This window comes from Panicum virgatum, chromosome 3K, assembly GCF_016808335.1.
Source record: "Panicum virgatum strain AP13 chromosome 3K, P.virgatum_v5, whole genome shotgun sequence".
NCBI classification, from domain to species: Eukaryota; Viridiplantae; Streptophyta; class Magnoliopsida; order Poales; family Poaceae; genus Panicum; species Panicum virgatum.
This window is the reverse complement of record NC_053138.1, coordinates 12,301,997-12,373,664: the sequence shown is the minus strand read 5'-3', so window position 1 is coordinate 12,373,664 and position 71,668 is coordinate 12,301,997. Positions and strand designations below refer to the sequence as shown.

At 46.2% G+C, this 71,668-nt stretch overlaps 3 protein-coding genes and 1 pseudogene across 5 annotated transcripts; 3 read left to right on the top strand and 1 right to left on the bottom strand.

The window, feature by feature from the left end:
* Window positions 1–17,073: 17,073 nt before the first annotated feature.
* Window positions 17,074–19,053, top strand: LOC120697656 (1-aminocyclopropane-1-carboxylate synthase 7-like). Its single transcript, XM_039980946.1, has 4 exons — window positions 17,074–17,387; window positions 17,477–17,596; window positions 17,716–17,876; window positions 18,013–19,053. The coding sequence occupies exons 1-4, from the start codon at window positions 17,208–17,210 to the stop codon at window positions 18,890–18,892; spliced, it is 1,341 nt and encodes a 446-aa protein (XP_039836880.1). The 5' UTR covers window positions 17,074–17,207; the 3' UTR covers window positions 18,893–19,053.
* A 35,039-nt stretch (window positions 19,054–54,092) lies between these two features.
* On the top strand, window positions 54,093–58,024 carry LOC120697655 (protein NDL2-like). 3 transcript variants are annotated; one of them, XM_039980943.1, is made up of 11 exons: window positions 54,093–54,344; window positions 54,914–55,003; window positions 55,129–55,226; window positions 55,321–55,419; window positions 55,561–55,621; window positions 55,711–55,797; window positions 56,358–56,435; window positions 56,528–56,584; window positions 57,096–57,151; window positions 57,241–57,376; window positions 57,469–58,024. In XM_039980943.1, exons 1-11 carry the CDS (start codon window positions 54,279–54,281, stop codon window positions 57,691–57,693), a joined length of 1,053 nt encoding a protein of 350 aa, XP_039836877.1. In that variant the 5' UTR covers window positions 54,093–54,278; the 3' UTR covers window positions 57,694–58,024. The 3 variants fall into 3 exon arrangements, with proteins under 3 accessions (XP_039836877.1, XP_039836878.1, XP_039836876.1); XM_039980944.1 differs by having other exon boundaries at window positions 54,094–54,344; window positions 55,331–55,419; XM_039980942.1 differs by having other exon boundaries at window positions 54,094–54,344; window positions 54,914–55,016; window positions 55,331–55,419.
* Window positions 57,974–63,971, bottom strand: LOC120697653 (ABC transporter C family member 8-like). The gene is made up of 12 exons (XM_039980941.1): window positions 63,818–63,971; window positions 61,672–63,626; window positions 61,252–61,572; window positions 61,090–61,176; window positions 60,414–61,016; window positions 60,160–60,324; window positions 59,790–60,084; window positions 59,463–59,677; window positions 59,082–59,387; window positions 58,889–58,952; window positions 58,520–58,759; window positions 57,974–58,400 (listed from the first exon to the last, which is right to left on the bottom strand). The coding sequence occupies exons 1-12, from the start codon at window positions 63,843–63,845 to the stop codon at window positions 58,303–58,305; spliced, it is 4,377 nt and encodes a 1,458-aa protein (XP_039836875.1). The 5' UTR covers window positions 63,846–63,971; the 3' UTR covers window positions 57,974–58,302.
* Window positions 63,972–71,308: 7,337 nt separating this feature from the next.
* On the top strand, window positions 71,309–71,480 carry LOC120701679 (annotated as a pseudogene).
* Window positions 71,481–71,668: the final 188 nt, after the last annotated feature.

The window sequence follows — 71,668 nt, the reverse complement described above, 5'->3', positions numbered from 1 at the left end:
TTCTTCGAGATATTTGATGGAAGCTTGATCTTGTTCCAGTTCTGCAGAGTTGAGAGTGTTGACGTTGAACGTGTCTTCAGCTTTCTGGAGGCAGTGCTCGATCTTTTCATTGATATCATCGATGTTTGAAAATGTGTTTTTCGGCTACTTCCTTTTATGAGTGATTTTCTTGAAGCTAGTCTTTGACTTTTTCTTCCGAGGACTTGGTTCAGCGGGGCGGATGCAATTGGCAGGTAATGTCTTTCCATCCGTGGCGGTTTCTTGCTTGGAATCTTCCAGCTGTTTTTCCAAGTCCACTTCCAATTCGGAGAGTGTTTTGGCTTTGATTGCGTCGAATTCAGGTTGAATCCGGGCTTCGTTGCTAAGGTTCGAAAATCCAATTTCTTCGAGTTGATCGATGAATTCGCCGAATTCACGGCGTTTTGCAGCTTCTGAAACTTCTGGGGGATCTTGATTGATTGAATAGCTTTTGAAGCCGCCTGATCCGTCGGCGATGAAGATCCAAGAGCCGACGCGAAGGGAGGTGCCTTTTTCGAGCACCGAAGTGTCGTCAAGAGAAGCCATCGAGTTCTTCTGACGATTGTTGGCGAGATGCCCCACGGTGGGCGCCAGCTGTCGGTGTTTTACCGTCGGGTTCTACAAGAGGTATCCCAAGAAGAGTGGTTATGAGTAGGGACTCGCCGAGATTAGAACGCAATGGTGCAAGGAACACAAGGATTTAGACAGGTTCGGGCCGCCGGAGCGTAATACCCTACGTCCTGTGTGGTGGTTTGTATTCCCTCTGATATTGTTCGATATTTTGGAGGGGTCCCTGTTCGCCCTTATATAGTCTGGGGGAACATGGTTACATAGAAAGTCCTAGCCGAGTACGTTTAGAGTTCTACTCCGAGTGGGTCGGATAGTTTCTTTGTACTTAGGCTAGTTCTACTGCTGTACGAGTAGTTAAAGTAGAGATAGGGCGTACCCATGCAGTACTCCCTACTTTAGAATATTCTATGCCCGTGAGCAGTCCCGTGGCCCTGGGTCTGACACTGTATATATATATATTTGTTTAATTATTAAGCACCGAATTCTATTTGGGCTTCGATTCCTGCCTGAAGGACAGGGTGTGTTTTTCTCCAATGGTGAGAGTGCGATTTGGGTCTGACAACTCATTGCAGGGTGTGGTTTCCACCCACCACTAGAGAAGGCCTTAAAGACCCTGTTGGTGATAGCCTGTCTCCAAAGAAGGTGCTCATGAAGGGATTGGAGAGGCTGGACAACGATAGGAAGCTGTACCTGATCCAGAGAAGATTAGTGCTTGTATCGTTTTTTTTTTAATCTGATCCTTACGTTTGCGGCCTAGCATAGTTATTTGGCTGTAGGATGGTTTATCTCTGTTGATCATCTGCTACTTTGCAAGGCGCTGAACTAGCCAAAACCCTGTTGCTTTGTTTCGATGAAATGGAGCAGGGCAATCTTGCCTGCTATTCTAAAAATACTATATAGGAAATCAAACAATATGCGCACAAATATTCATATACACCCATGAATATTCACCTCTATAGATGGTGGCCATTAATTGAGAGGTTGATTTTTTTTCGGAAAATTAATGTGAACGCAGTGCAATAGCGATTTCCTATGAGATTTTAAAGTTTCAAAAAGAGTATTAACAACGACCGGACTTGGAGAAGGCACTAGAGAGTCGAGACTACATATACCGGGGGTGGATGAGGGGGGGGGGGGGCTTAGGGGGTATCCCCCCCTCTATTTTTAGGATGAAAGAATGAAGAGGAAAGGGGAGGAGGAAGAAGAGAAGGGGAGGGAAGAAGAAAGAGGAAATGAACCCTATCTATATGTATGGGCTAGATTCGCCACTACCGTGGAGGTGAGGAAGAGGAGAGGCGACCGAGACACTATTGGCAATCAGAAGGTTTGGATGAGACATGTTTGGGGTACAGTCGCTAGATGACCGGAAAAGCCTAGGAGTAAGTGGATTAGGAGAAAAGATCCAGTCATCCAGAGGTTAGAGATGCACATGATCCATTGATCAACATCGGTGGGCTGTTCTTTTGTCAACTGAAGAATAGCATTAGTTTTTTCCCCCTTATGTTGAGATCACGTTATGAAGAGCGCGATTGGGAATGACACCGCAAGAGTCATGGGCAGCTATGGCCTATGGATGCTTGAATCGAAGGAAAGTTAGAGCTAGAGAGGCAAAGACGCGCTTCAATTTGTGGGTTCTGGATTGTTAGATTTGTATCTAAGGGCCTACACAATTCAAATGTTAGATGATGATGCACAGACAGGCCAGTCAATGAACTCTTTACCAATCCTGAATCCACCACTATGCCTACCCATACATGTACAGATCGATCACATACATTCTTTTCCTTTTTTTCAGGAAAAAAATAATGAAGAGTTGATTTCACTGTACATGGCGCGCGCAGCCCCTTACTTCCCGCCAAGTTCAAATAAATCAAAGCCACCATTTGCATTGGCAGCCGCAGCCGCCGCACAAGCAGCAGCGAGGCCACCACGCCGGCGCTGCCGACGGCAAACAGCACCCTAACTCGCACCACCCAGCCGCCGGGGCCTGCTTCGTCTCCGACGCCGGCGCCTTCTCCTGCTCCATGGCAACCTCCAGCCTGCGAATCAACGATCGAGAGACTTTCACACGTCAGGACGTACGATGGCGACGGCGGCGGCGAGCTAAAGGATGGGCTCACGTACGTGACGACGGAGTGCTTGCCCTCGGTGGAGACGCTCTCGGTGGTGGCGAACCTGACGGACTTCCTGGTCTTGCCGGCGGCGGCGCCCATGCACCTGGCGCAGTCGTGCCTCACGCACAGCCCGCCGGAGCGCACCGACGACTCGGACAGGGACGGCAGCTTCAGGGGCGCGTCGCGCCCGGTGGGGAAGCTGGGGAACCCCGTGGCGTCGTAGTAGAGGTCCGCGTACATGGCGCCGAGGTCGCCAGAGTTGTGGCTGAGCTGAATACTGAAGAGCGACTCGTTGGAGGTGACGCTCCAGTCGGCGGGGCTCGCCGTCGACCGCGTCCGGAACATGGACGACGGGAGCCGCTTGGGGTCGTAGGCGGCGGCGGCGCCCTCGGGCCTCTGCTGCTGCTGCGCCATCATGGTCTGCACCGCGGGCGCCCGCGTCGTGGCGGGCTCGAAGTCGAGGAAGTCGGCGCCGAGGAGGTCGGACGCCTCGATGTGGAAGAAGCTCTCGTAGGAGGAGGTGGAGGAGATGGACGAGAGCTTGCCGAACTCGGGGATGCTCTCGGACGACAGCTTGGTGGACGCCGGCAGGTAGTTGGTGGACGAGGACGAGGCGGAGAGCGTCGGCGACGCGGCGGGCGACGAGAAGGAGGTGGTGGAGGCGGAGAGCCTGCGGTCGTGGCGCGCGGCGGGCTCCTCGCGGGGGCAGGCACAGGCGCAGGCGGACATCTGCCTCCTCAGCATGGCCGCCGCCGCCTCGGGCGTGGCGCGGGCGCCGGACCCCGAGCACTGGTCCGGCGGGGGCGCCATTGTCACGAGCGGCCCGTGGTCGCGGTGGCCGATCCCCGTCCCCGCTCGCCGCCGCGCCCGCTCCGGGTCAGATCCGCGGATGGCGGCGAGGGCGCCAGTGCGCCACGGATCTGCGCGCGGCTCGATCGATCGGGATGATTCGTATCAGCAACACATATTGGAAGAAATCAATCTTGATCGGGGAATGTTACAAAAATTAAGATGCAAGATTGTTGAAGGAAGCAATGCAACACGTTGGATCGGATCGCATCCTTCTTAGTAATAATTACTGTACCTGAGAAGAAAAGATGGAGCGGGCTTGGACATGGAGGAGCGGGGGTGACGGCCGGAGCTCGGCGGCCGGGAAAGAAACGGAGCTCCGACAAGGGGAACGGCCGGCCAGGCGCTCGGTTTTATACGCGTGGAGGAGAGGGCGGAGCTGGCCGTCACTCGCCGGCCGTTTCGGCTGGAAGCGAAGCTACTTTTGGCCGGACCGGACCCCACGCGCGCAAGGCGTCAGAATTAACCGACCAACCCAAGCCACGCCATGGCCGATCCACCTCGCTCCGTGCCGCCCAAAATAAGGCTCGTGGCCGGTGGCCGCGCGCACAGCCGGAAGGAAGGCAGAGGCGGCGGCGCGTTTGCAGTTGCACGCGCGCGTGGCGGCGAGTGGTGTGTCGTTTGGCGTGGGAAACGTGAGGATCGCCGCGCTTGGCCACAGCACGCGGACGGACGAGTTTTTTTTTATTTTTATATTTTTTTCGTCGATTTATCAAAAGTATATGTGGGTATAATTTTTTTTCAAAAATGTCACCCTGCCGCCGGATCAAACGGCGGTAGCTCCTTACCGCCAATTGATCCGGCGGTAAGTACTACCGCCGCGCTGTAGCCCGGCTATAGCCGGCTGCTACAGCCGGCTGTAGCTGGCAGCGCCCTACCGCCGTTTGAAACGGCGGTAGGTGTCCCATATTTTTTTTATTTTTAAATATTTATATAATTATTTTAAAGACTATCTGAACTGTAATTATTATCTTTACATTTATAGATATTTCAGAAAATAATAGAGATAGCGGAGGTTAGGGAAATATTTTTAAAAATTTATACAAATTAGATTTAACTCTAATAATCTGTGAAAATATATTTTCATGAGATACTCATGAGTTTCAATTACTATTTCGATGTCTTGTCATCTTGCATCAGATTCTTCTGCACCCCCACTATAATTAAAAATATGGGAGTACTTACCGCCGTTTCAAACGGCGATAGACATGCGTGAACCATGCCTATAGACCAAATAGCTCCATCTATAAATAAAACATCGCCCCATCTCATATGAAGTCAGTAGCCATCTCATACGGAGTCTTTAGCCATCCACGCACGGCCACCATGTCTTCCTCTGGTTCTACCTACATTCCGTGAAACAAAATTAGAGAACCTGTGCCTGAAGGAGTGCAGGTTCCAATGTGCTTGCGGTTCGTTGTGCAAGCTGATGGAGTCCAAAGTTTTGGGCGATGACTTCGGCAGGAGGTTCTTCATGTGTGAGAACTACGAGTTCGATCCGCCAAAGCGCTACGGCAAGGACAAAGCGAAGGTATCACCTCGCACTATCTAGTTTGCGCCTTCGGAGTTCAGTATGTTAATTCTAACTCGGCTTCGAAATAGAGTCCACCACCTCTTTGTGATTTCATAGAGTGGCTGGACACGGAGCAATCGACCGAAGCTAAGGAACACGTTGAGCGCCAAGCAAGGTGGGCTGCGGAAAGGTGGCAGCGAATGCTGCAAGAGGAAAAAATGGAGGAGAAGCGCAAGAAAGATAAAGAAGAGATCGAAAAGAGGTTCGCAGAAGTTGAACGTCGGCAGGCGGAGGAGCGTGAAGCTGATAGGGAGAGGAAGCGAGAGAGGGCCCGCCGTGCGAAGGAGGCGGGACCCGAGGCTATTAGGAAGGGGAAGTATCCTCGGTGCACTCAGTAGATAACTATCATGTAATGTTCGAATTTCATATTCCCTAAGGCATATTAGGTCTAGATGGAACACGACGTTACCGTGTTCCATGTACATGCCAGTGCAATTATTATTGTAATTTCAATCTCAAATTAATCGGCATTGTGTAATTTGTACTAGCTGCAACTAAATTATTCAGAAGCATTGCCCTACAAATAAACTTTTCAGACCGACGCGATAACAACTCCGTTGGCATATATCGGCCAGTACAGACAATAAAAACAATAAAAACAATCACCGTTCAAACATTGAACACAAATTAAATAGTGGTCCACACAATTCAACGCACAGAACACAAGACATGGCATGTCCGGACCTGTTGCAAACTACGGTAACGAGGTCCAATACTAAACCTAACATGCCTTAGGTAATTCGAACAAACGTTACATTATTTATTCAGACGTAGCAGTACAATATCAATCATTCACGGGCAGTACCCTTATCACGTCCCGCGATGTCTGGTTTTGCACGCTCGCCTTTGCGTAAATCTTCATTCACCTTCTTTAACCACTCCATATATCGCTGATCACGATGGGTGATCCACGTGTCAATCCACTCATGGAAATGATACCAATGAGTATGCGTGTCTTCACCAGCGTACTTTTGCAAACAAGAAACGATTCAAAATTAATAAAAATAATAAAAGCATATTTACAAATTAATCTATACCTGTGATGTTGCACCTCTTTTTTGGACTTCCTCGATATTCTTGCAACACCAATATCTCTGGCCAAAAGTCTCGTAATCACGAGATATGTTCGGAACACAACGCATTTGGCAATAGCAATCTGGTGGCTCTACACCTTTCGGCCATACCTTGCAATCTGTAATACATCTATTGGGATCGTTAGGAGAGGGTCCTAAATTAGCCTCCATTTCCCGACGGAAAGCTGCCCGGGAGAATGAGGAGCTCATAGCTGTTTGGTTGGGCTAATTAAAAAAAGTGGGAACTGAATTGCAAGTCTGTGCTCTCAGGAACCACAAAGTGCTCTTTTATAGACGCAGGGCTGCTTACATGTCCAAGCACTTTAAACACGGATTATTGCATCGACCTACTCATCGCATCGCCCACTTTAAACTCGTCGTACTGTCACTGCATCGACCTACTCGTGATTATTGCACTGCCCTGACACATCCCATCGCCCGGAACACTACACGGCACCGGCGTAATCGTCACAATGTTAACCATAGGAATTACATCATAATACAACGTTAATAAAACACACAGCAGAAATGCAGTGGCATGGCAGAACCCGTTGCAACTACGGTAAACAGATTTTGATCTAAGCTAACATGCCTTAGGTAATTTAAAAAAACACAACAAATACAACGATGCAACATGTCACTTGGACTAGGTAGTCCTAATAGCCGTACCCCCACGTAGCAAACTGCGTTGAGCCTTCTCCGCAGTATCCACCCATTACAGGTTGCGCAGGCGGTGGTGCCGGAGGGCCAGGGCCCTTGTTCTTGTGACAAGGGCAGTTGCAGTAAGGATTAGTGCATGGTTCATCTTGTGAAGCGGCAGCATTGCTATTATCATCATCTTCGCCGTCTTTGTTACCCTCGCTTACTTCCTCGTAATGGTTCACCTTGCACTCCAGATCAAATATCTTAATCTGGAGGTACTCGATGAACTCCTGAACAGAATCAATTGGTGCAGGATCGACCCACCTGGTAAACCCACAGTTTTCTGGAGCATCTGAAGACTGCAAAACAAATTTCATGTAAGATGTCTCAATGAATAAAGAAATAAAACAACCGAGCATTACCCATGCGTGAGGGCATTTGAAGAAACGCCGACCGCCATCCATCCCGTCGGTGCACATCTGCACTAAGCAGTCCTCACCATGTCTGCATTTTGGCCACGTTTCTCTACGGTTATCGTATTGTCGAAGAGGAGTTTCATTGGTAAATTCACTCTTCTGTTGTGGCGGAAACTCAAACACTGGTTCTGGAAAGGAATCGGGTCCAAGAGGCCCCTCCCATATTATGGGGTCTCCCTTTCTTCCCCCTTTTCCTTTGCCAAAACCGTAGTAATTCTTCCTGCTAGACCCACCTCCAGACATCGGGTATACAATGAGCTTTGGTGTTTGAGTGCTGCTGGGAGCTCACAACCTTGTGAGTATTTATAGGCGCAAAAAGGTCTGATACCCGGAGTGTGGAGTGTAAATGCACATGAAAAGCCTACTGTATTCGCACGCTCCACAGCGCTCACTCGTACCACTTTAAACACGGACACGACCTCTCGTTGCTCTTGATTTGTACCCTCGCACGCTCAACACCGCTCACTGCTCCCACTTTAAACAACGACACGACGCCTCACTGCTCATGACTTCAGCACTTTCACGTTCCACAGCGCTCACTCGTGATTATTGCACTGCCCCGACATTTCCAATCGCCCGAAACACTGCACGGCACCGGCCTAATCGTTATAATTTCACTCCACGGACATATACCATCGCCCGAATCATTGCACCGGCCTACTCATCATAATGGTACGCAATGGACACATCGAATCATAGTCTGCACATGCATACATAAGATAGTATGTCGGAACAAATTAATTAACAAGCTACAACCTGTAAACTAGATGCGTCCGCGCTTGCCCCCTCTCCTCCTGCCACGTCGCTCTGCAGCCTGGCCCGCCCTAGTGTGGTGCTGTGAGTACGTCAGTGGCTCCGGCGGGATGGTCTGGCGAGTGGACCGACGACCCTGCTCAGGAACAGGCGTCTGTTCCACCTGACTGTAGTCCTGCGTCGCGAGTGGGGCACCCCCCAGCTGTGAAGTGCCGACGACCTCCTGCGTCGGTGCAGAAGAGAAGAACGTGTTCACCCACTCCATCTGCGAGAGGTCGTCTACCTCCTGAATCTCCTCATCGTCGTCTGTCCCTCCCACCTGCCGGTACTCTGATTCACAAACTTCAATCCATCAATATTCAATTAAAAATGCACTTGTTACCGCCTATTAACAACTGGTCTTAGACGTACCTAAATCGTGTATTGGACGACGAAGAGAGGAAGATCCAGCGCCGTAGGGATCCATCGACGGAAACAGCGACGAGCTGGGCACTACACGAATAAGAAGTACAAATTAATAAATAAAGTTTTACATGATACGGTATTGTAAGTGACACGAGGTTGGAGTACGATTTACCTGCCGAGTACAAATGTGCCGGTCGCGGCACGTACGTGGGCCGAACTGCAGAACCCGAAGGTGTCGTCATCGTTTCACGTGGCGGTGGCGGTGGCGGTGGACCTGACTGTGCCGCGGGTGCAGACCGTCTTGACGATGGACCGGTCACAGGAACCGGCCCCGAACTGCGAGGTGGGAGGAAGGTGTCGTCGTCACGACAGGTCACGGCTCGTCGGAATCGCTTGCACATATCGACGATCTTCTGCAGTGTGCTCTGGTGCTGGGCGGGCGTCATGTCATGGTACTGGCCCATACTCGACGAAGCCTCGGACTCAATCGCTCGTATGACATCGTACTGTACCAAGAAAGTAGTAACATCATATGCAACCAGTTTTTTTACTGCAAATTCAATCAGAGAAACGTACCGCTATGGCGAAGTTCTGATCTCGAATTACAGGGGTACGTCTCCGACACCCTTGCGGCCTCGATCGGAGCCTCTGGTGGAACGTCGTCGAGGGCCGCGGCCCAAGAGTCGACGTAAGGACGGACCTTGTCGGCCCACCGCGAGCCTGGTGGCTGACCCTGCCGTGTCCACCTATAATAGAAAGTTTGAGCGATTCAATGCTAAATGGTAGGTTAAAAAATGAATAATTATTAACAAAACTATTTATTCGGTACCTGTGGACATGGGTCTCCACTGAGTGCACAATCGGGACCGGGGTCTGCTGGTAGAGACCGAACTGCCTCATAATAACATTAACGTAAAAAAATACTAAATAAAATTTCAGAACATAAATTAAGTAATACAACAAATTTTTAATAAAATACTAAATAAAACATAACATAATAAACTTATAAATGATGCACAACAAATTACATATTATATAACTTCAAATTCCAATTACAGCAATAAAGTTGAACATATATTTGGGGCACATATTACAACAAATATTCGTACGCCAAGACGAAATCAGTTTACGACATATTAGTTCTTAATATTACATAATTTAACATCGAACATGATTGAATAGCGAATGACACAAATGACAATCGTACTCGATCAAATAAGGCCATCGTTGTTAGGACGGCAGCCACGACGACCCGTTGCCTGCGGTGCCGGATTTGGAGCAGCTTCAGATGGGCCCGCTCCATCTGTGCGGCCACCATAACTCAATGCCGTACAATACTTGTACGTATGACCCGTCTCATGGCACTTCGAGCAGAGGCGGACATCTCGACCAGCCTCCGAGCGATCCATGTTATTTCTAATGCGTTTCTTCTTGCGTCGGCCCACCCCTTGAAACATGTCTGGATCTGGATCTGGAATGTAAGTTGCATTGTGTCCAGGATCAGTTATGAAGTCTCCAAGGATGCGAAACCCATATATCTCGTGCCTCCAAGTCATCCAAATAGTTTCCTTCATGAAGTAATTTGAGACATACATACGAGCCTGTAGTCCACCAGCTTCAAAACAGGCAGCAAAGACATGTGTGCACGGCAGGTGCAGCAGCTTTGGCTTATGACATGAGCAAATACAAGCATCAGGATGGAGAACACACTCATGCACATGCTTCTCACGCCGGCCCCCCATTCGGCCTTTGTCCCTACACATCACCTCGTACCGACGTTCCATAGAGCCAACTGGAGTCACCCGATGTAAACGGGCCTTTTTGAAAGCTTCCTCCATATGCTCCGTAACCTTGTATCCGTAAACTTTGCGATTATCGAGCATATCTTTCTGTGCCACAGCGTAACGGTCCCTGAAGTACTCGCAAGTGCGATACAAGAAGAACTCCACGATCCCAACAAGTGGCAATGATCTTACACCACGAAGCACCCAATTGTATACCTCGGCTAGGTTCGTAGTCATTAAACCATACCTAACACCTCCTTCATCAAACAGTAAAGCCCATTTCTCTTTTGGTGCGTGCTCAATCCACTCAGAGAATGTCTTAATTGCCTTTCTCCTTTTGCGCCTGACATTCGGACCGTCCAAGCCCACATCTTCAAGCGAGACCTGGTCGTCGTCCTCTGTATTGACAGATCTCGTCGCTAGCTCCGCCGTTTGCTTTTTTGTTAGCTCATCCAATTTTTTCCATAGGAAGTTGAATTTCCTTTCCTGATTCTGGCTGCATAACCGCTTGAATAGCTTCATAAGGATTTTGTTCTTGAACTGGGTATGAAAGTTTGCCCCCATATGCCTCATGCACCACCTACTCTTTAGGTCCGGCCAAAGTGCAGTCCTACTACGCTCAGTAGAACCATTCTGTATGTCATCAATTGCTTGTAATATACCCTTGTGCCGATCATGAATCAAACACACGTTCTCTACATCTTTAACAATCATCTGCTTCACCCTCTGCAAAAACCAATACCAAGTATCCCCTGATTCTTTCTCCACAAAGGCAATTGCCAAAGGCAACAATTGTCTGTTACCATCAGCTGCAACAGCTGTGAGGATTGTACATTTATACCTTCCTGTCAAAAATGTCCCATCTATACAAATGACTGGCCGGCAGTGCGGAAACGCCTCAATGCAAGCGCCCAAGGCCAAGAACGACCGTTGGAGTATCTGCTTTCCAGGCTTCTGGGCACATGGATACGTTTTCAAGTCGTAGTAGCTACCAGGATTTCTAAGACATATAGTGTGCAGCAATGCCGGTATATTGTGATACGAAGCTTCATACGTCCCCCACCTCATCTGCAGCGCTTTCTGTTTCGCTCTGTAAGCTTTGTTGTAGCTAATTTTATATTTAAACTCCTCCTCAATAGCACAAATGATTGACTTAGGTTCATAACTAGGATTGTCCACGATCAAAGGGTACATGTAGTTAGCTATGAAACCTGCACTGAGGTTGCGGTGCTGTGGTTCTAATTGCTCAAGCAGGCATGTGTGCTCCACAATTTTTTTAACCTCCCAGAAATCCTGCCACTTGCCCATAGAAGCATACACCCTGAAAGGACATTCGCTTCTCACACAACGCACGTCATATGTTCTCGGACTGCTCTTGAGAACTTTGAACTGTCTTTGCAAAGAGAGAGTCGACCAACGTTTTATAGCTTCCTTCATGTTGTCACTGTTAGCATACATCGAACCGATGCATACCTCATTTTGCCTGTACTCCCAAGACACCGCTTCACCTTCATTTACACTTAATTTTGAAAATTCATAACCGGACCAATTGTGTGGGACATGATAATCTTTGTCGTCATCATCATCATCATCCGAGGAGTCATCATTCATTGCATTGTGCTGTTCTTCACTCTCCCTCTGAAACTCTTCAACTATCTCTGGAATGTTTTCCCCTTCATCAGCCTGACCAGTTGCTTGACGAGGTTCGTGTGCAGCATGTGTATCATCTTCTAAAATCTCAAGTTCACCATCTTCTTCATGAGATTCATGAATCGTCTCAGTTTCTTCGGAAACTATATCTCCCTGGCCTTCATGATCCCCGCCCGCTTGAGTTCTAAAACTAATCTTCTCGAATGCTTGAACAAACAATACAAGCGGTAAGCCTCGGCTACTACTTATATTGACATAGTTCCTCCAGTTTTGCGTCCCTTCAAGCGGCAATAGCTCCCAAAATACTGGTTCCCTTCGACTAACCACTGCCATGACAGAGATCTCATGTTCATCTCGACTAAGGCCGAAAGCTTTAAATAGCCAATTGGATATTGAAATCCAAGTCCTCTCTCTAGCTCGGGGTATTTTTTTGTGATCGAGCTAAACTCTGACAAATCTACCCCTTCAGGACCATATCTAACTTCTCCAGACCCATAGAACACTTGAAAATACAAATCATCTGACATGCCTGTCAATATTTACGACAATAATTACTCATCCTTAGAATTTAATCAACGCTAAAAAATAATTCTGCTATTCTTGCATATATCTTAATTATTTCTTTACAATTTTTAGTACTGACAACAATTTCTATTTTTCTGTAATATAATATTAATTAATATTATTTTTTATGCGACAAATATGTCTGTTTGAATTCATTAATATTTTCAATTGTATTCGTATGTAAACTAATATTTTTAATTACATGTTCTACGATTTTATATCGTAATAATTCCTACATATAAACTAATATTTCTACATATAAAAAAATAATTTCTACACATCAAACTATACTCAAATAATTACACGCTAAAAACTATTTTTACACATAAAACTATATTCAAAAACACTAATATTACTAATTCTAATCTAAAAACTATTATTAATAAAATTAAAATTGTACCTGGAGCGGGCGGCGGCGTCGCGGGCGGAGCGCTGCGGGCGCCGGCGCGCGTGCGGGAGCCGCGCGGGGGGCGGGTGGGCGGCGGCGCGGCTGGAGCGCTGCGGCGGCGCGGGCGGGAGGCGTGGCGGGCGGAGCGGGCGGGCGGCGTGGCAGGCGGAGCGGGCGGGCGGAGGGCGCGGGCGGCGGCGCTGGGGGAGTGGGGCGCGCGTGGTTTATAAGGGACGGACCTTACCGCCGGTTCAACCGGCGGTAGGTGCTTACCGCCGGATGATCCGGCGGTAAGGCTCGGCCCACCACGGCCCAGCGCGGATCCACCCTACCGCCGGTTCATCCGGCGGTAACAACCTTCCGCCGGATGAACCGGCGGCTGGGTGACATTTTTTTAAAAAAAAACAAGACATATATTTTTGATAAATCGAAAAATAAAAATAAAAATAAAAATAAAAAAATTCCGGACGGACGGGGTCTTCCACACTTCGGCCCATCCACTTTCGTCTGGCATTAAGCCCAACTGTCAAATTTGGCCCATCGGCGTCCCCCCCCCCCCCCCTCCTAGCCCATTCATCATGGATTCATGGTTGGTTAGGTTAGCCCAACCATATACTGAGTGCCATGGAAATAATGTACTACATGCCTTCTGATTTTAAGAGAATGAAATTATTTCCATCTTCTTCTTAAATTTTTCTTGCAAAATTGTCCATGAAAGACCTTTCATATATATTATATTATATAAACAAGTAAAGCATTTCCTTGATAAAAAAGGTGCTCTGAACTACTAATGAAAATCAAACTCTCAGGTCTTCAATTGTCTATTCAGACCACGAATTCTGGTCGCATGCGCACATTCATGCAAGTAGATCGCTTCTAGAAGTGCAGCAGCCATCAGTTGCTAGCTACCGATAAGGCAGAGCAATACCTCATGTACTTCCAGCTTCGTTGTAGCTTGGATAAAAAGGCATGCATTGCATCAGAAATGGCAAACGCTGCCAGCTCGGGACAACGCGGATTCTAGTTGGCAACGTGCTAAGCAAGAGTCAGCAGGTAGGGTGGCAGAACCTCTTCATCAAGAGCATACTAAACTGGAACACAATCTAATTATGAAAAAGGAAACTGTCAAGATAATTTAATTGATTAATAGCGTTCCTTCCTTGCTTCCAACAAGGTCGACGTGACATACATTCCTTGCTTAGAGACGCTTTGCTTTGGGATCGACTCTCCTGATGTGTGATGTGCACCATTACCCATTTCTTCTAGAAGCTGAAGCTGAAAATTTTCCTTTCTTGGAGTACCTGGAGATTTATCAGCTATATGTATATATATGTATTATATGTTTGTATAGCTGATCCTTAGCTAACTCAAGCTGTTACCAGTTGACTACACGCTGTTTGACATCTAGCAAAATGCTAGAATATGGTTTTGAAAATTTTTGGTTTTCAAACGTCTACTAGGTTTTACAACACATACTGCCAGACGTCAGACTAGAGAGAAAAACAGAGTATTGACCAGGTTTAATTTCTCTGCCAACAAACCAAGCTCACATTCACTTCAATTGTCATGCATATATGGGCGAAAAACAGCCTACAGCTGGTTCAGACGAAAAGAGAACGACCTGAATCTGAATAATCTATGTCCGATTGGGATACCTGAACTAACTTACAATGTAACACATTCTGAAATTACTTCATTAATGGTGGTTATGTACTATATATATGTATCTTTTCCACCCTCATTCTCTCAACATTTCCACCTGTGGATCTCTCTACCGATCTCCTGGTGATATTTAACACACGTGCATTCTCCAACTTGTTTGTAACTTTGCTGAGACCAAACCAATCTCTCCCGTAATATATAATTTATTATAATACAAAAGTTTGAATCCAAAAGCTTCTGTTTTTTAGTGGAATCCAAAAGCTTCTGTTAGGATTTGATTCTTAAACCCAATGCAAGGGATCCTTGCTTGAGGCACTAGCAAAGCCCACACACACCTACCCATTTCATGCGCGATTTGATTCTATAGCTAAGGTATAGCTAGGGCCTAGGGGTTGTATAAAATGCTGTTTGAGGGAGCGGATGCATGATACCGGAGCATTCCACGTTGCACACACGCCCATGTCACTCATGCAAATTACTAATCTCGGTTTGTAACCAGGGGCGGACCTGCGCCTAGGGCCACCCGGGCCGTGGCCCTAGTCGTGGCCCAACAACTTTGAGCATCCCCACTTAGTTTTAGCCCAAAACATTTGGCCCAGTCCTTGTCTCTCCTATGACGACCGCCACCGCTGCTTGGTGCCTGCTGGCTGCTGCCTGGTGCGTTGCGCGCGCAACCTGCCACGAATCAGAGCCCCTGGCCAGCTGCCCCGCTGGCCGGTCTCTCGTGAACTCATCTCTTGGAAGCTCACCTTGGTAATTTGTTGCTCAGCTCATCCGTCACGTAAGCACCAGGCTGCACGCCGCCGGCAATCTATCTTTTTTACGTGTTTACATATCTTCTCCTAGCTACCATCATTTCTCATTACTATTTAATACATTAATATAATTAGAATATTGGATTGAGCTGAATCATTTGCGATTTATTTTTTAATGAAACTGTAGGTCTAGAAACTTACAATTTGTTCTGCAAAATGAAGAGGACTAGAAATAATAACAACCTGAACTAGTGTGTGCTAGCCTACCATAGAGTTAGTAGGTTATTAGTAAACTAACAGTTTTGGTGATTATATCTAATTCATGTAATTTAATTATTTAATTAGGTATCATGTATTGCACACTAAAGTACCATACACAATTAGGCAACCTATTGAGTTGGATATGTATAACTATATGTACCATATCTGTGTACATGTATTGTGGTGTCATGACCACATGGAACTTGGCCCTAGTCTTGGAGGAAAGCTGGGTCCGCCACTATTTGTAACCAAAGACATATCTGCACACATTAATTAGAAAACTTATTTTTCTAGTAGTGAATATTCTCATAACTATCTTCATAACCATGACAAAAAAAAAACCACATCTTTCTACACGACTGCACAGATACTATTGCCAGTGAAGTTGCATCTCTCTTTTTAATTTCTGTGCTATACATTAATTAGTTTAGCCATAATCAGTTGTGGATCGTTGAACATGTATCCAGCGTATGTCCACATCCATGATACTCATCATGTTCACACTGAGGTGTTTATATATATTTCGCTTTGGATACTAGGAAAAATTAGGTCAGAAAACAAGAAACAATGCATGGCAACCCCTATATGATGAGGTATTGTATCGTTTGCTTGCACGAACTGCAGTGGCTAACGCATTCAGCATCGTCTTCGCGGGAATGGTGGTTGATTTGGCCTCCATGATGAGTGAGTCTGCTATGTGGCCACCGGAAGCAAAAGTGTGTTGAGAATGTGCTACAAGAGTGCGCCACGGTTATGATGTCGTAATTGATTAACATGTTGTTAAGTAATGTAGTAATGACTAATTAATATAAGGCGCGCGCATGATTTAATACTAATTAATAAGAACTACTAATAAACTGCTGAAGAAATATCGGTTTTATTTACTTATTAAAACTATATTATTTCCCTTCTCTGTTTCAGCATATATATTGAACCTCACGTGAACAAAAATCTCATCTCAAGCCCTCAACTGGGTTGACTTCATGAATAACACCTACTCGCTTGGACAGCAACCCACGAAAACCTGCCTTATTGGTTCAGGCTGCATGCGCGTGCACGGTGAATCCCCACAAGCTTAACAATAAGGTCAATAATCAGAAACCAGAAACATAATTTATTTTTCAAAGAAATAAAAAACTGAAAAGGAACCAATTAACCATGGCATATGTTCGGTTTGAAGTATGGTTAAGTGGGTAAATAAACAGCTATGCATATGTAAGAACCCTTATCTCTCTCTCTCTCTCTCTCTCTCTCTCTCTCTCTCTCTCTCTCTCTCTCTCTCTCTCTCTCTCTATGATCTCTGAACACAAAAAGTACAGTACTGCCAGATAGCCAATCATTGACACCCCAAAAGTCTAGCACCCCAAACTGCTCCCTCTATTATTTTTAAACATTTGAAAAATCAAGGTCCTCAGCTCATGAACTTCCACCCCCTCTGACATTTTCACACCCAGCACATATAATATATACACACACACATCTGTGTATATATACCAATCAACCCAAGCCAGTGGCACACACACATCTGTGCCTGCCTGTGCACTGTCCATTTGGCATCCCAAGCCTGCAGCAACTTTCTCGGAGAGAGGGAGAGGGAACACCAGCTTGCTCAGAAGTCTGAGCACTTCATCTCCAGCAGCCTCTCGCTGTCTCTGATCACAGGCCCAACCATGGGCGGCAGGCTGCTTGCTTCCTCCCAGCCGGAGCCCTCGCTGTCGGATATCGCGACCTCGGCGGCGCACGGGGAGGATTCGCCCTACTTCGCGGGGTGGAGAGCCTACGACGAGGATCCCTACGACCCCGTCACCAACCCCTCCGGTGTCATCCAGATGGGCCTTGCGGAGAACCAGGTAGGCTTGCTGACCAGGTCACTGCGAAATGCGTCGTCGTCGCCGATCATGTTCTATCTGACTGATTAGCCATGGTGGTGGTGGTGCAGGTGTCCTTTGATCTCCTGGAAGCGTACCTCAGGGAGCACCCCGAGGCGTCTGACTGCGGCGTCGGGTTCCGAGAGAACGCCCTGTTCCAGGACTACCATGGCCTCAAATCGTTCAGGATGGTAAGATTATTGGACGAACAAACCAACCCTGGTAGCGGTGTGCTTGATTTCTTGCTGGCCGGTCGATGAACTAATTAACTCACCGTGTGATGTTTGGTACCAACTTATCATCGGTGTAGGCAATGGCGAGCTTCATGGAGACGATAAGGGGAGGCAAGGCAAGGTTTGACCCGGACCGCATCGTGCTCACTGCCGGCGCCACGGCCGCCAACGAGCTCCTCACGTTCATCCTCGCCAACCCCGGCGACGCCCTCCTCGTCCCTACTCCATACTACCCTGGGTAATAGACAATGTTCCATTGCCGCCATGGCTGAAGAAGATCTCCTCAATAATAAAGTGGCAGTATATATCATCGCGCGGGCGGCATGATATGCTTAATCATGGCGTGTGTGTTCTTGCCAATTGGTTGTTCGCAGGTTTGACAGGGACCTGAGGTGGAGGACCGGCGTGAACATCGTGCCCGTGCACTGCGGCAGCGACACCGGGTTCCAGGTCACCGCCGGCGCTCTCCAGGCCGCGTTCGACGAGGCCGTGGCCTCAGGCGCGCGCGTCCGCGGCGTCGTCCTGACCAACCCGTCCAACCCGCTGGGCACGACGATCGGGAGGGCTGTCCTGGAGGACATCGTCGACTTCGTGGCGCGCAACGACCTCCACCTCATCTCCGACGAGATCTACTCCGGCTCCGTCTTCGCGGCGCCGGAGCTGGTCAGCGTGGCGGAGGTCGTCGAGGGCCGCGTCCGCCGCGGAGACGGCCGCGGCGTGGCGGCGCGCGTGCACGTCGTGTACAGCCTCTCCAAGGACCTCGGGCTCCCGGGGTTCCGCGTCGGCGTGGTGTACTCGCGCAACGACGCCGTGGTGGCGGCGGCGCGGCGCATGTCGAGCTTCACGCTGGTCTCGTCGCAGACGCAGCGCACGCTCGCCGCGATGCTCTCGGACGCCGCCTTCGCCGCGGCGTACGTCGGCGCCAACCGGGCCCGCCTCCGGGAGCGGTGGGACCACATGGCGGCCGGGCTCGCGCGCGCCGGGCTCACGTGCCTGCGCGGCAACGCGGGGCTGTTCGTGTGGGTGGACATGCGGCCGCTGCTGGAGGAGGCGACGGTGGCGGGGGAGCTCAGGCTGTGGCGGCAGGTGGTGGCCGAGGCGAGGCTCAACATCTCGCCGGGGTCGTCGTGCCATTGCTCGGAGCCAGGGTGGTTCAGGGTGTGCTTCGCCAACATGAGCTTGGAGACTCTGGATGTGGCACTCCAACGACTCAGCTGCTTCACGGAGAGATGGAACAAGTCCATACAAAATTAAGCCTGCTGGGAAATGTTTCTTTTTCCTTGCCATCCTATATTGGGTGACAAGATAGAGAGATGTGCATGAGTGTGGCCGGACTCGGGGAGGAGACGAGAATTGTTGCTGAACAGTAACTCTTTTGATGGTGGTAACATCAGTTTTGTAACAATTTATGTCCTCGATCGCTTTTCGTACTTTTCTGTAATTTGTTTCTTGTATGAAGTGCATACAAGGAGTATATATATGTACACTTCTATTCGGAAAATGTGTAAAATAAAGTCGAAAATTGTTATCTAGTCGTTAACAAAAGGTTTAAGTCCATTACTGTTCTCTGTTTACGATAACTGAGAGTGCTTCAAAAACTGCAAAAACTAACTGGTAGCTGGCCAGAAAACGGAACCAACCAAGTATTATTTCCTTGTCTTTTACTATAATATACGTGTAGCTTTCTTCATTAATGTATGAAATCCTACAATGCATGCAAGTAATAATTTTGAAATAAATATGCCATTGGTTTTCTCTGAAACATATAATAATTTCGTAATATGGGAATTTTACAAATTTTATTATGATGTTTATATGAAAATTTGTAATCAATAAAAAGTGCATGTTGAAGACTGTGATATAAAATCATAAATTTACGAATTGCGTACAAGTTACTGCATGGCTTTAGACCTTGACATTGTGTGATTTTCCCTTAATTATTTACTTTTCTCTAGAACATCTTAGGTAATATATGAAGCAGAATATGGCTGAGCTGTCAACACGTTTTGGTAATATGAAGCAGAATATAGCTGAGCTGTTGTATAAAAGAGACCAAAGCTTGCTTTTCACACGGTTAAATCCAAACGTTTTCCCTATATTTTGAATGTGAGATAACCCCAATAGTCATTTCATAGTTTTTTTAAGACTAGTTACGACTTGAAGCTATAAGTACACTCTCAGCAGAGATGGACGGAGGATCCCCTATGGTCTATGATTTTAGAAGAATGCTCCAATGGTCTACGGTCTGGTGAGAAAAGACATATATAGTGCGTGCTGGCAGCAGTTTTAAAGTCCTTGGAGAGCACTACTAGAAAGTCTGAAACACACCTAGAGCTGATTGTCTGTTCTCTCTTTGCTTTGTCTGCATTTGAAGGAACCTATAGGCTACGGCAAGCTTGCGACAAGGAGCCCTTCTGTCTGCCCAACAACCACATGCGTTGTACCATCGTGTGCAGTGGCGAATCCAGAAATTCTTAAAGGGGAGCTGATTTCTTCTTTCCTCTCCTTCTTTCTCATCTTTTCTTCTCCAAAATGAAGGGGGGCTAAGAGGGGCTCCATGGTGTTTTTGGGTCTAGGGGGGCTGGAGCCCCCTAGACCATCTAGCCCCCCTAGACCCACTGCTGCCTTCGCCCCTGATTGTGTGTTCTACGATCGAGCGATCCGATCATCAGCTGCTTGACTTCAGGCTTTGCTGACCCTTGTGTGAAAGAACTTATCTAAGGACCTGAGGAATCAACAAGGAAGACCAAATCCGTTGATTGTTTGTGCCTCCATGATCTTGAGGGATGCATGGTTTTGGCTGGGCAAGGTCTGAACAAATCTAGACATGATACATGGAGTGTACGTACTAGAGTGCAGGTTGGTTAAGTGTGACATGGAGCTATTCATCAAATGTATCCACATATCTGGATATGCATGCCCTGCTGGTTATGTGTGAACAAAGGAAGATTGGCAACTCGATCATGCATTGCTTGTGCTCGCATCAGAATGGACTCCAGTGTGTGCGTGCGTGTAATAACTTACTCATGAATCCAGTCAGGCTCCAGCTGAGCAGCCAACGACTCATGAAATATCCATGTAGTTGCATACTATGGTATTATTAACAGAAACTCTAAGCTTACGTATTGCTGGAATATTTCTTTGTTTTTTCTTAGTTTTATTGCGGCATGCAGTAGGTTTAGTGACTGTTTGATAAAATTTCTTATGTCTTAGCAGTCATCTACCATAACTACAACTGAATATATAGTATGTGAGTTGTTCAATGATGATAGAATTGTAAAAAAAAAATCAGTCACCTGAAAAATAGACATTCCAATAATGAAATGTCATATAAAACTTCGGTACTATTATTACTTACATAAACAAGTACACTTCTAAATTAATATTTGAACCGCTGCAAATCTGATTTTTAATTTAGTTTCCTACTAGCTATAATTGCAACCTTTTTGAATCTTCAACAAGAAGAGATGCATGCAGATGCTAGATCCAACAGCATAGTAATTAATAAAATGGAATTGATTTTGCCCCTTCAGGATGGCAGCAGAGAAGAAAATATTATAATCCTCTCAGTTTCTGTGAACGAAAGGAATTAACGTGGCTTCAGCACATGCAGGTTAACATAACTTCAAAATATGAGCAACTAGTAGAAGCATATAGCAAGTTGTGTATACATAAATGAATCCTACATGCATAATTTCATTCCATGTTGTAATAATGTGTGCATCCAGGATAACATTAAATAATTATGTGCAGTCAGGACAATAAAATTAGTCCTTGTGATTTGGTAAATAATTCTAATTTCTTAGATGTTTGAGGCACTCATGCACAGAGCGTCAAGTTGAGTGGCACTCCCTGTCTCAAGATACATGCATTTCTTGTTTTGTACTAAGTGTCTAAGTCACACCATACAGATATTATTAAGTTGGAACGTATCAAGTGTAAATGTAACAGTCCAAAATCGCACACAAATAAAAATTGTTTGAATTCAAAATTTATTTTCAAAATCTAATTTCAAGACTATTGAGCTCATCTTCCTTTGTATGAAAAATCCCTCGCAAGTTTAAGTTATCTAATTTCTTTCTAACAACTATGATCGAATCACTGTGTTTCTCTCTTTATTTCTCTAATATCTCTCTGCACACGTGTATTCCCCCTCTCTCCATCAATAGAGCCACCATCCAGAATATCTCGGCTCCACTTCAAAGGATGCAGTCCGCGCATGCACACACGAATCAGCCCAAACTCTTACTTCACCCGTACTCCCTGTCTCTGTTCTTTTCTTGAACGCAGCAAGCAAACAGCAGCACATTAATTCTCATCTCACTCCCTGCACACCTCTCTCTCGTCTCTTTCATACTATCTCTCTCCGTCGGTGGTGCAGCGCCCCCCTCTGATGTTTTTTTCTGCTCCAAATCCAAACAAGCTAGCATGCAGCAGCAATCACTCTATCTCACTCTCTCTCTCTCATTCTCTCTCTGTCGGCAGCTCTCTCTGACTCACTCCCTCTCTGTCGTGGACAAAAGTCCACAAGGCAGCAGCAGCAGCACAGCACACCAGCTACTCTGATTTTTTTTCCACCGCAAGCCACGGAGCTCTTTTGCTCACTGCTCTTCTTCTCTCCACCGAGCAAACCAACAGCTGGTGTTCCTCTCTCACCCATCGCAATCACAGCAGCGCAGGCAAGCTAGCAGCTGGAAGCCGCCGCCCGCTGCTGCTCTCTCCTCTGTCCTTCCATCCCAGTGAAGCAAGCACCCTGTTCTCTCTTCTCTCCGTTGGTTTTCCATCGCAAGCAGCAAACCAAGCAAGCCCCCTTTTTTCTCTCCAAACGATGCCACCAGCAGCTCCCTTCCGCTCCATCCTTGCTCAAGTGGAGCAGCACAACGACGATGACCCCAAGCCCGGCGACCACGACGTCCCCTCCATCTTCGAGCTGCCATGATGTTGCGCTGCTTGGAGACGGCACTCCCTCGGAGCAGCACAACCACCAGCTAGCAGCCTCGCTAACGAAGACGGCGGCCATGAGCGCGAAGAGGACGATGCTGACATGGACGCCGACGCCGAGTCACCGATGGCCACGACGAGCCGTACCGTGAGCTATAGCCCCGACCTCGCCGACGGCTCAGCCCAAGCTGCCGCCGCCGAGCCGAGTGTCGTCGAACCGCAAGTCCACACCACGCCGGCCACGCCTACACCGTCGACCCACTGCGAGCACTAGCCGAGTCTCATCCTTGCCAACCACCATGTGCTGCCGGCCGATGGCCGATGAACATCATAGTTGGCCCTAGGAATTCCCTATTCTACCGTTTTTGTGCAGGAGCCGAACGTCGTCGCCATCCGTTTCCTGTTGCCGCCTGACGCCATCGTGGCCCGGCTACGCCGGAGCTTCGCGAGCACCGCGGCGATGCCGCAGCCTCAGCTATGCTGAATGCCGTGCACGCACACGCTCGGTGCAGCAGTGCCGGCCCCTTTATTTCCATCTTGGCCACCACTGAGCACACGCGGCCGCCGTGACCTCGGGTTGCCGAGCGCCCGCGCGCGTACGCGCCGAACACCACCTGAGCCGGGACCAAAAGGCCCTACCTTTGCCTCGCCATCGCCCACGTCCAGCACCGCAGTCGCTGGCCGCCGCGAACCGGGATACCGGAGCTCGCATGTGTCGGGACTGATCAAAATGACCGGCTCCCCTCGCGCACTCTCTGATGCTTACACGAAAGCAAGTAAGAGCACCTTGCTAGTTTCTCTCAGTGGATGGAAACACGCACACACACACTTGAGGAAAACAAATACAGGAACACAAACTCTGAGAGGATCACTAACTCACACAGAAACTCTTCCGTGCTGCACACCAGCACTGCACTTGTATTCACCTCCACACACACGTAGTACAAGCTGATTACACAGTTTAAATAAACACACTCCACACCACGTCCGGTCCCACCACATGGCCGAGCACTCGTGATCTGACCATGCCTCCCTGCATGCAAGCCACACTTACCTGCATGCAGATCACCACTAACTAACTTGTGCTAACAACTCGTACACGTTGAACAACAAGCTTCAGTCCACTGATGATGCATGCACCCACATTAACAAGCTGACCTCTTCCTGCTCCTGAACGTGCGCCACCTCACTGCCGCCCCGCCTAGCCGCTGCCTTGCCACCGTGCGCCGCGGACCTGGAGTGCCAGGACAATGCGAGCACGCGCGCCCGCTTCACCCTGGGCCAAAAGACCGAGCCTTTCGTCGCCACGTGCCAACATCCTGCTCAAGGCGCCCCTCGCGGTGCCATCACCTTTCGCTGAGCCCGCGACACGCGCGAACCGCACTCATGCATGTCGCGACACTCTGGCTCCACGATGAGACTGCACATCAATGTCCGGCAGCTTTCGGCGCCGCTCCGCACTGTGGCACCATGATGCTTTGCCGCCCGCGCCGGCTTTGCCGTCTCGTTGCGCGTGTGGCGACAACGCCGCTCCTCGCTACAGCGTTGGCTTGTTCTTGCACCAGTACCCCGTCACGCCGTTGTCGGCCACTGCCTCCTCTTGGTCTATAAAAGGGCGCATTCGCGTAGCTCCTCCATCACTCCCAACTCATTTCCAACCAACTCAGCCACCTTCCCAAACCTGGCTCACTCACCCTCTCGGTTCCACTAGAGCAAGGTTTTGCTCGTTGCTCTCTCTCCGACCACCCTTTAGGGGAAAATCTCCCGAGCTTGTCGTGCTCTTGGTAAGCACTGCATGCTTTCTGGCCTAATTCATCTCCCTAAATTTATCTAAAATCTAACTCTAACTGTCTTTGTTAGTTTTATAATTTATAGAGTTCAATTTATATTTATGTATGCTTTGTTTGTTTGATTTGTGACGCGTAATAGTCGCCGAGAGTTCGCGAACAACGACGAGAAGAAGCCTGGAGTCCGGTGCCGCGGGATAGGAAGTTTGTACCGCAAGCTGAAGCCCGGAGTACGTACCGCGAGCACGAGGACTAGTACCGCGAGCCGGAAATCAAAACGCGTACCGCGAGTTGAAATACCCGTTTGTTGAGCGAAGACAAGTTCAATCCCGCCCTTTGATGCATGTTTTGTCCTAGTTTTTATAAACACAATCTATTGGTCTGTTTTAGAAAATTGCATATGTTTTGCCTGCTGAAAACACGGTTGGATAGCCACCCCCTTGATTTGTCATAATCATTCCTTGACCACCTAGATTAATGTCTGAATGTGTTGTTTGGACGTTAATCACTGCTAGAACGCTTAGGACCTCATACACAATACAACTTGTTTTATAAAGAAAATGTGTGTGTGTGGGAAGGGAAAAGTGGAATTTCAAAAGATGAACTTAGACGGGATGGATGGCATTTTTGTGTGATTTGTCGATGGGTGTGCTCGTGCCTGTGTGGCAGAGTAAGGAAGGGAGATATCCATCTTGTCACAATTAAGGACCGAGTTGGTGTGTCATCTCACCTAACTCCACTTCGTGCAAACCACTGGACCGTTGAATGGGCAACGGCTTAGCATAAACCCCACTAGTTAGTCTGATAGCCATCAGGAGAGCTGAGAGCAACGGGTGATAAAGGAGAAGTGATTAGCTCTGTGTGACTTATGCCCCGGTTAAAACCTCTGTGATAGGTCAATGACCCCTTGGTGGATCCCGTGATGGCTAGTCAGGTCTAGCTAAGGTGGGTAATGGCTTTGTTGGGATCTACACTGACACTATGGTGTTCAAGCTGTGGTACCCCGCTTGTGGGTAAAGTTGCACACCTCTGCAGAGTTAAAAATCTATTCGAATAGTCGTGCCCATGGTACTGGGCGAGTTACGGTGTGGTCACGCAACTAGTGTTTATTCTGGGAAGGGATGGGTTGGCGTGAGTTGTTTTGGGAAAAGTGTCTGGCAGTTGTGCCATGTGCTACGACGGATGAGGAGTCCGGTAGCAGCTTAAAACTTGGATCATGTGTGGGTCAACACTACGTGTTACTCGATGCAAGAAAAACTTGCTTTGAAAATCCTTTCTTTCAAATGAATCCCTGCATAAAATATTGCTTTCCGCAAATTAAACCCTAGCATTATCCTTGATTTACCCTGTGCACTATATTCTGTTTATACCCCCTCCGTGGGTGTGGTTGGACTTGTTGAGTACGTTTGTACTCACCCCATTCTTAATTTTTTTTCAGAGGAAGATCCAGACTACGTTCCCGAAGACGTCGAGTAGGGTACCGTCCTGCACCCAGCCTTGCCTGTGGATTAGGGTTACCCGCAGGAAGTTCCGCATGGCGCAAGACTCTGATGATCCCCTTTTCGTAGTTAATATCGTTGTGTGGGTGTTAGTTGTTATCCTCGCGATAGTGGCGCTTCACTGCCCACTTCCGCGCAGAATTGTACGGTGATGTACCATCTGATGTAATAAAAGTGTTATCAGCCTCCTGGGACTGATAATGTATCACTTTTAAGTCTTCACTTTTGAGGGGACGCTTCAGTAAACCAACCTCTCCGTGCAAACTATGGAAACTTCAATCTGAGTCATTGGATGCCCATGTTCATACATAGAAGATATTATTAAGTATTCACTATTACTAATATTCATTATTACTAATTTGAAAATACAGAATGAAAATACATTTCCTCTAATATTCACTATTACTAATTTGATACCATGAATGCTGATATTCTTTTCCCAAAGTTAATTAGTCCAGTGAAGATGGTTTTTGACTTGTGACAAAACTAGGAAGGCTTATCTATATAATGGAACTCACTAAACATCATTAAGTCTGATTTTTCTGCAACCACATGAAACCACATCATCGCTTTTGTTTCAACCGTTAGATCTTCAGTAGATATCTAGATCCTGGCCGTATATTGTGTCACCAAGGGCGGAGCCTCATAGAGGTGAAACTGGGCTCCGGCCCCCTTGCCTCGGTAGAAATTCCCTAAATCCAGTACTAGTCCAAGGACCAAGCATAGCAATTGCCAACATACGCATAAACAACAGTGTTGTAGCAGGCAGCGTCAGCACATCTAAACCATTCCAAGGCCCAATCATGAACTAAATTTCACTTGTTTTCTGAAATCGGCCCTCCTACAATTAGCTTCACCCTCCGCCACTGTGTGTCACCACATCACCCATATTTAATTATTCATGCAATGCTCTCTCTCTCCCCTACCGAGTCTGTTCCCATTCCCACTCCTTGCAATTGATGCATCAGTAATCGATGCATTAGAAGACCACCATTCCCACTCCTTGCAATTGATGCATCATTCTGCTAGACAATTGAGCGGTCCACTGATGAGTGACGATGATATTTATATTCGTTCATGCAACTGTATGGGGGAAGTAAGTTATGATCGCATTTCTTCTTTCTTTCTAACCATTGTACCAAAAAGATTAATGGCAATAGTAGAGTCTATTTCTTCTGAAAAGAATCAAAGTATACATTTTATCTTAAACTTGGATCATTTTACAAATATCAGCAAATTGATTTTCTGTGAATAATAGCATCCATGCAAAAAAAAATGTTGCCATGCGATCGCTCTAGTGTTTGTACTTTCAAAGTTCACCTTAAAATTTTGTTGGAAAATGTTCAATTTACTCCCCTCAACTATAGCCAAAGTCTGGATAACCCCCTAAATTATGACTTGGTTAAATTTACCCCCTAAACTATGTCATTTAGTTTACTTTACTCCATAACACAATTTATCTTTTTTGTTTCTCCTTACACAAGTTGAATTTTAATTTCAAATTTTGCAGGGTAGTAGTGGACATCACAATGCATATTTAGAAAAAGTTTTATAATTTTTCCCATTATTTTCATATAATTTTGAACTCTAATGACTAATTTATTATTAAATATCCTAACATATCAAAATAATGATAAAAAATTATGATTTATTTTTCTAACATGTGTTATGGTGTGTACTATCATTTTGTAAAATTTCAACTTAAAACTCCATCTATGCATGGAGAAATGAAAAAGACAAATTAAAGTAGGGGGCAATTTGAACCAAATGGGATAGTTTGAGGGGTAAATTGAACCAAAAAATAGTTTAGGAGGTTACCAGACTTTGGCTATAGTTGAGGGGAGTAATTTAGACTTTTTCCAATTTTGTTTAAGAAATCCCGCAGCAACGCACGGTAGGGGTGCAAATTGATATCTCTTAGGTGCACCTCCAACCCTCCTTAGTTCAAAATTTTGTACTACTACAAAATTTTGAACTAAAGAGAATTGGATGTGTACCTAAGGATCGCCTCTTTGCACCCTTAATGCACGGGGTATCACCTAGTATTCTTGGAAGCCATGCATTGTATTTAGATTTTAATTAATGCCCTTCCCGACCCTTCTAGGCTAGTAGCATGTACCCCCATATATTGGCGATTTTAGTGCGAGTGAAATTACAGTGGAGCAAAATCAAATGGTTTGTAGTGTGTCATTTTTGGCGAAAAGAATAAATCGTTAGGTATACCATATATAGGAAGACCTGAAAAATACAAATGAACATCCAAATTAGGGTTCTACTCATATAAATATTTCTTGACGTATGACTGTACAGGTGAACACTCAAAATAACCAAAATTTGTTGGCAACTCATTCTAAAGTTGAAGCAAGGATGGCGCGCCCAATAAATAAATTGCGCATGTCGACGTAGGATCTGACCTTTCATGCGATTGCACCAAACTAGGACGTACTGTCCTATAGTAGCATATCACATAATAAAAACTTAAAAAGACATAACACCATTTCTATTTGTTCTTTTCTACCGGAAATAGTCAAAATCAATTTGCTGATATTTGCAATATTAGTCAATGAGCTAAGACAACAAGATCGAAAGGGGATGCCATCCGATCCATCTTTATTAGGAAAATAATCATTTTGGACGGAGAGATTGACTTCTGTTAGTTCTGTGTGCAATATATTTCTCCTGGGCCCATGAATTTGTCTGGGCTTTGGAGCCTTAATTTGACTACAAAACATTTGTCTTGAATAATGTTTGGCCAATCATCGAGCGGCTCCGGTGGTAAGGAGTTTTACTTTGGGTCAAGTCAGCCGCCGGAACATATAGCTAGATCGATCGTCAGGGTCATCGTCCAGAGATATATTACGGCCAGTGCTGCGCTTATTCTTATTCCCGGAGAGAAGCTCATGCGACGCGCACAAGGGTTCAAAGAAGCAGCTCTCGCCGGCATGAAGCTTTGTGGAGGTCACGCATGCATTATATTTTGTTAATTAGCTGGGGTTAGGTCATTTGCATCATTGTATATATATAAATCTAATATCCTTGCTCTTTATTTCTTCTTGGGTATATATACTGACTGATGATTGTCACTTGTTTATTGTATCTCTTGTAAATTAAGTGATCCATGAATGTGTAGCGATACACACAGGAAGGACTTGATTCTCGAGTGGAATCTTGATGATGAAGTATAGATGTCACTAACCTACAAAGCAAGAGAGGTAATGAGGTCTCTGGTAGTACCACAACGTTTTTCATCAGAAAAATTAAAGCTTCATATGGTTGAATATTGATTATTATATATTATCCTCCAAATTAAGAGATCCTAGCTGCGAACCCATTTGGTGACACCTTTTTCAGATTTCGAGCCCATGTGAAGTTGTTTGTAATAATTTCTATTTTGTTTTTCGCTACACGGTATAGGTTTTCTTTTCTTTTCCTTTTGCTTTGGAACATGTAGGACAGCTGAATAACAAATCCAATAATTTCCCAAAAATATCCTTAATTTTAATTTCGAATTTTCGAGTACCAAAACTTTTCACAGAAACAGAAAATTCTCATCAACAGATCAGATTTGCACCTGCATGCAGGACTTTTGGGAACAAATTGCCAGTATACTTCCTGAGAGTTCTTGTTCATCTAGTTATAGCTCGGTCCTTGCAGGCTAGCTCTGCCTGCTTCCTATGATTCAGTTAGCAAAGAAAAGTGGTGTAGGAATGCATGATTATTGAATTTAAAGAAGAAGAGGCTTGTTGGATGGTGGGAGTTTGAGCTCAAATATGGCAGTTTAATTTGAACTAAACGCTGAAAAATTTGTAATCAATACTCTCATTTCGAGTTCCAAACACCCATTATTTTTGTGCAAGTAGCAGAACGGTGATTCAGGTTTCTCCAAGCTTCAGGGACCATCCATATTTCTATGACGATGACTATTATATAGGAGCGTGCGTGACATAGTACAGCGCCGAGCCGCCGACCGCGCATGACTTATGCCACAAAATCCCATCTCATTTCGAATTAATAACTAGGTCGCGCATTATTATGATAATGCAGGTAAAAGATCACACGTCACCCTCTAACATCACATACACTGCGCCTGCCAACAAATGGCGACTTCAAGGAATGAACTGTGATCTCTTGTTACTTGTGTGTTGGGGCACTGAAACGATCGATGTATGTTAACTTCCATGGAAATAAAATAATCATGCTGACCTCCAGCTGATACATATATAGCAAAGAAGAATACCGAATGGGAAAACCTTATAAAATCAAAGTCAATTAGCAGACACAGTAATGTTCCATATATATGTGGACTTGTCAATGAGTCAACACCACAACCAGAGATAAGATTGGTAGTTTCTAGCTCTAGCAGCTTCATTTTTTGATACAATAAAAACTCGATCTGCGAGGGGCTAGCCGCCCCCCGAGCATTCTTATAAGAAGGAGACCTTCTAACGCAGGCCGAGAAACCCCCGAACCCCGGCTCTTTCTGACTTTGGGTCTGGTGTGATTTCCTGGAACCGTTACCCAGGCCGGGACCGTTACCCACTGGGTCGGGAAACCGTGACGCCAGGCCGGGCCAGACTGACTACACAGCCCAAACTATCAGGAGCACAGCGATGGGGTTTTTTTCCCACAGGCGGGGAAATTCGCCCCGGTGGGGGTTCGAACCCCCCACCTGTGGAGTGCTGCCGGTTGCTTCGCACCACTCGGACTAACAACCTATGGCTTTTTGATACAATCATTGTATATATGTTTTGAACTCAGTTATCTGTATGCACTGACACATCAACTGTATTATCAATTGATGCCCATGAAGCTACAAAATTTCATCCATTGATGACTCAATGGGTTAAAAATATTGACAAATTCCCTTCAAGATAATTAACTCAGTTGGAAGAGGGGGGGGAGGGGGTAGTTATAATAACGCCAGTCTGATATTATCGCACTGAAGTTAAGAGACTCTGTGAGTGTGCGTATATTGTTAGTGTTTGAGTTGTACTGTGTAATGTAAAAAAAAAGAGACATTGTACACATCGCTGCGTATATGTGTGCGGTTATTGGAAACAGACTGTTCGGTATTATAAATCCCATTTCATCGTGGAAACAGTCAAAATTAATTAAGTGCCTAAACTAAATGTAGAGTACTCCGTGCCGTTGCATCTAGACCTCCACGCGCATGCAAATATCATATATGCAGGCTAGGAGCGAGTATTCAGAAATAATCCAATCTTCCACTCTCAATTGACTTCTGATATGTATCATAGACACTCTGCCATGACGTTGACGATTTGTGAATTGGCAATGCTTTTATATGGAAAATGTATGGTAGAACGATGCATGAGGGGGAAGAAGTCTACATAACCCCCTAAACTATCAAGGTCGGAGCACTTAACCCCTCAACTACAAAACCGGATATCTAACACCCCAATCTATCAAATACCATGCACTTAACCCTCAGGCAGTTTCGCTAAGCAGTTGTGCCATGCTGGACGGTTTTGCTAAGCAGCTTCGCCACGCTGGACGCTGATGTAACCTCCTGACATGTGGGGCCCACTTGTAAGCGACACATGGATCCTTTCTTCTTGCCCCAATGCCGCACGTTCCTCGCCGCCCAAGCACGTCGCGCCGCCGCATCCCACCAGCAGGCCCGCGCGACGACCACTCCGCACGCCATTGTGGCCTCGAGCACTCGCTGAACCGCGCCGCCGCCGCCCGCCGGCCTGCGTGATGCCCGCAGCCTCACCGGCTTGCACGCCGCCCTGCCTGCCTCGAACCCGGCGCCGCACGGCACCTCCCGACGCCCTGGCAGTGGCACGGCTCGATCCTGAACAGAGGAAGAAGAAAGGATCCATGTGTCGCTTACAAGCGGGCCCCACGCGTCAGGAGGCCACGTCAGCGTCCAGCATGGCGAAACTGCTTAGCAAAACCACCTGAGGGGGTTAAGTGCACAATATTTGATAAATTGGGGTGTTAGATATCCGGTTTTGTAGTTGGGGGTTAAGTGCTCCGACCTTGATAGTTTGGGGGGTTATGTAGACTTCTTCGATTATGAATTAAGCATATATATGAGACACACATGATGTACATATATGTTTGGGCTACCTTGACCATAATAACCATACGTCCGATGTGACCCAGTTACATGTATTTTGACACAAAATTGGCTCATATTCGTTTTCTTGATTATTAAGATGGTTGCGAACTGATCATAGATCAATTGGTTAGGTCCCTCGTGGTGGAATCTACTCACCCGGGTTCAAGTTCTCGACTTGGCACGGGTGCTCGCACTTTTCTGGATTTATTTCAGGATTTTCCGACATTATGCATTAAGTGGTAAGCGACGTTCCCGTCGACAACGAGGCGCCAATTGTGACTTCGGGAATCTCCAGATCTGCCGGTCCAGTTCTTCGGAAGTGCTCATAGGGGTAGGATTTGCGTATGTGTGTTCATAGAGATGAGTGTGCGTACGTGTTGTGAGCGTCCGCATTGTACTATACTAAAAAAATATTAAGATGGTTTTGCAATCAAGCTTTAAAAAGTTCTTTGAAGCTACTAGGTCTTGGTCATTGGGCCGTGTAGCAGTAAGAATTTACAAAGTTTCGGACTGGCTCATGCAAAGTGGTCTCTGACGGCCTACTAAGTAAGCAGGCCCCGTCCGACGACATTTGCCTGGACTTGGGGCATCATCATCCATCAAACGATCAGGCTGGGCTCTATCTGTTGGGCCGATCTCAACTGAACTCTTCCAATTTCCAACATATTTCTCCTTGTTTCCTGAAAGCTCTCTGGTTTGAAGTTAAGTTATTATCGCCCAATTCCATCGTGTAGGCTCACAGTCACTGATTCATTCACAACAGGTCACAGCCGCATGTTACGAAATGCCCATTTCGTACGCCGGTAGGTGTAAAACATGGGTGCCATCATGGGAACTTGTGTATTGAGAGTATGTTATACTCTTTTCTAAAAGCAAAGGCAAAGCAAACCTATGAATTTGCGTTTGCATCTGTCACGGGTACGCGATCGAATTAATTGATGGTCGATGTCAGCAGTATAAAGACCATGTCTGTACAGTTGGTATATATACGAAACGAGAGAATAGACCAGACCGGCCCACTGAGTTGGGCCCATTCGAGGGGAATTTTTTCTTTTTTATATTTAAAAAAATTAAAATTTCAAAAATATATGTCGGTTTTGGAAAATTTCAAAAATATACCCCGGTCGCCCTATGGGGGCGACAGGGCTCAAATGTAATTTTTTTCTTCAAATTTGCAACGAAGTCCCTGGAGAAAAAAAAAAGAGGGGGGCCTGTCGCCCCCCCAACGGGCGACAGGCCCCTGTCGCCCACCCCAGGGGCGACAGGCCCCTGTCGCCCGTTGGGGGGGGCGACAGGATCCTGTGTTTGGCCAACAAAGCCTATTGAATTGCATAAAATTCCTCCAGCGTCCGAAGATTTATTGTGATATATTTGCAGAAGGATTTGGAAATCGAGTTCGAATTATCATGAAATTTACGGAAGGTGTCGGATGTCAATTTTGGTGGGTGATGCGGCCTCTAAAGGATGGCACTAGAGAAACTACTTTTCATGTGATTTCGAACTATAAACTTTTTTGTCAGCGCGGATGTCTGGTAGATGCAGATTTCACGTTGATTTACACAAACCTATAATGATTAGAAACTAAAAACGAGGTCTCGAAGCAATTCGGACGATTTCGATTATCATTTATTTGTACTTATTAGTTACTTCTACCAATAGAGCTTAGAAGTTCGAAGTAATAATTTCTTGGTTGATTGTATCCTTAACCATTTCTTTTTTTTTTGACACGAGGAACTCAACATGAATCCACTAATTGCTGCTGCTTCCGTTATTGCTTAAACCCTGGCCACCATTCGCCGCCATTCCCTTTGTCATTTGAGCCTAAAAATTCAGAAAAAAAGAGAGGGGTGAGGAGAAGAAAAGCGGCGAAGCTCTGCCGAATTGCGTACTCCTGATCTACAGGTAACTTAAAAGCACACATGTAATTAATATAACGATAAGAAATAAGAACTAAGAAATGCATTACGTAATGTGAACCACCAAATTTTACATCATAATACAACGATAATGAAACACACATCACACATGCAGTGGCATGTCAGAACCCGTTGCAAACTACGGTAAACAGATTCCGGACTAACCTAACATGTCTTAGGTAATTTAAAAAAACAGAATAAACACAATGATACAGCATGTCACTAGCACTAGGGTAGTCCTAGTAGCCGTACCCCCACGTAGCAAACTGCGTTGAGCCTTCTCCACAGTATCCACCCATTGCAGGTGGTGCAGGAGGTGGTGCCGGAGGCGCATGGCCCTTCTTCTTGTGACAAGGGCAGTTGCAGTAAGGAATAGTGCATGGTTCATCCTGTGAAACGGCTGCATTGCTGATATCATCAACTTCGTCGTCTTTGTTACCCTCGCTCACTTACTCATAATGGTTCACCTTACATTCCAGATCAAAGATCTTTATCTGGAGGTACTCGATGAACTCCTGAACAGAATCAATTGGTGCAGGATCTACCCACATAGTAAAACCACAGTTTTCTGGTGCATCGGAAGACTGCAAAACAAATTCCATGTAAGGTGTCTCATTGAAGATAAAGAAATGAAACAACCGAGTATTACCCATGCATGTGGACATTTAAAGAAACGCCGACCGCCATCCATCCCGTCAGTGCACATCTGCACTAAGCAGTCCTCACCATGTCTGCATTTTGGCCACGGTTTTTTACGGTTATCGTATTGTCGAAGAGGAGTTTCATTGGTAAATTCACTCTTGTGCTGTGGCGGAAACTCAAACACTGGTTCCGGAAAGGAATCAGGTCCAAGAGGCCCCTCCCATATTATGGGGTCTCCCTTTCTTCCCCCTTTTCCTTTCCCAAAACCATAGTAATTCTTCCCGCTAGACCCACCTCCAGACATTGGGTATACAATGAGATTTGAAGTTTGAGTTGTGCTGGGAGTTCACAAACTTGGGAGTATTTATAGGCGCACAAAGGTCTGATACCCGGAGTGTGGAGTGTAAATGCACCTAAAAAATCTACATGACAACACAGTGAAGAGGCTAGCTGACCTAACACTGAAAAGGCTAGATTCGATTCTCGAAATGACTACTCGATGCATCTCTGTGCATGCAGACTCACAGCACTGCATTACTGCCGCTCGGTCGATCGCGCCTAGATGCCGCCTTCCCCACTACATGCCACAGACCTTCGCTGTAGAATGGCAGGTCCGTCGTCCTCGCCAGAGAGACTGCTTTGAAGGTGAGCTGGTGTGGTTGCCGTGTTGTCACATCTTTTTGAAATGTTGGAAGAGCACTGCTATTGGGTTGTCGTCTTTTGTCACGTATGTCTGGGCAAAGAATGCGACATTTGGGAAACCCGTGATCGCCGTGCTGAGCAGTGGCAACCTGTGATCTCGTACTCGCAGCTAGATACACTATGGTTCCTATTTTGAGCTATTCGAGCTTTTTAGCAGCAGACCCTGATGTATTTCTTAGTTCTTAATTCTTATCGTTATATTAATGTGTTTTTTTAGTATTCTAGTGACATGAAAAGCTCCGAAAATATTAAAGAAAAGTTCAAAGATTTCATAGACTCCCGGCTACAACTGCAAATTAATGGTAAAGGCTACAACACACAGAGTTAAGCTCTCAACTTAAAACACAAACAACTAATTGCAGTGGTATGTGCACGCGACAAGATAATTTCTTGTTGCATCTAAACCTACCATGCCTTATGGAATGTAAAATGCCAGGATTACATGGTACTACTCTACTGAGTGCACCTAGGATATTTGCCCTTCCTAATTGCTTCGGGCCCGGCTTCCTTCGCACGGCGTGCCCTCTCTCGCTTTCTCTCCCTGTCAGCTTCACGTTCGGCCGCCGCCTTACGATCCACCTCCTCCATCCTCTTGCGGATCTCTTCTTGCTCTTTGTTGCGCTTCTCCTCTTGCTGTTCCTCGTGCTTCATTCGGCGCCAACGTTTTGCAGCCCATCTTGCTTTTTGTTCGACAATGTCCTTTGCCTGCTGCGACTGCACGGTGTCGAACCACTGCATAAAATCACAAAGAGGCGGAGGAGACTTTGTCCAACACAAGTTAGAATCATAACTCAATGTTAGGTCATATAGAAAAATAGCGTATGTTGTCCTGCTACCTTGGCCCGGTCTTTGCCATATCGCTTAGGTGGATCATATTCGTAGTTCTCACACATAAAGAACCTCATGCCGTAGTCATCTCCTAAAACCTCAGATTGCATGAACTTGCATAACGAACCGCATAAGCACATTGGCACATCAATTTCTTTGGGTACGGTGCCTTTACACTTGCTCCACGGAATGTAGGTTGATCCTGACGAAGACATTGGCGCTATAGTGTGGTGCGCCAAATAACAAACCATAATTTAAGCAATGCACATATCATATACCAAATCGATGCGTGAAAATATAGGTACTGTTATAATTCTATTGTCTTATACTGCAATATCAATAAGGTACTATCATAATTCTATTCTAATGTATAATTATTTTATTTGAAAAAGTCTGTAATAGGACTCAAATTGTAATACTAAACCAGTGTTCTAAAGCACCAAATCTAATTCAGCTAATCTGCTAATTAAATTAAATTGTTATACAATATCAACGAATTTATACGAAAGTTACCGGTAGATCACAAGTGCGGAATTCGGCAGAGCTTCGCTGCTTCCCTTCTTCTCACCCCTCTCTATTTTCTGGATTTTTTGAGGTCAAATGAGAGGAGGGAATGAGGGGGAGGCCTTATATAGGCGGGCTGACCCGGTCGCCCGTGGGGGGGGCGACAGGACCCCCCTGTCGCCCGCAGGAGGGGCGACCGGCCCCCCTGGCGGGCCCACTGGCCTGTCGCCCCTGGGGTGGGCGACAGAGTCCTGTCGCCCGTTGGTGGGGCGACAGGCCCCCCTCTTTTTTTTTCTCCAGGGACTTCGTTGCAAATTTGAAGAAAAAAAATACATTTGAGCCCTGTCGCCCCCCATAGGGCGACCGGGGTATATTTTTGAAATTTTCCAAAACCGACATATATTTTTGAAATTTTAATTTTTTTTTAATATAAAAAAGAAAAAATTCCCATTCGAGGGGGACACTTGTGTGTACCAAACTGTTGGTCAGGCCCATGCATTTGAGTCATCTGCTCTTCTTCGTAGTAGCCTCACCGACGGTCTACCTGTGCTAGCTAGAGAAGGAGGAGGAGGACATCAATGAGGCTTGTAACGATGGAGTGGTGCATCAGGCATTCAAGCTCCCGCATGGCTGATGGCTCCATCCTGTGGGTCGGAGTAGAGTACTTGCACCGACAGCAGCCTGCTGCCAGTCTCGCAACGTGTGATGTGCTAGCTAGTACACAGTACTGACACAAATCACCAGTATGGGAGGATATCCGTACTATCTTTCAATTAGTCTTTGCTAGCTGCCCGGTCTGTCTACAACAGTGGAGATGATGCTTGTTAATAACAATAACACGTTGCTGGGTGTACCAATGCGAGGAGAAAGAGTATGCTGCTTACCAGAATTTGTTGACTTGTAATTATCTGCAAGAAGTTGATGTTGCCCTATGTATGTACAGCAGTCAAGTAAGTAGTAGTCATGGTTTATTAATCGACGCCAATCACGGTAATTCTGCCAGAATACATATGTACATATATATAGGTACAAAGCCACCGGCCTGTTTCTCACTGAACAATTATTATCTCTACCGGGCAGAGGTCGGTGTCGAGCCATTATGTTCGTGGCCTGTTGGCCATATACCAAACAACGTTGACGATGTGATGCTGCTGCGTGCTTCCTGCTAGCTAGCTCGATCTATCTCTCGATCGGTGGGACGCTGCAAGTTGAATCCGGTCCGATCCAGCTCTTGAAATCTATTCATCACGTATGCGAGGAATCTCAACGCCATGCCGCACACACAATGTGCGCGCCTGTTTGTCAGGGCTCCGACTCCTCCAAAAACAGCTCTGGTTTTGACTTCTCTGGTGGAGCGGCTTTTCTAATGGAGTTAGACCCGTTTTGAAAAACGTTTGGCAAAACGGCTTTACTCGTTGGATTGAGACCGTAAAATGTCTAAATTGCCCTTTCTTATATTTTTTCTTTAATTTTTTCTTTTTTCCTTTATCTCCTCTTATTTTCTTTTTTCTCTCCCTTTTCTTTTTTTCTCCTCCTTATCCATTCACCCCGCCCGGCCCCATCGGCCTCCGCCCGCGCCTCCCACCGACCGCGAGCTCCGACCGACCGCCGCCGTGAGCTCCCGGTGCCGGCCGCCGCGAGCTCCCGGTGCCGGCCGCCGCGAGCTCCCGGTGCCGGCCACCGCCCACGGCTCCTCCTCCTGTCGCCCGCGCCTCCTCGTGCCGCCCGCCACCGCGAGCTCCCGCCGGCCACCGGCACGAGCTCCCACCGGCCGCCTTCGCCTCCTCCTCTTGCCGCCCGCGCCACCACCCTCGCGAGCTCCCGCCGGCCCCTGCAGCCGGCACGAGATGGCGCGAGGTGTTGCGCGCGGGGGGCAAAGGGGGCAAGCGACTCCACAGAACCGGACGGAGCCACGTTTTGCTAGCTCCGCCTCCCCCAAAGTGCTCCAGAGAGCACGTATACCGGAGCTTCGGAGCCGGAGCCGAGAGCGAACCGCCCGTTTGGCAGGGCTCTGCCCGGAGCCGCTCGTGGAGCCCTGCCAAACAAGGCCTGCTTCTTTCCCAGCGAGCTCCGGCAGCCGGACTTTGGGTTGCCGACGGAGTTGCGAGCTAGGGGAGGGGGAGGAGTGGCCGGGGAAAGGTGGGAGGTGGGCGGAGCGACCGCCGGCGAGATTGCTAGCAGCCGGAGTGGTGGAGGGGGGTAGCAGAGCTTTAGGGTTCTGCAGGTTGCCGTGCCGGTGGTGGGGGCGGTTTCATGGCCTCCAGAGAGGAGGGGGCCGTGGGTGGCGCGGTGGTTTGGCCGACGGAGGGCGAGGCGGCGTGGGCCGACCGGGCAGGGCAGGACCTCCAGTGGGTGGTAGCCGGCAGCAGTGGACGGACGGAGCGGCGCAGGGGCGAAGCTATGCATAGATTAGGGGTGCTAATGCACCTCTAAAAAAAATGAAAAAAACAATGATTATGTCTAAATTTTCACCATATTTGTACACTTATGACACAACTCTATGCACCCACAAATTAAGTGCACACTCTCTCTAATTTGCTCTAGCTTCGCCACTGGCGAGGCGGCTAGAGTGGTTAAGCGGTGGCAGCGGTGGAGGCGCTGGGGACGACGCCGGAGCCGAGGAGGCGAGGGAAGGTGAGAGTCTCGGAGTCGGGGAGTGGATCGATTCCACTCACATATGCGGGAATAAACACCCCGTCCAGCCGGCCGGCGGCGCCGTTCCAGACGAACAAGAAGTCTGCTATAGTTCGGCCGGCAGTTCGGTAAGCGATCGAATTGAGGTGGCGCGGCAGGCGTTCCGGGGCGCTTCTTTTTTCTTTTTTGGTTCGCGTCAACCATGCATTCTTTCCGGCCTCTCTCGGCATGCAGTTCGGCCGAGTAGCTGCCTAGCTGCTTCCTTTTTTTTGACCTCGCGCAAAGCTGCATTCACATCATATCATCCGAAAGGCCGGGGTCCTGAAGACGGCAGGTAGGATGACACCAAGCTCTGGCGCGGGCACATCCCAAGCAACAATCAAGAACATACGACGTAGTACCCTAGCACCTAGCTACTAGTACGCCGTTCTCCATGGACATGGAGTTGTAGTAATTGGTGTCATAAAACTCGATCAGCTTCTCAATATGCGCACACACTGCTGTAAATGCATGCTTGCCTGCCCTCGTTTTCCTTCAACTTTACCCCAAACATCTCCAACGGATTACTCATCCCTCTTCTCGATACCAAAAAAATTGATATTTTGTTGATGAAGGTGCTTCAACAAATTACCAATCTAACTAGGCGTATAACCCGCGCATTTGCGCTGCTAGTATTCAAAATTCAAAAATTTGCATGTTATTGTATCCTTACTTAAAAGTTATACTTTTTTACCATACATCATCCTGTTCATTATCGTAAATTATGTCTTATTATTGATTAAAACAATTCAACTATGATCTACCTATAATAACAATTTAATTTGTTGAACTTTAATAATATTATGCAAATAATTATTCTTATTTTTATTTTATTTTGATTGATTGTTGTTAGCTTTAGTTTTTATTAATAGTATATATTTATAACTGATACATAGCTAAATTGTATTTTATATTTAATTTTTCATAATGGCATTGGTGGGTGATTTTTAATTAGGCATAGGGGTATTTTAGACTAATTTTTATCGTAATGGCAGTGATGGGTAATTTTTCTTTTTCTATTTTTCTCCGATTAATGTGAAAATTTCTAGGCCTTGAGAGCGAACGTGGAGGCTCCGTTTGTTGGCCAAATAATAAGATAACATATCACCATTACCTATAAGTTTTTGGTAATCACCAAAACACACCTTCCTCTTGCCTAAATGAAAGAAAAATTTTCTCTACCATATTCTTGGTGATTGGATTTTGGTAGTCTGCTGCAGCAACCATTACCTAAAACATAAAAGTAGTTATTGGTAATGGAGAGAGAGTATGTTTTGGGTATGGGGTATGAGTAATCTGTTGGAAATGCTTTTGAATTCAAACTTCAAATTTAGGCGTTACTCCTTTAATTTATACAATAAATCTTTGCTTGGAAATGGCCTGAAATGCTTTCAGACGAGTTGTTTGATTTTTTTTCCAGCTTGATCTGATTTGGTTCTGGAAGAGGAAGAATCGCTGCCTGATTCCACACTGCTCATATATGCACGTAGTTTGTTACATATATGGCCCTATTTGATTTGGTTTGTGCTAATGAATAGTGCTACTTTGACCATTAATTATAAGTATTAAATGAAGGCAGTTTGTAAAACTAACTCTACAACCCTTGTGTTACTGTAGCCAATCATCAATTAATTACCGTCATTAGATCCGTCACGAAAAGTTACACCCATCCGTAAAAAAGGTTTACAAATAAACTTCGTTTAGTACTTCATGCATGAAAAATTCTTACACCCACCCGTAAAAAAGGTTTACAAATAAACTTGGTTTAATACTTCATGCATGAAAAATTCTCTCGCTAGTTGCGCTAGATGCAACCAAACAGGACATATATTCCATTTACATGATCTAGCTTATATTAGCCCATGCCAGTAAATAGAATATCCTTGGTTAGGCAAGAGCCGTGTTGATATATTTGACACCATCATACCAGTAAATAAACAACCAAATCAAGGCTGTGTTTAGTTCCGTTGCAAATTTTTTTGCAAAGTAATCTTACTAATTTGAAGTACTAAATGAAGTTTATGTATAAATTTTTTTGCACACATGGGTTGTAAATCGCGAGACGAATCTAATGATGCTAATTAATTTATAATTAATCAATAATTAACAGATGCTTACTGTAGCATCACTGTTGCAAATCATAGACTTCATTTAGTATTTCATGCATATGTCAAAATATTCGATGTAACTTTTTTTTTTTGCGTTACAGGGTTTGGGGTCGGATCTGTTTCCCAAACTTTACATATCTCGCTCCCCAAATAACTGCACACCAACTAACCCAACCCAATCCGGCCGATATAGCACCGCTCAAGTTGAAGTTGAAGACAGGAAAAAAAGATGCCTCCTATTAACAATGACTCCCTTTCCCAGATAGTGCAAAAAGTGTCGCAATTTTGCCAGCACCACTCGGAAAAATGCGATGCCATGTTTGGTCAAAGACCAACACGTACAACACCACAAAACAGCAACAGATCTAGAGCAGTGCCTCACTACTCCTCTACATCATTATTCCATGGGAGTATATTTTTTCCACATCATTTATCCTCTGAAAAGATACTGTTTATTAGCTTTCCTCCTTTCCTCACGGATAATCAGTCCTGATTAATCCTAATGCTTTATTTCTTTTCATTTTCCGAGGGTTGATGATTCCATCTAACTTCTCCATTGGTCATTGTAGCAGCACCGTCCAAATTAAACCGGCTTAAATGCACTAACCATCATCTTAATACTTAATCAAGTTACTGTGCACTTAAAACGGTGTAACCTGACAGGCTGTCGGGTAAAATCCCGATTAAACTACTGTACTCCAGGATCACAATTGCACTTAGACCCGTACGAAGACGAGCACAGGTGTTACCAGCAACAGAAATCTTCAAATTAATTTACAACACAGGTTTTACATAAAAGGTTTAAATACAAACAACAGAGTTCAAACGCACAGCGGAAGTTTAAAACTGAGTTCGAAATACAATACGATAGCTACGACGACGATAAAAGGTGAGCTCCACATCCTGCCCACCGATGTGACGCCAACCTGCCCAATCTTCACGGGGAAGACGGGGCCCACTCGACGGTCCAACCTGGAGGAAGCGGCTGTCCAATCCAGGACGCACAGATCTCCTCGAAGTCAGCGGGGACACAACCTGCTTAAAAAGGTTACAACAACAACCCTGAGTATACTAATACTCAGCAAGGCTTACCCGACCTCGGGTATACTTAGCCCATTACCTAGACATGCAAAGCTTTTTGGCTCTGGAGTTCTTTTGCTGAAAAGCTGCTATAAGTGAATCCTTACTTTCAATATTTTAGCTCCATTTAGTATACCAAGTATTACTAAGTTCGCCTATTCATCTAAAACACACATGGTGGAACAGATTATCTTTTAGTAACTTCCAAACCAGTCTTTTCCACTCCGTTTTCATTCCACTTTCTTACTACGATGTGACAAAGAGATCAAGGCTCTCATAACCGCGAGTCACGGCGAATCGATCCGATTTAACCTTGCAAGGTGGACCTAACTCACACGACACATGTAAGCCCCGTCGGGCCACTCGCGTCAACTGTTTCCACATTACCACGGCATCTGAACTACGCCTGCTAAAACCCAGGTGATGGGCCCCTCGCAGTGAACTCCCGGAGAACCCGGAGGCGGCATCCTATCCAACACCCACCAACTCCCACGCCCAGCGTAGCATGGCGGAATTCAAATCACCGCTGTAAGGTGGTACACAGCTTACCGGTTTCGACTACCTCCTACTTCCGGTATGTGGTTAGTACTGTTCAATCCTCGATCAGCACTGCCAACAACGGAACGGTCCTCAATCGACACAGGCGGATCTAACTTTCCATCCATTCCAAAACCAACTCATTTCCGCCCGGTCTCCATTTCTCTTTACTCCACAATTCATTTCAAGCCAAAGCTAAGGGATCAAGATCCTAAACTTGCGAGTGACAGCAATCACTCGACTTCTACCGAAATCCTATTTAGCAAAGCATTTCTATCGACACCTGCATACTAGTATAGGCCCACGGTACCTAGGGAAACATGCATACTATGGTTCCATTCAACTCCTAGAACATAAATGCACAATACTTAAATAAACATTGAATAATTTAAATTATGGTTATGCTCCGGGGCTTGCCTTGCAGGTCAGCGGGGTTAACTAGGTCTCCGGGGGCGTGCTCAACGGCGTCCTCCTGCTGCGCTCCTGATCGTGGCTCCTGGACCGGCTCAACGATCAGCTCGTGGACAGCTTCGTTCGTAGCGTCTACACGAATAAAATATGACATGCAACAGTTAGGATATGGTGCAATGCATACGTGCTTACGATGCGAAAACCAAAGTTCAAACATTTAGCCTGAAGTGCTTCCAACGAAAACAACTACTAAAGCGACTTAGGTTAGCATGGATTAACAGGAGTTTGCCTTGCATGCATGAAACAATTAACTAACCCTAGCAAGTAAATGAAGTATAAATAGATCTACCCAAAAGTGCATAGCAACAGGCCATGAAACTTTTACAGTGGACTATACATGAAAGGAGTAAGCCACTGCGAATTTTCCATAATTTTTAGAGTTATAGAACAAGTGGTACAAAATAAACTAGGTCAAAGATAAAATGAATTTTCACCAGAGCAAAAGTGATAAAATGCATGATTAAGCATTTTTCCTCTAAAGATTATGATTTTAGAAAGCTAACAAAATTGGTTTGGTATTTTTCGCATTTTTCTGCGATTTTATACGAATTTTGCAAATCTCACTCAAATCAACTAAATAGAAAAACAAAACCCACCCCTACCCCCACTGACCCGCGGGCCCCACCCGCAGAGCAACAGAGGGAGCAGGGGCTCCTCTGTTCTTCCCCGGCGGCGCGCGGAGCGCGCGCTCGGTGGCCGTGGGGGCCGGCCGGCCAGCTGGGCCGCGCGGCGGCTCGCGCGCAGGGGGCTGTGCGCCTGCGGCCGAGCTGGGGCGCGCGCAGGGCAGCGCACAGGGGCGCGCGCGGGCTAGGGCGGCGGCGCACGCGGAAGGGCGGCGGTGGCTTGCGGCGGCGCGCAGTGGCGCGGCCACTCCGGCCGGCGCAAGGCCAGGCGGCAGCGGCTTGCGGCAGGGCGAGCCCCAGCGCGGCCGTGCGGTGCTGGCGCGTGCGGTGGCGCGGCCCCATGCCGCGCGGGCACGGCCCGCAGCGTGCGGCGGCCGGAGGCAGCGCGGCCACCGGCGGCGCGGCGATGTTCCAGAGGCGGCGGCCGCGGAATCCGAAGGGGAAAAGGTCGGGAAGGAGGAGGAGACGGCAAGGAACCTCACCGTGCGCCCGATTGGAGCAGAGGGAGGCTGGAAGGTGGAGCTCGACGGAGAAGGCGGAGGTCCAGGGAAAATGGCGATGGCGGCGACGGCGGGAGCTCGATTTCGGCCGGGTTTGGGCACGGCCGGGGTCGAGGAGAGGTGGAGGAGGGTCGGGGCGAAGTTGCGCAGCTCAGGACGCGAAGGATTCGAGCGAGGTGGCGAGCTAGGGCCGGGAGGGCGAATGGCGGCGAGCTCTGCTCGAGCTCGGCGTGCACTGAGGAAGAAGGAGAGGAACGGACTGGGACGGGAAGGTTCCAGGGTGCTCGCGATGATAAGGACGGCGCTCGGACGACGAGGATCGCCGGGGCGCGATCGCCGACGCGTGGACGAGCTCGTCGACGGCCAGCACATCGGTATGGGCGTCGGCGCCCACACAGTGCTGAACAGGGCAAAACAGTAACGAAATTGAATGATTTGACTCGGTTTTGACCCTCCAATTCTCAAATTTTGATATGGCAACTCAAAATTTGGCCAAAATAAAAGTTGTAGAGGAAAGAAAGATCTACAACTTTTGTTTTGGGCGAAAATTGATTTGAAGCTCAAATCAGGGACAAAAACACAATCGAAACCGATTAAACGATGTTTTCTAAACAGACTCAATTAGCGCTAATGACAGTGATTAGCCTTAATTGTCGATTAAACACGCCATTAGCGTCAAAATAACACCGGGGTGTTACAGCCTTCCCCCCTTAAAGGAATCTCGTCCCGAGATTCACACGCGTAAGTGACCGATAAGGAGGAAGGATGCTCGTTAACCAAGGATAATAGCACTATCCAAAAATTACTTTCTCCAAACTGACTTACCTTCGGAATCTTTCTTAGGGGTAGCGCATTCAGCGTGAACTATCTCTTCACGATGGTACCAAGTACAAAATTTTTCTCTGTCGCATTGCTTATTTGACCTCTGGCCTTGTGTAGGTGGTTCATACTGTGCAGCTAACATCCGAAGTAGATGGCTTGAGTCGCCTCCCGACATACGAGCATCGGATAATATCCTTGTCCAGTTCAGATTATTAGAGGTGTTAACCGAATTCGGTGGATCTTTCCAAGTGGATGAACGGCAGTCCCGGATAAAATGACCGTATTCGCCACACTTGAAACAAGGTTGACATCCGGTGCAACGACATTTCTTCTTTGACCTCATTGATCTCCGAACAGGTGAACGAGTTCTTGCTCTTATAGCTGGGTCGACATCAGTAGTACTTCTAACTTGCCTTCTACCACGTGGAGAGAATTCTGTGCATGTAATTTCCCATCCACTCAAGTCTATGCTGCCTGCGCCGAGCTTGGGAGTCCGACAATTTACCTGGTGATCTTTAAGTCCCATCGGAAGTCGCGATGGTGGCATCAAGGAGTCCGAATAAACATTCTGCGTCTTTTCTTGCTTCCAATTTATTTCCGGTCTAGGGTTAGTATATTCTTCAAGTCCTTCGCTGTGCTCACTTTTCCTTTCTGTGGAGCTGCTTCGTAGACAAGGGCGGTCGTACATCTTGCAACAGTGGCAAGGCTCAAATTGCCTCATTGGTGCTTTAGTTATCACGACGTCGGAAGGTAGAAGGTTGATGTGCCCCTGACCAGGTTCCTTTCTACTACTTCCCACTGTATACTCCATTATTCACCTGAGAAACAGAATGAAGTGGAGACATCTTTAGCAGTAGGACAACTTCTATTTCGGGAGGACCCACACAAACCTCATACACATAAATAGCTATACACAACATTGCATACGCAAGTTTCTAGCCCAAACTAAGCAATGTCGTTTAGGGAACTCAAGATTACACATGTAGTCCAAAACCTGAATTTCCTACTATGGTGAAAGAAATTTCCTCTAGCAAGAATTCGCACTTTGCTGAGTTCAGCATATAGCTGATGTTCCCTAAGACGCTGGAGTACTATATGAAGATGCTGATCATGTTCTTCTTCTGTCTTGGAATAGATTAAGATATCATCAATGAATACCACGACGAATTTATCCAGCTTTGACATGAACACCGAATTCATGAGATACATGAAGTAGGCTGGAGCATTGGTTAATCCAAAGGACACGACCAAATACTCATAAAGACCATAACGAGTGGAGAATGCTGTTTTTGGTATATCCACCGGTCCGATTTTGATTTCATGATAACCAGATCGTAGATCTATTTTTGAGAATACCTTAGCTCCAGCTAGTTGATCATCTTGGTAAATTAACCAAGGTCCTTTGTCTACCACATCTTGTAGTCTTCTAGCATTTTCGTCCCTTAGCAGTTCTTTGAAAGATCAATCCCCTTGGTAACTTCGGAAGAAAGACTCACTAAATTTAGGTCCGGTATAGAGATTTCTAGGCAAAACGGCGAACGATAGATGCGGGAAATGCCCATGAGGAGATATCACACCGACACAGTGGTATAAGGGATCATAATTAGCAATCTCCGCACCAGCGTGTGTCGAGTAGTACAAGCATGTGTTGATTGCTCAGAGTAGGCTCTTGGTTTCATTGCGGCGCCGTCAGGCATACTTCCAACGAGAATCTCTTGTAGCACATATAGATCGTGCATGTATAAGCATTACGAGACGGAGGGATAGCAAGGAGGCGATCCAAAAACGGGGCATAACATGAGAGCAACAGGGATTAGCTGCCACAGATTGCTGGAAATAAGATTCTTGCTTAAGCTTCACATACCGCTTCCGTCCACCGATGAGATTACCTGATTACCGATCAACAGGCGATTCGGTCCGGTTGGACAGTAACATGAGATCAAGTCCGCTAACCATTCAAGAACCTACGGGATCTGTAAACGAAACTAGCAGACACCTGGAACAGAACTGATGTACCTTCCAGAGACTTACCTGATAAAGCAATGACGTGATTTACAACGGAACGATTTTGACGCTAAAGGAGAAAAGGAGATTAGCATTGCACAAGATCATCTTTAGAATAAGCGACAGAGAGGTTCCACCATGATTGTAGGTATGGCTTTTGACCATCAGGCACATGAGCAGACCACAGACATAGACAAGCACTTGGTGAAACTTGGCTAGGGTAAGCGTGTCAACGAAAATGTCTACAGGACGCTTAGATCCTGGATTTTTACAACACAAACAACCGTAACTAGCACTGCGTTTAAGATTTCTAGCTCCAAACCTTGATCAGGGTCATTTATGGAACTCCAAAGATTACGAACGCATTCCAGATCTAGGATTTTGCCACTAAAGCGAAAGGAACTTCCTCCTTGCATGCAGCCAGGGACGCCTCCTGATGACGATGATCGTTTTTAAGGAAGCATCAAACTCGTTTCGTACACGGTTCTTCAGCTAGATAGGATAACTGAGTCAAAATAAGGTTTTCAGATCTTAAAAGAAAAGTTAAACCGAACAAGGAATGATGATGAGACAAGATGGTCAGTTCTCACAATGCTGAGATCATGACATGAAGAAAGCGGATGTCGGTGAGATTCAGCACAAGGCTTGGGAGAACAAGTGAGGATAGCACGGAAGATGGGTTTAAATGGAAATTTCGGAACATCCTTGCTCAGAATTATATTATTTGAATGAGTTGCACGATACTAGTTGCAAAACATGCCCATTTATGCCGATGCAATCAAGGAATAATGACAAAATATATTCCAACTCAGAGTGCAAATGCTCGATAGCCATGATAATGATGCACCCTAGAGATGGATGATTGCAATGCCAGTGCAATAAAATGATGGATGAAATGGTGCATATGACACGATGCATTTGCCATGATGCTGGCCCAATGATGCATACACCATGATGCAAAAATGATGATGCTCTTGATGTATGCATGTATGAGATGCATAAAATATGATGCATACACACGTGAGTTTGCGATGCACACAATGCAACACGCGTCTTATGACTGTTCCCTCGTGACTAAACTCGCGTTAACCCCATACCCTTGAGTAAGTATTAGAAGTTAGGACACTAGTAAGGGTTGCATAAGAATGGATTGAGGTGAGGTATGTCACATATACCGAGACACCAGCGCGCTCCTAGTGGCTCCATCATGTGGCTGCAACACACACGAGGCCCTAGGTTCCGTCGCGGCATCAGGGTCATGCAACTAAACACCACCACAAGAGAAAACAAGAGTAGCAACCCAACAGACCAGAAAAGTCAAGATAGGTTAGAGGGAATCCAAGACAACCCACGATGTTACACTCGAATGCATTCCCGTTAGTCAATCTATGGATTCTCGACGATGATGCAACACCATGCACTGACCAATGACGTGATGCATGATTGTTGCAATGACTGTATTCAAAAAGTTATTTTGTCATAAACTTTTTTTTTATTTATCCAAAACTACTGAGCAAGAATGGAATGTACAAAGTTCCGGTGTTAGAATCAAAATAGCCAACAATATAGATTACGAAATCAATGACAGGCCGATCATTGAACGATGGATTGAAAGACTTTGTTGGCAAATTCAAGGCTTTGCCATGAAAAGTAATAGTGGTTTTGTTGGAATTGGTCCAAGACATGAATCAAGAGGTTGACTTGAATGACAAGCTAAGATCTACTGGAAAGGTTCTCACATGATCCAAAGCCGTTGAGAAAGATCTTCTCAACCAGGGTCAGACTAGCAGATTGTATAGGTCTCACTACTAACAACACAAATTCTAGGTGGAGAATTAGGTACAAGCAACACAATTTTGGTAAACCGACGCAACCATCAAGGCAATTAATCAAACCAAGATAGGTCATGATGCATGCACGTTCTATCGTTCCTCACCAACAATTACCAATATCTAGGCATACGGGAACAATTGGTGACACAAATACGTACTCTCCCTATATATAGGCTAGTCGTTCCTACGATCAAGGATTTTATAACGCGTTTAATGAAGTTAGTGTTCCTGCAGACAAACCAAGACAACAGGAGAGATATAATTATCCATTTCTGGACCCTTCGTGCCAGCACACACGAACGGCCCCCATGTGTCCTACGCCACACGGGTAACGCATATGCAGTTTCCCACATATTCACACATACATTACCATCCACTATAGAAATGGCACCCAGACGTTCGACGCTGAATGGGCAGCGCTGCATACGTCACAACAACGTATTCACTTCCCGTACACTCGCCTTACGGGACATCCAAGGGTAGACGTGTCCCAAGGGTCACGGTCATGGCCAACCGCATGACAGGTTTACATCTCGTAACATTGCCTTACGAAATGGCCGTGATCACAATCACACGGCATGAAATCCGCACTCCATATCAGGCGGCAGATAGCGACAGACTCGTTTGAATTGAGCCTTATCACCTCCTCGTATGCTCAACATACGGGACCCGCGCACGTATGAAACACGTGGGCTATTCTAAGGACTACCAGAATGCTTACCTTGCTTACCTCAGCGTAGGTGCGTCGTTACCGAAATAAGGTTTAACAAACAGGAAAAGCTGGAAGTGCTGGAATAAAATAGATACTTAGTTGCCACCTAACTTATATAAAACATAATTAGGGCATACGAACTATCTATTCTATTCCTTAGCGCATCTAGCGTCAACTTTTCGAAAACCCGAAATCGTTGCAAGGTAGTCACCCCAGTGCAATTTAGAGCTCTGATGCCAGCTGTAGCAGCACCGTCCAAATTAAACCGGCTTAAATGCACTAACCATCATCTTAATACTTAATCAAGTTACTGTGCACTTAAAACGGTGTAACCTGACAGGCTGTCGGGTAAAATCCCGATTAAACTACTGTACTCCAGGATCACAATTGCACTTAGACCCGTACGAAGACGAGCACAGGTGTTACCAGCAACAGAAATCTTCAAATTAATTTACAACACAGGTTTTACATAAAAGGTTTAAATACAAACAACAGAGTTCAAACGCACAGCGGAAGTTTAAAACTGAGTTCGAAATACAATACGATAGCTACGACGACGATAAAAGGTGAGCTCCACATCCTGCCCACCGATGTGACGCCAACCTGCCCAATCTTCACGGGGAAGACGGGGCCCACTCGACGGTCCAACCTGGAGGAAGCGGCTGTCCAATCCAGGACGCACAGATCTCCTCGAAGTCAGCGGGGACACAACCTGCTTAAAAAGGTTACAACAACAACCCTGAGTATACTAATACTCAGCAAGGCTTACCCGACCTCGGGTATACTTAGCCCATTACCTAGACATGCAAAGCTTTTTGGCTCTGGAGTTCTTTTGCTGAAAAGCTGCTATAAGTGAATCCTTACTTTCAATATTTTAGCTCCATTTAGTATACCAAGTATTACTAAGTTCGCCTATTCATCTAAAACACACATGGTGGAACAGATTATCTTTTAGTAACTTCCAAACCAGTCTTTTCCACTCCGTTTTCATTCCACTTTCTTACTACGATGTGACAAAGAGATCAAGGCTCTCATAACCGCGAGTCACGGCGAATCGATCCGATTTAACCTTGCAAGGTGGACCTAACTCACACGACACATGTAAGCCCCGTCGGGCCACTCGCGTCAACTGTTTCCACATTACCACGGCATCTGAACTACGCCTGCTAAAACCCAGGTGATGGGCCCCTCGCAGTGAACTCCCGGAGAACCCGGAGGCGGCATCCTATCCAACACCCACCAACTCCCACGCCCAGCGTAGCATGGCGGAATTCAAATCACCGCTGTAAGGTGGTACACAGCTTACCGGTTTCGACTACCTCCTACTTCCGGTATGTGGTTAGTACTGTTCAATCCTCGATCAGCACTGCCAACAACGGAACGGTCCTCAATCGACACAGGCGGATCTAACTTTCCATCCATTCCAAAACCAACTCATTTCCGCCCGGTCTCCATTTCTCTTTACTCCACAATTCATTTCAAGCCAAAGCTAAGGGATCAAGATCCTAAACTTGCGAGTGACAGCAATCACTCGACTTCTACCGAAATCCTATTTAGCAAAGCATTTCTATCGACACCTGCATACTAGTATAGGCCCACGGTACCTAGGGAAACATGCATACTATGGTTCCATTCAACTCCTAGAACATAAATGCACAATACTTAAATAAACATTGAATAATTTAAATTATGGTTATGCTCCGGGGCTTGCCTTGCAGGTCAGCGGGGTTAACTAGGTCTCCGGGGGCGTGCTCAACGGCGTCCTCCTGCTGCGCTCCTGATCGTGGCTCCTGGACCGGCTCAACGATCAGCTCGTGGACAGCTTCGTTCGTAGCGTCTACACGAATAAAATATGACATGCAACAGTTAGGATATGGTGCAATGCATACGTGCTTACGATGCGAAAACCAAAGTTCAAACATTTAGCCTGAAGTGCTTCCAACGAAAACAACTACTAAAGCGACTTAGGTTAGCATGGATTAACAGGAGTTTGCCTTGCATGCATGAAACAATTAACTAACCCTAGCAAGTAAATGAAGTATAAATAGATCTACCCAAAAGTGCATAGCAACAGGCCATGAAACTTTTACAGTGGACTATACATGAAAGGAGTAAGCCACTGCGAATTTTCCATAATTTTTAGAGTTATAGAACAAGTGGTACAAAATAAACTAGGTCAAAGATAAAATGAATTTTCACCAGAGCAAAAGTGATAAAATGCATGATTAAGCATTTTTCCTCTAAAGATTATGATTTTAGAAAGCTAACAAAATTGGTTTGGTATTTTTCGCATTTTTCTGCGATTTTATACGAATTTTGCAAATCTCACTCAAATCAACTAAATAGAAAAACAAAACCCACCCCTACCCCCACTGACCCGCGGGCCCCACCCGCAGAGCAACAGAGGGAGCAGGGGCTCCTCTGTTCTTCCCCGGCGGCGCGCGGAGCGCGCGCTCGGTGGCCGTGGGGGCCGGCCGGCCAGCTGGGCCGCGCGGCGGCTCGCGCGCAGGGGGCTGTGCGCCTGCGGCCGAGCTGGGGCGCGCGCAGGGCAGCGCACAGGGGCGCGCGCGGGCTAGGGCGGCGGCGCACGCGGAAGGGCGGCGGTGGCTTGCGGCGGCGCGCAGTGGCGCGGCCACTCCGGCCGGCGCAAGGCCAGGCGGCAGCGGCTTGCGGCAGGGCGAGCCCCAGCGCGGCCGTGCGGTGCTGGCGCGTGCGGTGGCGCGGCCCCATGCCGCGCGGGCACGGCCCGCAGCGTGCGGCGGCCGGAGGCAGCGCGGCCACCGGCGGCGCGGCGATGTTCCAGAGGCGGCGGCCGCGGAATCCGAAGGGGAAAAGGTCGGGAAGGAGGAGGAGACGGCAAGGAACCTCACCGTGCGCCCGATTGGAGCAGAGGGAGGCTGGAAGGTGGAGCTCGACGGAGAAGGCGGAGGTCCAGGGAAAATGGCGATGGCGGCGACGGCGGGAGCTCGATTTCGGCCGGGTTTGGGCACGGCCGGGGTCGAGGAGAGGTGGAGGAGGGTCGGGGCGAAGTTGCGCAGCTCAGGACGCGAAGGATTCGAGCGAGGTGGCGAGCTAGGGCCGGGAGGGCGAATGGCGGCGAGCTCTGCTCGAGCTCGGCGTGCACTGAGGAAGAAGGAGAGGAACGGACTGGGACGGGAAGGTTCCAGGGTGCTCGCGATGATAAGGACGGCGCTCGGACGACGAGGATCGCCGGGGCGCGATCGCCGACGCGTGGACGAGCTCGTCGACGGCCAGCACATCGGTATGGGCGTCGGCGCCCACACAGTGCTGAACAGGGCAAAACAGTAACGAAATTGAATGATTTGACTCGGTTTTGACCCTCCAATTCTCAAATTTTGATATGGCAACTCAAAATTTGGCCAAAATAAAAGTTGTAGAGGAAAGAAAGATCTACAACTTTTGTTTTGGGCGAAAATTGATTTGAAGCTCAAATCAGGGACAAAAACACAATCGAAACCGATTAAACGATGTTTTCTAAACAGACTCAATTAGCGCTAATGACAGTGATTAGCCTTAATTGTCGATTAAACACGCCATTAGCGTCAAAATAACACCGGGGTGTTACAGCCATCACCTCAATTAAACTCAGGGTGTGTTTTGGTGAAAAAGTTTGACTTTTGGTATTGTAGCACATTTTGTTGTTACTTGACAAATAATATCTAATTATGAATTAATTAGTCTTAAAAGATCCATCTCATGGTAATTAGTTAGACTGTGTAATTGGTTTTTTCAACTACATTTAATATTTCATGTATGTGTCCGAAGATTCGATGCGACGGGTAGTGTAGAAATTTTTTTGGAAACTAAACAGAGCCTCATTTGTCCCTTAAAGCATTGTCCATCAATTTCTCCAAAATCATACAGCACATAGAAAGTTAAATTTCATTCTAGATGGGAAAATTATCTATACTTTATTAGTTGGTCGGCACCTAATTTAGCCAGTATTTATTTTTCTAAATATTCAATGTTTCGCGAGGTGAAGCATGGGGAGAGTCATTACTGCGACCCCGCGCAGTCCGACCGAATCAGGTGAAGCCCATGGGCCATGGCACGCCCAGGCCTCCAGCCACGGTCGATGACAGGTGGGCTCACCAGGATGGCGACGAGAGCGGGGGCGTCCACAACAAATCCAATCCAAAACAGAGTCTCGGTTCGGCAGGGGGTGCGACGACCCACCCGGTGAGTTTGACCCATCGTCCTCCCGTCCGTCGGTGAAGGGATGACCAACCGAGCAGGAGCAGCCTGCGGCGCCGTATATATACGCGCCCGCGCGCGGAGGCGGAGGCGGAGGCGCTCGAGGAGGAGGAGGGAAGTGGGGAGAGGTGCCCTGGAACTGGAAGCGAAGCAGCAATGGGGGAGTCCAGCGGCTCGGCCTCCTTTTCGGTGGACGTCGAGCGGATCTCCTTCGGCGGCAAGGTCCGAGTCCGACGACAAGCACCTCGTAGCTTTCTTGCTTCCATTCCAATTCCAAATGGGGTTAGATTTTCGGTTACGGGAGGCGGCCCTGCCTCTTCTATTATTTCGGGGCGTTTTTTCCCTTTCAATTTTAGTCCTCTAGGGCGTAATTGGACTGCGTCTGCTTTATTTCTCTACTGCCCAGTTGTTTCTTTCTGCCTAGAAATGTTTTGATTCCCTGAAATGCAATTTATACGAATGTGTTTTTGTCTGTCGCGTCATCAAATGCTTTTATTTTTGGTGTTTCTACCCAGTGTTTTGCTGTTTTTACCATCTTTCTCAAACCAAGGCTGGACGGCTGTACTGAATTCTGCTCTGCTAGTTTCTTTTTCCTAGTCATGTACTTGTGCTAGGCAATAAGAGTATGTTGGGGCTCAAACGTTTCCTCTTGGCGATTGATAGTCCCTGCGTTCATCTATTTGGAAGTCGCCCAAAATTTGCCAAACTTAGCCTGTTCCACTTCCAAATTTCTTTCGTTTGGACTTCGGAGTGGTCAAACTTACCCAATGTTTCTGCCTTTTCTTGACCAGGAGCATCTTGTGAGGACGAGATGTGGTTCTGCTGTAACAGTTGCGGTGTATGGAGACGAGGACAAGCCTGCGCTTATTACCTACCCGGATGTAGGTTTGAACTGTGAGTGTCATCACAGATTTTATAATTTACTGATAACTGCTATGACTGGATTCTGCAATCACCAACCAAACATGGCTCACAGGCTACTGTTTTTCTGCTGTGGCTTTGCCAGACTTGTCCTGTTTCCAAGGATTGTTCTTCTGCCCGGAAGCTGCGTCTTTGCTGCTCCACAATTTCTGCATCTACCACATCAATCCTCAGGGGCACGAGGTCAGTAATGCCGATTCAACCTTTGTCATGCGTTATGTTGTGGCCTTGTGTTGATTCAGCTTCTTACATGATCTTTGTCGTGGCCTGTGTTAAGAGCCCTACAGCTGGGAGCGGCTCCAATCCCATCTGATGTGCCGGTGCTATCTGTTGATGATCTTGCCGATCAGGTTGCAGATGTGCTCGATTTCTTCAGGTACTGTATCGTGATTCGTGACAATTGACATTAGTCCCAGTGCATGGATTCTTCACTCTATGATCTTTATCTATAGAAATTATTCACTGGATAGTCAAAGGTGTTTAATTTCGGTTGCACATTTTTGTTCAATCTTTTCAGTTTAGGATCTGTGATGTGCCTCGGTGTCACGGTTGGTGCCTATGTCCTCACACTCTTTGCGGTATGTATTTTTATCAGTCAAGACTTGTCAGTTGATATAAAATGTCTCTCTTGAGGCTGTGCTAATAAGGATTTTATACTCCGTCATAGACAAAATATCGGGAGAGGGTAATAGGACTGATGCTGGTTTCCCCTCTGTGCAAAGCCCCATCCTGGAGCGAATGGTTGTATAATAAGGTAACTTCATCTTTCAGTTACAACTGGGCATTTTGTATCCTGCCAGGTAATCCCATCTATTATCTTATTATTTGATCAATAAACGGAGCATCCATGTTCGCTCTCAAGGCCTAGAAATTCTCATGTTAATCGGAGAAAAATAAAAAAAATAAAAATTACCCACCACTGCCATTACGATAAAAATTAGCCTAAAATACCCCTGTGCCTAATTAAAAATCACCCACCAATGCCATTATGAAAAATTAAATATAAAATATCATTTAGCTATGTATCAGTTACAAATATATACTATTAATAAAAACTAAAGCTAACAACAATCAACCAAAATAAAATGAAAATAAGAATAATTATATGCATAATATTATTAAAGCTCAACAAATCAAATTGTTATTATAGGTAGATCATAGTTAAATTGTTTTAATCAACACTAAGACATAATTTACGATAATGAACAGGATGATGTATGGTAAAAAAATAGTATAATCTTTAAGTAAGGATACAACAACATGCAAATTTTTTAATTTTCAATACTAGATTAATGATGACAACTTATGCAACAGGTATTGTTAAATTTGCTCTACTATTATGGGACTCGAGGCCTGTTCAAGGAGTACTTGCTTCAGCGGTACTTTAGCAAGGTAGCTTCAGATCTCACTATTCTCATCTTGTCTTCTTGGGACTCATAATTATAGTTGCCCTCCACTTTTGTCTTACTGACGAAACTATGCAGAAAGTGCGTGGGGATGCACAATATCCTGAATCAGACATCGTGCAAGCCTGTAAAAATGTTAGGGTGTGTTTAGTTCCACCCCGTAAACACAAAAAAGATGTAAACGCATTAAAGTGAAAAGGAATTTTGCTAATTTGAAGTACTAAATGAAGTCTATTTATAAAACTTTTTGCATGGATGGGCTGTAAATCGCGAGACGAATATAATGAGCCTACTTAATCCATGATTTGCAACAGTAATGCTACAGTAACCATCCGCTAATTATTGATTAATCATGGATTAATTAGCATCATTAGATTCGTCTCGCGATTTACAATCCCATCTGTGCAAAAAGTTTTGTAAATAGACTTCATTTAGTGCTTCAAATTGGGAAGATTCGAAACGCAATTTTTTTTTGCGTTTACACCCTACCGAACTAAACACGGCCTTAGTCTATTATTATCAGTTTGGTCTTTTTCTCTCTCTCTGTAGTTACATACTATACCAGATTGAAGTAGCAGTAGTTCCTGCACATTCCTTCAGTTATAAATCAGGAACCAGTGGTTGCTTATTATTAATTTATATGCAGTTGCTCGATGAGAAGCAGGGTGAAAATATTTGGAGATTTCTCCAATCGATAAATGAGTATGTAGTGCGTCATTTATTCCTTGTGTAGAGTCGACTAGAGTTAATCTTCGGAATATGGATGCTCATATGGATTCCCCCTCCTCCAGGAGGCATGACTTAACAGACTCATTGAGGAAATTGCAATGCCGCACACTAATTTTTGTGGGAGAGAACTCAGAATTCCATGAGGATGCCATCCATATGACCACAAAGCTGGACAGGAGACACTGCGCACTAGTTGAGGTAATATAAAGATCCATATGTTGCCATCTCCTGACAGAAGCACATCTAGAACAGAAGTGTTTTACTCAGATTACTTTATGAGTCAACCGCAGGTGCAGGATTGTGGCTCCCTTGTAACTGAGGAGCAGCCGTATGCCATGCTGATGCCAATGGAGTACTTCCTTATGGGATATGGACTTTACAGACCGAGACCGTATGAGCTGAGCGGCAGTCCTCGCAGTCCACTGAGCCCATGTTGCATATCGCCTGAGCTGCTATCTCCTGAGAGTATGGGTGTGAAGCTGAAGCCAATAAAGACTCGGGTCACCATCAACTAACACCAGGAAACAAGTCTCAGGAGTCAGAATGAAAATGGACTACCTGTATTACATTACATCTCAGAAAACTAAAGATAGCCACAAGCTGGTTGCTCTAGGACGAGTGGCGGTCGCACCTTGCTTGTATACTGTGGCAAATGGTTTATTTTGAAGATAATATATATAATGTACATAAAAAAGAAAGAGCAGAGGGGAACCCCGTAGTAGAGATAACCAGGATGTTTCATTGTTCAATTAGTTTTGTAGTCAGCCGTCAGCACAAATGTAAATCTCAAAATAGTTTGACAGAAACAATAAGAAAAGAATCGTTTCAGATGGTTCTTCTTTCATACAGACAAAATTGTCATATGTTAGACCTCTGCACTAACTATGTCTGGGTGGGGAAGGACCTGCATGTACACCCTTATTTCGATTTACTACCTACACACAATGCAGATCATTATTTCATCTCTATCCAGATGATGGCCCTCTAAACAGTTTTGCCAATTTCCATTTTATTGATTGAAGTGATGGACAATGTATAGCCGACAGGAATAACCTTCTATTCATGTCATATAGTGGCAATTTATTTATCTGATAATTTGTCTGGTTTACTGGCAAGTGGCAACTTCAGTTACAGTTGGACCAATACCCTTCGACGAGCTTACAAAAAGTAGATTCCTTGTTATCCATCAGACTTGAAGGCCTGTCATACTCTATCATTTTGCCTGCAGTTGCAACAGAAATTTATTCACATCAATTTGGACATACTTCTGAAAATCTCTATTTTGTCAGTGAATCTGTGTCTCAGCCAGAATGCATCAAGTGCTCAGAAGCAGCAGCCTACCATAGGAAAGAACCATGACCATATCACTGTCTGTGACAGTAGGAACCCTGTGCGCTATGGTGATCACTGTGCACCCTGAAAACTCCTGCTTGATGACCCTCTGCAGAATGGCGTCTGTGGCTGAGTCGATGGACGCTGTCGCCTCATCAAGGACCAGTATCTTGTTCCTTCGGAGGAGAACACGTGCAAGGCAGAAGAGCTGCCGTTGACCAGCGCTCCAGTTTTCGCCGTCATCGCTCACTGAAATGTTAGATGATTAGCGACCAGAGAATTTTCGGGGCCATACATTCCTGACAAATTTATTTTGAGTCTTTTGATTATATTCACAGTTTAGGTTGCCTATATTCACAGTTTAGAATTATGACTCACCTGGTGATTCAAGGAGTCCAGGAAGTGCACTGATTGTTTTCTTTAACTGGCACCTGTCTAAAGCCTGAAATAGAATAGTGCATCAGGACCAGGATCAGGAACAATGTTATAGCATGGCTATCTACCAAGATTTCATGAACATTTCAGAATGTGCTGGTATAAATTGGTAGTTCAGATTTTTAATCTTGCTGACCTCCCAGATATCCTCATCGGCATGAAGACCTAGAGGATCAACATTGCTCCTTACACTGCCTCTGAAAAGGGTTGGCTCCTGAGGAATGATGCTGAGCTTCAACCTCAGGTCCTTCAATCCAATGGTGCAAATGTCAAGATCATCAATGAGTATTCGCCCACCGCATGGGTCGACAAGGCGGAACAATGCACTTAATAGAGTTGTCTTCCCACTCCCGGTTCTGCCAACAACTCCTATCTTGCTCCCTGCTTCGAATGTGCAGGTGATACCTCGCAGGACCGTAGGCGCATTTGGCCTGTACTTGACCTGTAAATAGACAAAGTATGAACATGGGGGTAAATCCAATTTTTTATTGTTTTGAGGGGGTTTCGAGTCTCTTACTCTTAAATTTTGTAAATCTATTCTTCCTTCAGATGGCCATGAAGGAGGAGGCCTACTGTCACTGATGACAGCTGGAGGTTCTGCTGGGAGATGCATGAACTGCTTGATTCTCTCCACAGATACTATGTAATTTTCCAGATATGAGTAGAATCTTGTTAAGAACACTTGGGCCGAAGAAAGCGTCAATGCGTACGAGAGGCATAGGCCAAGGAATCCTACGAAAGATACCAAGAGAAGAATTTACTGGTTAGAAGATCACATCATGGACAGGTTTTCTGCTGAATTTTTTTTACGTAAGGATTTTCAGCTGAACTTTAGATTCTATACCTGGAGCAACTGCTCCCTCTGGAAGTGATACAAGAAGGATTGATGATGTGACGACGACCAAGATTTGCAGTGCTTCGACACGCAGAAGCACCCACTCCAATGCGGCATTGGTGTAGAAGAACAGTGTAGCATCTGTGTCAATGAGCCTAAGATTTGTCTGAATAAACCTCCTTGTTGCTGCAAATGCTCTTATGGTGACCACCCCCAACATTGATTCTGCTGCAAAGTTCATGACAGGCGCCTTTGTAGTTCCATTGATCCTTACCAGCTCCCTCGCTGATGCAATGTAGTACCTCTGCAACGTTACCATTATTCTCATTTGCCACACCATGCCAAATTCAGGAATTTAGAGTTAAGAAATAGTGTTCACCTGAATGTATAGCAGCACAATCACGACAGGAACAACTACTAGTACCACCTGCCATGTAACCATGATCATGATAACTATGGTTGCTACCACTTCAATCGTGCCAGATATCACGAAGGTCATCGTATAGGGTACGTCGAAGTCTAATATGCTCAAATCTGATGAAGCCTGCATTATCCAAAGAATGAAAAGTTCAGACATGGCATCTACATCTGCTGAAATATCACTGAGAAGTTTACATATGTGGAGTATTTTACCCGGGTCATTATACGTCCAACTGGAGTGGAATCGAAGAACAACATTGGGGCCTTGAACACTGAGTCCATGAGTCCTGAAAAGAACTTCCTTGATGCTTTCAGGCCAAAGTGAGCAGCAAGGAGACTCCTAATATAGGCAAAAAGGCAGCTTGTAGTTGCCATCACTGCATAGACTCCAACAACAACTACCACACTGAACTGGTGGTTTTGAACTGCAATTGCAAGCCAATAAGTTGCCAAGCATTGCAGGACGACGAACGCACACTGCGCAAGTATTATCAGGACAAGGAGAAACCAGCCCTTGGACACTGAAACATAATCTTTGTATGGTTTCAGTCCAGCTTCTCCTCGTTCTCTCTTCTCCTCTTCTGTCAGCTGGACGGACAGTAGGTTACCGGTGGATATCTCTGCCTCACTGTTCTGCGGTATCATTGGTATCTGGTACTGAAAGGTGCCTGGTTTTTTTGCCTCTTTGCCATGCTCCTGGGAATCTAATGGTGTTTTTGAGTTCTTGTGAGCATTGACAAGCTGTTCAAATGCTGTACCAGACTGCAGAAGCTCCTGATAGGTGCCTTCCTGAGTTATTTCCCCATTTTCCATGACCTGGAGGAAAGTTTGGCTTATCTCAGATACGTAATGGTTTTCAAAGTAATATACAGGTGCAGAATTCACTTACCATAATCTTGTCAACCTTGGAAAGGAACTCTACTTGATGCGTCACAAGAATGACTGTCTTGTTCTCAAGTGCTGCCATCACACAATCCTACATACATGAGCTTCTGACATCAATGAAATGATCGTTAAGCTATGACGGTAGCCATTTCATGGCCAATCTTACATTGAATAGGGTAGCAGCTGTATGTGCATCGACTGCGCTGAAAGGATCGTCGAGAAGGTAGATGTCTGCGTTGTTGTAGACCGCTCTGGCAAGCTGAATCCTTTGCTTCTGTCCTCCACTCATGTTCAGGCCTCTCTGCCCAATCTCAGTCAGGTCCCCATGCGGGAAATTCTCGATGTCCTTGTCCAATGCACAGCACCTGATGGCCTTATCGTACTCCTCATTGTTCATCGGCTTACCGAAGAGAACATTATCACGTACCGTGCCGCTTTGGATCCAGGACGTCTGTGAAACATAGGCGACTGAGCCAGAAACTGATACCTGAACAACAGAAATGGGGAAGGAGATCAGTTCATCATGCCATATGCTTGATACTTGATTGCATTTTTGAAGAAATAATGAGTATTTTGTGCAACATACTGATCCGGATATTCTTGGTATCTCGCCAAGCATTGAGCACAGCAACGACGATTTCCCAGCACCAACAGGCCCACACACCGCGATCTTCTCACCTCGCATCGCAGTGACATTGATGCCTTTCAGAGTTGCAATAATGGCCTTGCCAGGTTCCCAGCTGAAGACACCACTCTGCACGGTCAGGCTCATGTTCGAGGGTGGCATGCCCGTCCTGTCCACCGCGTCGTCTTGGAACTCGTCCTCGGTTAGGAACTCGCCGATGCGGTCCAGTGAGACCTTGACTTGGATCATGATGGACATCACCTCCGGCAGCACCCTCATCGGCTCCGAGATGACGCGCAGCGTGGCGAGGATGGTGAACACAACGCCGGCGTCCAGGGGCGCGCTCCGGAGCGCGGCCGTCCCCGCGAAGATCACGGCGGAGATGACCGTCGGCGACATCCAGAACAGGGCGCTGCCGTAGGCCTTCTTGATCTGCGTCTCTGCGAGCCACCGCACCTCGACGTCGCGCAGGCGCTGCACCGCCTCCCTGAACCTGCCCTCCCACGACTGCAGCTTGACGACCTTCATGGCGCCGAGCACCTCCGCCGTGGCGCGCTGCCGCTCGTCCTGCGCCTGCATGAACCTCGCCTGGTAGCGCTGAAGCATCCTGGCGAGGGGGACGTTGAGCACGCCGCAGGCGGCGACGGGGGCCAGGCCCGGGAGCGCGCCGGCGCCCACGGTCCAGAAGAGCATCGCGATGGCGAGGGCGAGCTGCAGCGGCATGCACCACGCGCAGTGCAGCCAGAAGAGGAACTCGCCGAGCCGGTACGCGTCGACGGCGATGTAGTTGGCGACCTCGCCGGCGCCGTGCCGCCGCCTCCCCTCGCTGGACAGCCGCAGCTGCTTGTCGAAGACTGCGGCCATGAGCGCCGAGCGCATGCGCATGCCGAGCCGCCGGGATCCGAAGAACCAGTGCCTCTGCGACAGCGATTCCACGACCTTCATCACGACCAGGCCGAGGATCAGCGCGATCCCGGTGGCGATCCTCCGGTCCCGCTCCCGCTCCCGCTGGTAGGAGTAGGACACGAAGCAGTAGAGGATCACCGGCGACGCGGAGAAGGACAGCGTCCGGAGGAGCGTGTACAGCGCCGTCAGCAGGAGCTCCTTCTTGTAGCACTCGGCGAGCACCCAGAACACCTGGTTGCTCGTCGTCCTCGCGGCTTCCGTCTGCCTCCGCCTCCGCCACTCCTGCAGGAACGTCCGTTGCGCCGCCTCCGCGGCGTCGTCGGCGTCCAGCGGCGGGATGTCGCTGAGGTCGAGAGGTTTCGAGTACCCGAGCCGCAGCAACGAGTCCATCCACGTGAACGTGAGGCGGCTCAAGAACCCGGCCTCCCCGAACGCCACCTTCCTCCGCTCCCCGCCTCCCGCCGTCAGCAACGGCTGGGTCTCCTCCTCGCCGCCGCCGCCGCCGCCAACTCTGCAGACGCTGATCGTGCAGAGGAGAAGCATGGAGCTGGCAACCCACGACGCGATGTCAAGCAGCTCCATCGGGCTCCGCCTCACGATTTTCTCGACGCTGTACGCGGTGACCATAGCCGCGAGGGCCGCCCACCACGCCATGGCCACAGCTCGGGAGAACCTGGTCGGGCGGACGAACAAAGAAGCCGAGACAACGATCCAAACCACCCCTCTGACGAACAGCCCTGCCCTGGGAGACGACGACGAGGGGCCCCATGCGCCGGAGCAGGCGTAGGCAACGCCAAGAACAGCGCAGCAGGGAGAAGTAACATAGCACAGCAACGGGAGATCCCTTGCGCGAGCCCTGAATCTCCTCGCGCAAGCACCGACCACCAAGCTCAGGATGTAGATGGCGAGGAGGAGGAGGTTGATGAGATCGACGAGGCTGCTCTGAAAGCAGAGAGACTCCATGTCGAATCCGAGATGGTCCCCTTCGCAGGTTGATGCAAACAAACGACCTGCGATTGCAAAGAATGGGAAAAATGTTTGGACGCCATTGAAATTGAATTGACAACGGAGGAAGGATTCAGAACAGAGACGGCGCAAGTTCAACAACTACACCAAATTTGGGATTGAAATGGTTTTGAATACGGAGATCATAACTTCATTGCCCGCGGAGAAGTGGAGGTGGCAGGAAGAGGTGGATTACCTTGCAGGCTCAACGAAGGAGAAGCCATCGCATTGCTTGTTGGATATCTCCTCTGTCGTGGGCTGCTAGGAGACAACTAAGAGATGATCAACCTGAACACGGCCACCTAAAAAGCCCGGCCAAAAGTAGTGTAGTGACATGAACTACACATGGTCCCGGTGACAAGCGGGCCTACCGCAGAAGCACTGTTAGCACTTGATGCAGGACAGAAGGATTGCTGCTATGTTAAAGACTGTATGTGCATGCTGATCTACACTAGTGTTGCGTGAGTAATAAGTACCTAAGGCCTTGTTTAGTTGGTAAAAAAATTCCACGGTATCCATCGCATCGAATCTTTAGACACATGCATAGTTGAAAAAATAACTAATTACCAAAGTTTTAAATCTCCCGCTATAGCTTCCGCTATAACCCGCTATAGCTATTTAGGCATTGTACCGCTATTTGACATCATGTGTAATTTAGCCGCTATAACCTCATTTAGCCCGTTATTAACTGTTTTCATAGTCCAACCGCTAAACTCCTTAGCCCGCTATTTAGAACCTTACTAATTACACATTATAACTGATTCATATAATATGAATCTTTTAAACCTAATTAGTTCATAATTGAATATTAATTGTCAAATAACAACAAAATCTACTACAGTACCAAAATCCAAACGAAATTGTTGTTGTATGTACTTGCTGATCTACGCTAGTGCTGCGTTATGATAAACTAGGTAATTATGCCCGTACGTTATAATAAATAAGTACTCCTTAGTATCTATGTGGTGTCTACTGTCTAGGCAAACATGTCACCGAACGAAATACTGCCACCTAATAATAATGACGCAACAAGAAGTGATTGCATGGAAGAACATCATCATAATCTGAGATGGAAGAGTGCATAATAATAAATAATATAGATACAAAAGTTGACAAATAACTTGATGCGACGTGAAGTACTCCGAGGGACAATTTTGTTTTATTATGGCCTAATGTATATCAATGTGCTTTCATTTAACCCTCATATTATTAGGGTTTTGTGCAAAGATATTCCACCGCGACATCATGAATGTATTTAATTTTACCCATTTTGACATCCAAATCCTAGTCACCAACGAAATGTTCATGCGGTGTGGCCCCATACCAGACTCCTTCAAGCCTGGAATTCCAACTAAAGAGTATTACTAAAAAAAAGTATATTTATTTGCGAGAAAAAAGAAAGGTATATATTTGACACACCCTGAAACTTTCAAATTTCAGGATGTGATTAAAAGTAAAAAAATAAAACAACAATTTTATCATAATTTTAAAATTTTCCCAACATTTATTCTCTTTACAGGAAATTTAGTATAAGGAAATAAAATAATTGGTTGTTTTTCTAAAACTACATGAGGTTGTTTTGTTGCATTCATGCTGATTGCATCGTTTTATTTGTTTGAGTTTTCAATTTGAATTTGAATTTTTGAATTTAAATTTGAATTGAATTGCTTGTTGCTAAATTAGAAGGCTTTTCCTCTTCTCTCTCCCTCTCTTCCTCCTTTGCAGCCCACCTTCACTTTCTTTTGGCCTGGCCCATTCTCCTCTCCTCCCTTTCCCTTCTCTCCCTTTTCTTTTTCTCCCGGCCCAACTTCTCCTCGCGAAGCCCAGCCCAGCCGGCCCAGCTACCTCTCTTGGCCAGACGGCCCGCTCCGCCTTCCCCCTCTCCTCTCACGCCAACAGGGTGACCCCACCTGTCGGGGTCCTCTTCTACCCCGTGCACGACCGGGACTCGATCCCGAGTTTGGGTGCGGCACGCGCCGCCGCGGCCTTCCTTGGCCCGCACGCCAAGGATCCCCGGCCTCGCCCTATAAATAGCGCCCTCGGACGCCCCTTGGACCTCCTTTCTACCTGCGCCGCCGCCTCCAACCCTAAACACTAGCCGCAGCCGCCATTGGAGCCCGAGAGCTCTGTGCCGCCGCCGATCCGCCGTTCCGCCGCCTATTCTCGTCGGCCACGCAACCCTGGAGCTCCGCGTCGTGGTGACCAACGTCTCCAGCCCCTTTTCCCCTCCTCTCTCCCTCTGTTCCGCTCGCTTGAGCTCGCCGTCGCCGCCGTTCCGCTCCTCGCCGCCGCGTGCCCCGGTCCGGCCTTCCCCTCGACCACCGAACCCCAAGATGAGTTCCCCCGTCTCTCGCTCTCTCTCCCAGGCCAAACCGCGCTCGAACCCGTGCCCGGAGTGCCGATTTCAGCAACTCCGGCGACCCCCGCCACCGCTCACCGTCGCACATCGTCGTCGGCTCCGCCCAGCGTCGAGCTGAGCCGCCGCTCCGCTCGATGAGCCATATCTCTGTCTGCAGCCGAGCCAGCCCGCCAGCTGAGCCGCGAGCCGACGCCCGAGCCGCCCGACCTACTCCTCACCGTCGGATCAAGATCCAATGGACGAGATCCAATCTAGCCCGAGTCAATCCAAATGCAGAAAAGCCCCCTCGAATTTACGAAAATAAACCCCAGGTCCAACCCTATTCAAAAATATTTACAACATAGCCCGGTTTCTTCTGTTTTAATCCCTGACCTTTTATAAAATTTAACCCGCCGTCCAGGACCCCTTTTCTTTTGCAAGCTAGCCCCTGTAGCTTAGGTTTAATCTCATTTTTGTCCCTGGTTTCTTTTAGAGCTAGCCCCTGGAAGTTTAAATCTATCGCAAACAAGTCCTTGGAACCTTGTTCTAGCCATAACTTCTCCGTTTTAACTCCGTTTTCATCAATTCGTGCGCTCACGTGATCCTTGCAACGTGTGCAATAGCTTTATCACCTTGTTATCCTCTGCAAATCTTCTCTGCTAGCCCTTAACTCCTTGTTTAATCACGTTTAGGTCCCTACAACCTTGTTTCTTCCATAGTTTCTGCGTTTTAGCTCCGTTTCAGTCCGTTCTTGTTGCGTTAGTTTCCTTTTCACGTAAGCTATCGTTTAGTAGTGTTGTTGCACCATAGATTCCTATTTTAAAATTAAGTATAGATTTAATTTGATTAATATCCTCTCATCTAGTTTTCCTAATTAAAAGCTAATAAGATGTTTACTCTGGTTTTCGTAATCATTCTTAATTTGATTAACACCAACTTAAATATGTTTTCAATTATAATTTGTTAGTTCAACAAGAATCATATAAGGTTGTGCGCTTAGATGCTCTCACAAGTTTCTTTTTAGTTAATTGTTTAATTAGTAAATTGTACATAGATAATTGAATAAAATTGGACTAAGTTCTATTTCGCTTTGCAAATGAAAACATAATATGAGTTACTTAGAACCAAAGATATTTTCTTTTATAATATCTTTTGCATATGGTTTCTAATTAAAATAAATGAAGTTAATAGTTCTTTTGTTCAATAATAATACAAATCTTACGATAGTTGTCTCTTTTCAACCGTAGCTCCGTTTTCCGCGTTTCTTACATTGTCGTAACCGTAGCAGCGAGCTCGATCCTTTAGTACAACCTTTTAATGCTTTTATATGATTGGTGTACTGCTCTTAGTGGTTTTGTTTGTTGATTTGTATGTTTGCTCAATGATTGCTTCGAGTAGAAGAATCGTTGTTTGAAGATTGAAGATCAAGAATCCCAAGTGAGCAAGAGCTAAAGACCAGTGAAGAGCAGTAGTAGCTTTTCGTTGGTGAAAGGCAAGTGACCATAACCATACTTCTATCTATACTTTATTTACAAGAATACTTGATTTAATTGGAACATGGAGAACCACCCAAGAAAACCGTACAACCACAATACCATATGGCTCTGGTCTTGGCTAAGTAACTAGATTATCTATATGTCGTGCCTGGGGCGTTTGATTGGTGGATTTTTGGGTTATCGAGCTTTGAGGAGCTGGTGAAGGAAGCTTCGTCTTCAGAGGTACCGCTGAAAGCAAGGGACCAGTGCGTACATATAGTGATTCTTTGGAAAAGCATCGTAGCGTCCCTATGCAGTCATACCTAAGAAAGTGTGATATGGTGCTTGGCCCGCACTTGCATAGTTGGGTTCAAAGTTCTTCGGAATTTTTACACGAATTGTGGTGAAAGTGTACAACCTCTGCAGAGTTAAAACTAACCGGTTAGCCGTGCTCACGGTCAAGAGCGGCTTAGACCCTCACATGATTAATTTAACTTAAAGATGGAATTAAATCACTTTATAGTTATTTCTTATGGCCTTGCTGAGTACCAACCATAAATGTACTCACCCTTGCTTACTGCTGCTCAGAAGGAGAAAGTTGCGGTGAAGTATTTTTGAAGATGTTGCTGAGTTCTAGTCATACACAACCCCCAGTCGATTGCCTGTGAAGTTTGGAGTCTTCGTTTCCAGGATAAGCTGTATAACTCTGATAGTCTCTTAATTGTTTTAATTCTCTTTTACGTGATATTGTTACTGATTATTCACTTATAATGTCTCTATATGTATGAAACTTGATCCTGGCATACATATAGTTATGCATTCGGTTTTGTCCTTAAAACCGGGTGTGACAATATTGTCACATACATCCCCCGTTGAATGGAACAAAAAATTTACATTGCCTAAAAGCACATTTTATAATGTTGTTAATTAATTTTATTCGAATATAATCCATTAGATGATAAAAAAAATCTTCTCGCAAAAATAAGATGATAAAAATTCTTACAATATACTATGTTCCTTTATTTTTTTAATTGAAGTGGTGATTTCTAGACCACGTAGGCGAATATGGTGTCTTCTTTTAACATTGATTATGTTGCCTTCTTGAAACACTATAATATATTATTTAATAAAAGAACATAAGAGAACTTGCAGTAAGGATAAGTGGAACATCAAAACATACCGTGATGCAAGGAAGATTCCAGAATATTATATATAGACAGATTATAGAGTCATAGGGTTCAAATCCTGAATTGACACTCAACCTAGTGCCATATCCAAAGTTTTATGTGCGGGGATCAAGGGTCGATACTGAAGAAGGCTAAAAGAAATTTCTTAAATAGACTTGCTATATGAAGTGCCATACCAGATTTATGCTGAGTTGGAAGAGAAAGAGTACGTGAGAGAAAAGAAGTCGTATACAAGTTTGCGATTACTAGCTCTCAACCAGCTGCAACATGGACTCCAATAAATTTGCCGAGAGAATGAGAGTAGGAAGATGGACTCCAATAAAATATATATAGCTAACAATTGATTAAATTATTAGCATTGCTCTAATGAAGGATATATAGCACTCGTTTATTGAATGCTACAATGATCAAAAGATGATAAGAGATTGTATATAGTAGGACCCATCATTTGCTCAAAATTAGCCGCTATGCCTATATATAGTTAAGGACTTTATGCGTGAGGTAAACAAGAGTGTGACAGAAACGGCCGGAAGCACGGTGAATTGTATTGTCAGTGTGCGGACCTGCAAGCATCTCTCTATACATCAACCTCAGGTTAGTTGGATTTGAGGCCTTCTTTATGATTTGTATAATCAATGCAACCTGGCAGTAGATCCGTAGATAGTGCTAGTGGCATGATTGTGTCGCATACATAAACCAGCAAACGGTAGAACTATCATCTCGACTGAAGGGTGTATTGTTTATGTATTTATATAGTTGCCAGTATTTCCAAAAAAAAAATTATATAGTTGCCAGGGGACTAGGTGTGTGCATATTTAAACCATGCACGCTTGGTCCATGCATATTAAACTAGCTATGCATAACATATATATAGATGCCAGTTGACCATTACATCTTGGAACATCACTAGCTAGTGGCTAGTAACTATTAGGTCGCATGCGGATCCTCAGTAGCCTACACTACTGAAGGCGGTGAGGCTCCTCATCGAGTGATTGAATCTAGATTGGAGAGCAAAGGTCGCCACTTTCACAATTCCGGGAATGAAATCTTCATTGGTTAAGCCACTGATTCGATGGTTTGCCTAACGCGGTACGGAACTTGCACTCATTTGGCGATGAATTGCTTACTGCGTGCTGTCAATTAGCAAGGAGAGTGATGCTGATCAACCATTGAAGATACTAACCACTACTACAAAGAAAAGGATTATTTATGAACCATCACATGTAAATGACACACCAATATATATACAGTACACAAAAAGTGTTCTCGCCCTGAAAAACGTGCTCAGGCATGGTCGCGAAAAAGTGAGGTAGGTAGCAAGTGAAGGCACCGACAGTCCTCGAGACCAAATCGAAACCACACTTTGGCACGCAGTATTGCCTCTGGCGATGGTCTCGTGTGATCTGCAGACGACGTAGAAGCCGGGCAATATATATATCTCTATCAACATCAGTCTCCGTGCTAATTAAGTTATGGTGCAGCTGGACTTGAGCTTTGCTATTTTACTCGCTCGGTGCATCTGCAACATGCAGGAAGCAGGCAGGTGGTCCTGGTTCAGATTATGAAGCAAGGGTGTTTCTTGCACGATCGCGTTAACGAAAGCAGCTAACAGTATGGTCGTCTCTCTCTCCATCTAATTCTCCCATCAGCACTTAATTTAACCAAAGGTTACTTGAATTCTTGAATTTTGAAGTTTATTTATTTCGTCCTCTGGGGAAACGATTGTCATGGAATACTCCAGAGATAAATGCAATCGAGAACTAAAGCACATTTTTCTCACATTTTTCTCCCATGAGTCCAAATTGGCAGTGAGCAGAATCGAAGCAATCTTCCTATGGGGGTTGCCTTTAACTTTAACATGATGGTCTATGCTTACTCTTTGCCTTCCCAAACGTTCTGTTCCTGTTTCTGAAGTTTAGTATGCTTCCTGTTTCTGAATTTAATTAGAATATTCAACCGTTCCTGGTTCAGGCATGGAAAGCTGTATACAATAATGAGAAGCCACATATCACCTTCATGTGCTGCAGAAGAGGCATCACACAAGGCTGCTCCCCAGCAAGGCAGTAACTATGGTGATCAGTGATGCACTGATAATGTTAAGCCTGTTCAGAACTTAGAACCGCGGGCTTCTTTGTTTAGCACCCTGTTTTGACAGTCGCCCTGCTCACATCTTCTTGAAAAAAAAATGCAGCCACAGTGATTGATAAGGAGGCTTGCCTTCAGATGAAAAGGCAGGGAATCTCCCACCAGGTGAAACGCATACACCTTTTGGTTGTCCCGAGGAAAAGAAAACAGACAGCAGAAAAGTATAAATAATTTGAGTATCGCTCCCATAGTCCCATAGTGTTCATCTAAAGGAGAAGTCAGCCATGGTAATTACAAGCTGATTCTATCTTAACAAGGAATATCCATTCAATACGCGACCGTAGTATTCATTTATAAGTTATAAGAGAGTCAAATATACTGCTTGGTAGACTTTAATATAGAATGAGACTCTGGACCAGACAAGCCACGCTCAGAAATGGGCCTGACGCGACATGAAGCCCAACAACAACAGAACACGGCCCGGTCTCGCCCGCGGCCGCGGGGTTTGCTGGAGAGGCAAGCATTAGTCCCACATCGCCTGGCGAGAGCGGAGCGCGGAGGGGGCCAGCTACAAAAGGAGGGGCGGGCCGCCTGTGCAACTCATATTTTTCTTGGCCTTTTGGCTAAGATTAACTGTAGTATCTGTTTTTATCCGTTTAATATTTGATATATGAGCTATGTGTCCACTTTGATATTAAATTTATTTTTTATGGGGAGGGTCTACCACAATGGCTTGCCACCCGTTGCACTATTGGCAGGAGCTGGCGCACCCCAACCAAAGCAAATTAAACTATTTTTCTCTCTTTGGGCTGTATATTGGTGTCTGCTGAAGCCTTTGTCCTCGGCCCTTTCTAGCGGTTTTTTTATTTTTATATTTTTTATTTCTGTTTTTTACAAAAATATATTTTCGAGTTGGAAATTTATATTTTTTTTATTTTTGTTTTTTTAAAAAATATATTTTC

Coding starts and splice junctions, on each gene's coding strand:
- LOC120697656 (XM_039980946.1), top strand. CDS start 17,208: ATGGGCGGCAGGCTGCTTGCTTCCTCCCAGCCGGAGCCCTCGCTGTCG. Junction 17,597..17,715: donor GCCTCAAATCGTTCAGGATG/GTAAGATTATTG, acceptor TCATCGGTGTAG/GCAATGGCGAGCTTCATGGA. Junction 17,877..18,012: donor CCTACTCCATACTACCCTGG/GTAATAGACAAT, acceptor GGTTGTTCGCAG/GTTTGACAGGGACCTGAGGT.
- LOC120697653 (XM_039980941.1), bottom strand. CDS start 63,845: ATGGCTTCTCCTTCGTTGAGCCTGCAAG. Junction 63,627..63,817: donor TCCTTCGTTGAGCCTGCAAG/GTAATCCACCTC, acceptor TTGCAATCGCAG/GTCGTTTGTTTGCATCAACC. Junction 59,388..59,462: donor TAGATTTACAAAATTTAAGA/GTAAGAGACTCG, acceptor GTCTATTTACAG/GTCAAGTACAGGCCAAATGC.
- LOC120697655 (XM_039980942.1), top strand. CDS start 54,279: ATGGGGGAGTCCAGCGGCTCGGCCTCCTTTTCGGTGGACGTCGAGCGG. Junction 55,622..55,710: donor ATGTCCTCACACTCTTTGCG/GTATGTATTTTT, acceptor ACTCCGTCATAG/ACAAAATATCGGGAGAGGGT. Junction 55,798..56,357: donor GCGAATGGTTGTATAATAAG/GTAACTTCATCT, acceptor CTTATGCAACAG/GTATTGTTAAATTTGCTCTA.